Source organism: Schistocerca americana, chromosome 7 (assembly GCF_021461395.2).
Source record: "Schistocerca americana isolate TAMUIC-IGC-003095 chromosome 7, iqSchAmer2.1, whole genome shotgun sequence".
NCBI lineage: Eukaryota > Metazoa > Arthropoda > Insecta > Orthoptera > Acrididae > Schistocerca > Schistocerca americana.
The window spans coordinates 437,030,491-437,102,579 of NC_060125.1; positions in this window are offsets into that span (position 1 = coordinate 437,030,491).

Consider the following 72,089-nt stretch of genomic DNA (forward strand, 5'->3'; position numbering starts at 1 on the left):
GCTCAATCAAGATACTAACATACTCCTTCAATTTCAATAAAGAATTTCCTAACACTGTAACCTCGTCGGAAATTTTCAACTCTTCTAGGACATTTAAAAGTTTCTGGCTGAGTGACAGACGTTTATTAGTGCCTGTAAATTCTTGCACATTCACCTCTTTAAACTGTTTAAAATACGTTGACTTTACGGACAGGTCGGCCGTTAGTCGCTGAACATGACTGGCTTATTCCACTACCTGTTTACTTACAATTAGCTCAGCCGGAACTACGTCACTCTGTTTTTCTATCTCAGAATGTAACTTTTTGAAAATCTTATCTTTTTAGTCACAGTTTGGCTATCTTGCTGTTTATCTGATTTTCCGTCTAGAGTCGAAATTTCTTCCTTTAATTTAACATTCACCTGCTCTCAGTTAGTGTTTACTTTGTTCACATTTTACAAATGGCTCTGAGCACTATGGGACTTAATATCTGAGGTCATCAGTCCCGTAGAACATAGAACTACTTAAACCTAACTAACCTAAGGACATCACACACATCCATGCCCGAGGCAGGATTCGAACCTACGACCGTACCGGCCGTGCGGTTCCAGACTTAAGCGGCTAGAACCGGTCGGTCACCCTGGCCGGCCACATTTTACATTAGGTTCAACATCCATTTTAGCGCTGAATTATTCTGTAAACTCTTTCAGCTACTCTTGAAACGGACTATTACTGGCATATACTTCAAATGAATTATATCCACAAGAACCACTCACCCCTTTGATCACAAAAAAATTCACGCTTCACCGTTCCAGCACTAATTGTCGATGTACTGTACCGTTCAGTAATTGCACCGAAATATGCAACCACTCGAAGTTCTACTTTGCGATCAGAGTTTCACCAGTGGTTAGCGAAGTTTAGAACCGGCCGCCCCTCGCCTGTAAGTTCGGCGGAACCAGAGCTGGCTGTTGCTGTCGCTGCGCTGCGAACTGGCGCATCCGGCCCTCAGGGAGGGCTGGCGTCGTTGTTTCGCTGGGAAGCAACGCGGTTTCCACGAACATACAGCTGGGCTACAACCATCGCTCGGTAACTTTCTTCGGTTTCAGTACGCTGACGGTTGGTTGCCCTTGGCAACCATTGGTAATTTCAAAACAGTTCTTATTTTCTGGCTAAAATCCATATAGCTCATGCTGCTGACAGATCGTTCTAGATTAAATGTAGATCGCCTATAAGATCCGTGCTAAGTTCCAAAAGGAAAAAGCCTCCTAAAACAATAGTCTGGATTTATTTCCAATTTTTGTCTTAACTGGTATCTGACATTATTATGTAAATGCTTATTAACGCTTTATTGACCATTCAGTTTTTGCCTTCATGAAAACAATATTTTTGCTGTAAACAATAAGAATAGAGCTACGTGCCATACCCCATACCGTAAAAACCAGAGCAGATCTAAAATTCAAATAAATAAAAGTAAAATTGGAAATTTGTGGGAAATTCCTATGGGACCAAACTGCTGATATCGTCGGTCCTTAGGCTTACACACTACTTAATCTAACTTAAACTAACTTACGCTAAGAACAACATACGTATCCATGCCCGAGGGAGGACTCGAACTTCCGATGAGTAAATAAAGGGAGGGCTAAGTGCATCTACATTATTATAACAACGTGGATCACATTTTGGTTTCATGTTCTCTTAAACTGCAGACAGCGAAAAATAGATCGACATTTAGCTTAGGAATATTTATTAATTAATTTATTTCAAATTCAAAAGCAAAACTAATGTTTTTTAGAAGGTACAATGGTAAGAACAGAAAAAAATGCACAAAACCTGATTTAAAAATAACACACTGTTACTAACTCTTCACAAAAAACGTTCGTTTCATTCTTTCAGATAAGGAGTAAACATTTTCTAATTTTCCTTGTCTCATTTTTCAATCTCTCTTCCAAATCCAACAGGGCTAGTTGAAATTTTTTTTATAGATCCCCTTTTAACTCCTTTCTTGGACACATACTGTTTCGTCTCGGGGGAAATTTTCAATGTGTTCAACCACACGCTGTATATCATCAGCTGTGTATTTCCTCTATTTGGTTTCATTCCCCCTACGGTCTACGTAGGTAACGCCACCGCGCATTTGCGATTCAACCAATGTTTCTATCGTACGCTTTGTGATACTATGGATTTCGAGAAATGTTTTCCTTGCCTGCTTGTTTATCATCACATTTGCATTGGAAACAGCAAAAAATATAGTCCACCTTCGACTTCCTTTAGGATCCATGAACGAGCCATGTACCCTCTGATAAACTTCGCAAATGCTTATATTTCCCATTAGAGACGAATTTTGTTTGACATTACCTCCTACTAAATAAAAATGTACAGTTTTTGTTGGAAGGCAATTGCTTTTGCATTGGTATCTGCTCCGGTATGAAACCTACAAAAAAACAAAAAACGTCATTACAGGCGTTATCATTGCGTCTAACTATCTGTTTTCTTTTGCTACTTTGGACTAAGGACAACAATCGATAAAGAAACAACCGTGACATGAAAATCCGAATGAATACGACTTTAAGAGAATAAGAACAACCTAGGTCTGTGAAAAACAATGGCTCTGAGCACTATGGGACTTAACATCTCAGGTCGCCAGTCCCCTAGAACTTAGAACTTCTTAAACCTTACTAACCTGAGGACAGCACACACATCCATGCCCGAGGCAGGATTCGAACCTGCGACAGTAGTGGTCGCGCGGTTCCAGACTGATGCGCCTAGAACCGCTCGGCCATATCGGCCGGCAGGTCTGTGAACTTATAGACGTATTTAAATCTATCTCAACAGGTGGAGGTTGTTTTTCGGGCGCTATCACGTTCTGGTTGTTCTTCTATGATTTCCCTTCAGCTCTAAGCTTTTCCTTGAGTTGAAAAACAGTCCCATCATCGTTTTACGGCCTTTCTTTCCCACATGCGTTACAGAATACAGTAGCACACAGTTTTAATAAATAAACATTTACTTCTTGCTACACCATGGAATCATAAACTCAAACTAACAGCAATGCTCAGATGGTAGCTGTGGGACTCTGGCGCATGGTCCAGATTTTACTTCAGAACTGTTGGCCCATAGAGCCAAGCGCATTTTTGTGGCTGTTATTTGAACTATTTCCACAGTGAATACTAAACAGTCCGTTTTTAACTAAACAGTGCTAGGCACATTCACATGAAACAGAACTCTTTCATTTTTGGGGCTTACCGCAGATTTCATTTACAAATATTGGCCTTTACTGCCAGATGTCATTTACCTGTCCAATTTCCACTTTTCCTGTCAACAGAAAGTCATCTCAAAAAACTGCGACATCAAAGAATAAACAGTTTCTTCATTAATAAACTCCGAGTTTGTTCTGCCTATTTTAAAAGAGCAATTCTTCTGACGACTACTATTTCGCTTTATTAAGTGTACAGCGTTATTCATAAGTACCTTTGCATTTCAAATGACGAATGTCAGAAAACACGCAGAAAACTGACACTTATCAGTGGATAACGCATCTCTCCAAGTTCTCATCTCACATTATACACACATCAAAAAAAGTTTTGCATCACCCCGTTTTCCAGAACTCCTGAAGATAGACGTTGGCTGTGGATATTGTATCACAGACACAGTCCCTTTGACTGTTCAGAGATGTCACTAAACCCGCCCAAAGATGTAAACAACCATGCATGAGTGCATGAGCAGTCCGACAGCCGATCAGTTCCACATTCCACCAGGAAGGAGGTACACGACTTGTGTTGTCTGTAAGTCAACCAAGCCTAGACGCTCAATACCGCGGTTCGATCGCGTCCGCATTATTGATTTGTGCCAGGAAGGGCTCTCAACAAGGGAAGTGTCCAGGTGTCTCGGAATAAACCAAAGCGATGTTGTTCGGACATGGAGGAGATACAGAGGGACAGGAACTGTCAAGGACATACTTCGCTCAAGCCGCCCAAGGGCTACTACTGCAGTGGATGACCACTACCTGCAGATTATGGCTCGGAGAAACCCTGTCAGCAACGCCACCATGTTGAATAATGCTTTTCATGCAGCCAAAAGACGTCATGTTACGACTCAGTAGGCTGCATGATCCGCAACTTCACTTCCGACGTCCATGGCGAGGTCCATCTTTGTAACCACGACACCACGCAGCGCGGTACAGATGGGCCCAACAATACGCCTAATGGATCGCTCAGGATTGGCACCACGTTGTCTTCACCGCTGGGTGTCGCATATCCCTTGAACCAGACAATCGGAAGAGACATGTTTGGTGGCAACCCGGTCAGGCTGAGCGCCTTAGACACACTGCCCAGCGAGTGCAGCAAGGTGGAGGTGCCCTGCTGTTTTGGCGTGGCATTATGCAGGGCCGACGTATGCAGCTGGTGGTCATGGAAGGCGCCGTAACGGCTGTATGATACAAGAATGCCATCCTCCGACCGATAGTGCAACCGTATCGGCAGCATATTGGCGAGGCATTTGTCTTCATGGACGACAGCTCACGCCCCCATGGTCCACATCTTGTGAATGACTTCCTTCAGGATAACGACATCGCTCGACTAGAGTGGACAGCATGTTCTCTAGACATAAACCCTATCTAACATGCCTGGGATAGATTGAAAAGGGCTGTTTCGGGACGACGTGATCCATCAACCACTCTGACGGATTTACGCCGAATCACTGTTGAGGAGTGGGACAATCTGGACCAACAGTGCCTTGATGAACTTGTGGATAGTATGCCATGACGAATAGAGGCATGCATCAATGCAGGAGGACGTGCTACTGTGTATTAGAGGTACCGGGCGTACAGCAATCTGAATCACCAACTCTGAAGGTCTCGCTGTAAGGTGGTACAACATGCAATGTGTGGTTCTCATGAGAAATAAAAAGGGGGGGAATGATATTTATATTGATCTCTATTTCAACTTTCTGTGCAGGTTCCGGGATTCTCGGAACCGACGTGATGAAAACATTTTTCGATGTGTGTATGTGCTCAATATGGGCGCCGTTTGCGATGCGGTAAACGTCAATACGTGTGTGCCTGCGAAGACGCGACGTCAGCTCCCTTCGAAAATCTGTTCACTGAAATGTCTTATCTGCAGGCGCGAATTAATTCGATGCGACAGTACGGAGCTGATAACATGTCTACAAGTCCAGACACGCGGACCCCCTAGTGCAACTACGCCAAGGTGAGTGTTGTTTACGGGACCTTAGAGAGATGCTTTGTCCACTGACATGTCTCATTTTTCAGTATGTCACGTAGTTTGTGTGCAGTCTTCTTCTGAAACCCTGGATCTACTAATGAATAAATCTGTATTTCTTTCATTTTTGTCAGACTTAGACCGTGAGGTCGCTAGGTTTTATTTTTTTTATTTTGCGTAGACCATAGACAGTGTCCCAATATTTTGCGACGTCGCCATACTCTTGCTTATATACCTTTATTTGAATGTACTCTGCATCCAGTGAGTGTCAGCCACGAAATTAGTCTCGTTCATGTAAAACTGACCAGCTCTACACTACAACTTGGTTAATTAGAAGAGACATTCACATTTTACTACTTTTAGTGTATTCTTTGCATTATAGGTACCGGGTGGTTATAGCTAAAGTGCAACTGCTCACAGAAGTCCTGTTTGGGCTGCAATTATTGTATGGCAGCGAAACTTAGTAGATCTTATAATGCTTTAATTCGGAACCAATTTACACTGGAAAAAAATAGTTCCAGTTTTGGCCACCAGTATTAAACCTAGCGCTGTGTATGCAGAAAAGACATATATAAATGTTTCCATATGTAATGTATTAGGAACGGAACGTGAGCAGAAAAGGTCACACTATAAGAAAGACATAATGTTGATTTTATTATTAACATCCACTTACACAGTGTGTTCATTATGAGCACCGGAGACGTCGACGAAATGCTGCATCCGTAAAACGACGTGATAAACAGTTGCTCAGAGCAGTTCCAGTGGAATCTGAGCAAATTGTTCCTGTATATTGGCCTTCAGATCGGTTAGAGACCGAGCGTGTCCCTAGTAAACGCTTCTTTTAGATATCCCCAGAGCCAAAAGCCACATGGATTCATACACATCTGGTAAACCTCTGGAGATCGTTCGTAGAAGATTGCATTAAGCAGATCTTTTGCTGGGCGAGCGACACGAGGTGTTGCCCTTCCTTGCATGAAAACAGTGGTTTCCACACAGTTGTGCTCTTCCAAGGCAGGAATCACATGCTGTACAAGGAGGTCTCGATAACGTGGAGACGTCACCGAACACCTGATAGCCCCTCTGTCTCGAAGGCGAACGGACGAGGATAAAGGTACTTGGTGTATCCACACCACAGTCACATACGGCGAGCGCAATGGCTGTTCGTGCACAACACGCCGTTTGGCAGTACCCCAAATTCGGCAGATGTTTGTATTCATTACCCCCTGTACTGTAAAATGTGCCTCGCGATTCCATAGAATATTTCCCAGCCACGTGTCATTATCTTCGATCCGTGCCAGAAACCGAAGAACAAATTTTGAACGTTGCTGCGGATTATGACGTTTCAGTTGCTGCACCATCTAGACCTTTTAGGACACCAGAAACTTACCTTTCTGTTGACCATGGGATGAAAAATTCTGCGACACTGCACGAGCGCTAGCACTACTCGGAGCACGTGCTGCATAGTCAGCTATAGTAACAGCAAACTCGTCAGTAACTTCCACCAGAACACGCCGCCTTTAACTTCCGTGTGTCACACCAAGCTCGCCCATATTTTAGAATTTGTCATCTTCTTTAAACCATCAATGATATAGGTCTGTTCTCAGTTCTTTCAGTCGGCGATGCTCGCTCAATGCAGCACTGCAATTGCAGCCGTTCTCATAAAGTAGATTCACTAACAACGCACGCTCTCTCTTCTCCATAACCATACTGTTGTATTAGGTTGTCAAATGACAGCGTGGATGTCCTATCGTCATAGGAACAGTGTACAGCGCTAGACTTATACCTATAGCCCGCAACTGGAATTACCATTCTTCCACCGTAAATCGACAGTACATTAATGTATTAGCATATCTAGCAAGTTTCCCTGCCATACGAGAATTAAGCCCACACTGGACATCCGTGAGTAGCTGCAATTTAATTGTAATCACTCCGTATTAAGGACACACTAGGGTTGACAGTATAACACCATCGAGCTACCAATTGTCTGAAACGGAACAGTTTATTTCATAAAACGCGATTGCATTAAAACTGTAATATTTCTTATGGGGATACCGGCGCACTTCTAGGGCGTAGCCTTCGTTAATGGAAATTGTATAAACTCGTGCGAAGAGGTCTCTTCTCGGCACAGCTTCCAACACTGCGACCGCCGTCCAGTGATATCTGTCCACATACAGAGTGCTTCAAACCATTACACACAAACTGAATGAGCTGATGAAGAAGTCAAAATGCAAGAACAGTGGAATAGAAACGAATGTCTTGGAAGTAAAGCTGAGCCAGTGAAAGCTTTGAAAAGTCAGGAAAAACAAGAAGAATTAATACGCAATACCTTAAGCTCAGCAGAGGTAATAATTTACTACTGTACACTACAGATGGTGTTCAAAATGATGACTACCACATTCAATTCAGACATAACATCTTCGTAGAAAATTGTGACGTATTCTGCCCAGGAACCTTGTTAGCCGCTGCATATATCCTCGTGCGAAGTGTTTGGGAACTGGCGTCACGTACACGAGGCTCCTGATACACTGAAGAGCCAAAGAAACTGGTACACCCGCCTAATATCGTGTAGGGAGCCTACGTGCCGCAATAGAAGTGCCGCAATCTTGCTAATGCCTGAATAGTGCTGGAGTAAAGTGACACCATGAATCCTGCAGGGCTGTACATAAATCCGCAGAAGTATGAGAGGGTGTAGATCTGTTCTGAACAGCACGTTGCAGGGCATCTCAGATATACTCAACAATGTTCATGTCTCGGGAGTCTGGTGGCCAGCGGAAGTGCTTAAACTAAGAAGAGTGTTCCTGGAGCCACTCTGTAGCAATTCAGTTCTTATGGGGTGTCGCATTGTCCTGATAGAAATGGTCAAGTCCGTCGAAATGCACAATGGACATAGTTGGATGCAGGATGCTTACGTACATGTCACCTGTCAGAGTCGTATCTAGACGTATCAGGGGTCTCCTACCAATCCAACTGCGCACGCCCCACACCATTTCAGAGGCTCGACCAGCTTGAACAGTCCCCTGCTGCCATGCAGAGTCCACGGATTCATGAGGTTGTCTCCGTACCCGTACACGTCCATCCGCTCGATACAATTTGAAACGTGACCCGTCCTTCCAGGCAACATGTTTCCAGTCCTCAACAGTCCATTGTCAGTGTTGAGTGGCCCAGGCGACGCGATTTGTCTTCGTGCGTGCTTAGTTACTGTTGGGTATCGTTATCGTTCAGGTCTTTGTGCAAGTGTTGGTCAGGTTGTGTGTGTAGTTGGCGTTACTTCCGCTATTTTAGATGTTGCCAGCATTCTGAGAGGAGTCGGTCGGTTGCTGTAGACCAGGGAAGTTAACTCCGCGCGGTGCATTCGGCTGGATCCGCTGGCGGTCCCTGCGCAGTGTTGTAGCGTGTGTGGAGCTGTCCGATCGCTAGGAGCTTCATAGTCAAAGTTGAGTAGTGGTTTTAAGTACCCAAGCCACGTCCATTCATGTTGTGTGGTTCGTTTCGGTGGTTCGCTGTTGGGGACGTTTTCCTGTGAGCAACACCGAGTGTTTGTATTGCTGAAATTCAGCTGCCATGCGGCGGAATTAACTATATAGGTTGACTACAATTCAAGTGCACAACGGAATTTTCTGCCTTGTGGCCGTTAGTGTTCCGGTTACCTGCCCTGGCCTCTAACGTAATTTCAGGCAGTGTCCTTTCCTCACCTGTTGTCACTGTCCAACAAGGCGTGTAGTTTTGACAGCTTAATACATATACATATTTGATTGTGGATAATCACGCCAGTAACATTTTGTGTTTGAATTCTCATGTACTGATTGGTGGCAAGCAAGTCGTTTTGTCGGTCGGTCTTTGGCTGTCCCTTGGTTTAGTACCGACGAATCAATTGTGGTTGGGCTCACCACCTGTATCACCTAAGTGAGCGGGGGCAGACCGACCCCCTGGAGGCTTCTGAGTGCCGTTGTCTTTACGTCTTTCTCACCGGTGTTTAATTGTCTGTTTATAATCTATCATAGCCAATGATTAAAAAAATTCTTGGTTTTACTGTGTTTTATATTTGCTGAAAGGTTGTTGTCGTGTTGTGTTTTCTTTTAGTGCGGTTTTAGCCACTTAAAACTTAAGGCTTATGATTATAGTTTTTAAAGGTTTGGAAAATTAATTGTGGGCTTCAGCCGCTTGCAATCTTATTCTTAAATTTACCTTTCAAGGTTAAAGATTGTGGCATTCTGCCCTTAAAGGTTTGTGGTATTTTTTTGAATTTTGGAAAATCAATTGTGGGCCTTCATCCGCTTAAAATCTTATTGTTAAAATTACCCTTTAAGCAAAAACATTGCGGCCTTCTGCCTTCGAAATGTTATGGTAATTTATTTTATAATCACCAAAATTTTATTATGGGCCTTCGGCCTTTTGTACTGCATCTTATTATGTTTGTGTATCCACTTTTCCCTTGAGGCTTTCAGCCTAGCTGTAATATACACATATTTTAATTATTTTATTTTCTATTTTATCTGCGTTTTTATCTTGTTGATTTTTAATATTTCTTGTTCGGAGGCCTTCAGCCGTGAAAGAATTGCATTTTGAAATCTCGTAGTTGTAAAAGTTCGGCTATGTGCCGCTTTAGTTGTAAATGTGTTATTAAATTACAATAAATTCCAATTGTAAGGTGAAATTGACCCCAACGTTATTTGACCCTTTCCACAACCTAATCATCTGTTCTGCCCAGCGGGCGTTTCACGCAGTTTTTCACGACGGTGGGTTTCGACAGACATTCTGCTCCATACATATTCCTCATTCTCCGATAAATATCTAGCGGAGGTTGTCCTTTGGCAGCCAAGAAAAGAGCGACAGCATGTAGGCCTCGTTTGAACGCATTTCCTAATAATGTCGCCATAGTTCACGTTTTTGCATTAACGCACGCACGTAGGAAATACACAAATGCCACAGGAATCCGTTGCCTACACGTCGGTTCTTATATACGCACATCGGAGTCGCGCTGCGTTGCATACACTCAGCAGCAGCGTCCTCTGATGGAAACTTTTTGATCATCCCTTATATGATAATCTATACTATTATCGACATACAGTGCTTTTCCTGTCTGTGGTTGACTCAAGGGAATGCAAGGGATGGAGAAAGAATGGCATAAGCTTCGCGTATAGAGGCGTCGTGAGAGCAAAATGTTCATGTTTCTTGATCAGTACTGGCAACCCACGAACGCGCTCGCCTTGAACCGGTCAGTACTATGCTATGAGTTCTGTGAGTATAGTGAAAACAAGAACAACAGAAGGAAGTTGGGTTAAAATTATTAAAGATTAAAAACAAACTGATGTGCGAATCCTTAGTAAAATCAAGGGTTTATATTGAATATCCCAGGATCAAATGCTCACATAGAAACAGTTTTTTTCTCTTACGAACAATGCGTGGACTGATCAGGAAAAGAGCAGCAACTTATAAATGATTAGGTCAGCGTTTCTTATTGAAATTAATTTTGATTATAATTGCAAAGAGCTTTTTAAATTTGCACAGGACCATACAAAATTGCAGAATTCTACAGATTCTGTCAGTAAGTACTTGTTGGGTACACTATGTATGTGCAAATTTGTGAAATTGTATTCTTATTTTACTTGTTTATTATATGCCATAAAAATAAATGTTTTTGATTATATTGGATTAATTTATTTATTACGAATAAATCTTCCTTAATTCTTTTTAAATCATCGTCATATGTTGGTCATCTCCCTCAAAACCATGACCAAATGATGGTCACTCTGGTTTCACCACACCCACACTGGAGTGGCGCGAACACAACTCACTCAGATGCTAAGCGCCGCTTTTCCCGTGTGTTACATGTCCGTAACTCTGTGTCACATCTCACAGTGCCTACGACCCGATGATCCTTCTGAAGGGAAGCTCCAAAAGCAATCTGCGAGATGGATGTAACATAGTGCTTCAACAATAACATTAGTGGTGCCAAGGAGTCACATTGTCTGCAGCTCCTGAAGAGACAATGCACACTCTGTTACAATGGAGTCTTTCAAGAGGCACGATCCTGAAATTAAAAGACAGGTCCAGAAAGAGAGAGCCCGTCACCAGATACTTAGGTGCCTTCTTGGCCGAACGATAAAATTATACCGATCAGCCGTAACATTATGACTACCTACCTAATAGCCGGTATGGCCACCTTTGTTATAGATAACAGCGTGGACGGGTCGTGGTATGGAAGCAATGAGGCCTTGGTAGGTCGCTGGCGGGAGCTTGCACCACAACTGCACACAGAAGCCACCTAATTCCCATAAATTCCGGGGGGAGGGGCGATGAGCTTTGACGCCACGTTCAGTCACATCCCAGATGTCTTCGGTCGGGAATAGGTCCGATGGCTTGGGTGTCAGCACATCAATTGAAAATCGTCAATGTGTTCCTTGAACCAATCAATCACACTCCTGGCCTTGTGACCTGGAGCATTACCCTGTTGAAAAATGCCGCAGCCGTCGGGAAACATGATAGTCATGAATAGGTGTACAAGGACTGGCAGTGTACTACTTAGCCGTCACGGAGCACGAGCTCCACTGGACCTATGGATTCCCAAGTGAATGTTTACTAGAGCGTAATAGAGCTGCCGCCAGCTTGTCTGTCCTGGAGTACAAGTGTCAGGGAGCTGCTGCCCTGGAAGACGACTGATTCGCGCCCTCCATCGGCATAATGAAGGAGATATAGGGATTCATCAGACCATTCAACGCTCTGCCACAGCGCCGCCAACCCCGCGACGTTTGGACTTCGTTTCACCTTGGATTCGCAACGTGTTGAAGACACTGACCATATCGCTCCTCCGAGACTCGAGTAGTCGCGCAGTTTCCGAAACGCTCGTGCTGAGCTTCCGGACCAGCACAATCCGCCCTCGGTCAAACTCATTCCCCATTCTACACACGAACAGCGCGCTCATTAGTACTAGATGAACCATGCTTGTGTTTGACTAGCAGTCATTTCTCGCCAGATGAGGCTGCTATCGCCTCCACGGATTTATATCGACAGTAGTCGGGAGTCATAACGTTCTGGCTGATCAGTGTACAGTGCAGATATTGAAGAAATGAGTAAGAGAGCCAGGAACATGCGCGAGTTATTGGTGCAGCCAGTTACGATTGTAAGCTGCCAATGCAGTCAATAACGACGTATAATAATGCCTTCTTAACGGCGATCATGAGATACTGTAAGAGTGCTTCGGCGCACAGACTTTGTTCGTAACACCAGCTTGCGTAGTTAACAGGGTGCTTCTTTGCCTGACTTGAGTTTTTGTCATTGTCAGTTGAGGCGCTGGAATATGCCTCCTCAATCTCCAGATACGGAAACAAGCGGCGATGCTTTGGCTGAATAATGAACAACATCCTGAAGTGCTAATAATAGGGACATGGCCACAGGCAAGCTGCATATTCACGATCAGGTCCTCCACCTAAGGCGGAAACTATGGAATGATGCCGAAGAGCGAGGGGCACCTAAGGTTTTCTGCCAAATGCAGAACAGAGACTGGGAATGAAGCCCTTGAATCCCGCAAGAGGCCTGATACGTTTCTTGACTGGTCATGGACCCTACACCGTCTACTGGCATCGAACTGGTAGAAGACAAAGCTCCGAGTCTACCTGTGGTGAAGAAGGTACTCCATAGATGTGCGCTGTATCTGGGATATTGCTGATACTGCTGGGCAGCAACTGAATTTGCACGGAAGCCTATGCAATGAGATACTGAGAGGGAACAGTTTGTTCCATCTCATTACAATTAAATTTTTGTTGCATTATATTGAATATACGTTCAACTTTTTTTAGTTTAAATAGTGTGATATCTAGAGTGATGAAGTGGACTACCTCTTTATTTAATTCAATTCATAATTAACATAAAAGGACTTTCTTTCCCTAATCCCACTACGTTGCCTTGGAGTTTGTATTGAGAGTTTGTCTGCTGGTTGAGCCAAGGCAGAGATGTGGTCACCCTGTAGGTCGGTTAGTGCTAACCTACGATGATGCACCCGTTTGCCAGGGTGTAGTCCGGGGTTGGTAACAGGTCCCCCTCCCCTCCATGTAAGGGAACGGCCGTTGAGAGCCGCCATGATAGTCACTCTTGGGGTAGCGGCTGAACTGAGCGGACGGAATCGAGGGCGATCTCCGTCTTTGCCGCCAATTTCCCCGTGGGATGAGGTATTATGTTTTACACTGTTACTAATCCGCTATTTTTCAGGGTTGAAACAGTTAGCGTGTCGTTACGGCCATTCATTCATTTTTTTTAGAAATTTCGCCTTTACAATTAAAGTTTTCAGTTAAGGTTTCTTTTTAAGAGGCGAGCATGGGGGCTCTCGTTATCCCTTTATAGTGCTGCAATCACTTGGTGCTTTCAGCATACGAGAGTAGCAATAGTTCTAAAAAACATTGTATAGTTTCACTTTTGGAAGCAGCATTTTTTTTGCAATGTTAAAGTAACCTGGGGCCTCACCCCGCCTAGTTAGCACGTGGTCGTAACGGCTGATGAGTAATTTGGATGACGATTCCGTGTGAAACCTGGTAGGAGATGCGGTGTGACATACTTAAGGTTCTAAGCGTGTGACGTAAAATTTTTCTAGGCCGTCTCATGAATTTTGTTCACGGTTCCTTTTTAACCCCCATTTGCAAGCAGCACGTCCTAACTACTTTGATAAAGAATAGGTTGAGCGTGTGAATGATTGTATAGTATGGAAAGCAAGAACGAACAGAGGGGTGAGTACAAAGAAATTAGCTGTTGGTATCGGTCACCCACGTAGTGCCGAATTGAACTACCAGCGAGCTACCAGTTCGTTCTTGGAAATTAGTTGAGAATACTTACGTGTTCTGATAATTGAATATTTGCGCTGCCGTATTTCACAGGATGTTTTATTTTTTAAGAATTTGCTTTCTTTTGTGAACATGGAAGATGTTTGGCCGGCTTTCAAATGGTTCAAATGGCTCTGAGCACTATGGGACTTAACATCTTAGGTCATCAGTCCCCTAGAACTTAGAACTACTTAAACCTAACTAACCTAAGGACATCACATACATCCATGCCCGAGGCAGGATTCGAACCTGCGACCGTAGCGGTCACGCGGTTCCGGACTGCAGCGCCTAGAACCGCACGGCCACCACGGCCGGCTGTGCCGGCTTTTTTCCCCCGTTTTTCCGCCAAAGAGAATTTTTGTTATTCGGTCCTAGTAGTATTCTTGGGAGCGAATTTCGATCACTGTCCCAGCGACAGACCACAAGGCCAACAACACAGTCCATCCTCTTTACCAGTGCTTAAGTAGAAACGAGATCCCTGTTAGTTTAAGCACCTCAAGTGCGAGACAAAACTAGAAGATATTCGACTTAACTTTCTTTGCTGCAATTATTAAATTTGTAAAGTTTTGGGGAATATACACTCCTGGAAATTGAAATAAGAACACCGTGAATTCATTGTCCCAGGAAGGGGAAACTTTATTGACACATTCCTGGGGTCAGATACGTCACATGATCACACTGACAGAACCACAGGCACATAGACACAGGCAACAGAGCATGCACAATGCCGGCACTAGTACAGTGTATATCCACCTTTCGCAGCAATGCAGGCTGCTATTCTCCCATGGAGACGATCGTAGAGATGCTGGATGTAGTCCTGTGGAACGGCTTGCCATGCCATTTCCACCTGGCGCCTCAGTTGGACCAGCGTTCGTGCTGGACGTGCAGACCGCGTGAGACGACGCTTCATCCAGTCCCAAACATGCTCAATGGGGGACAGATCCGGAGATCTTGCTGGCCAGGGTAGTTGACTTACACCTTCTAGAGCACGTTGGGTGGCACGGGATACATGCGGACGTGCATTGTCCTGTTGGAACACCAAGTTCCCTTGCCGGTCTAGGAATGGTTGAACGATGGGTTCGATGACGGTTTGGATGTACCGTGCAGTATTCAGTGTCCCCTCGACGATGACCAGTGGTGTACGGCCAGTGTAGGAGATCGCTCCCCACACCATGATGCCGGGTGTTGGCCCTATGTGCCTCAGTCGTATGCAGTCCTGATTGTGGCGCTCACCTCCACGGCGCCAAACACGCATACGACCATCATTGGCACCAAGGCAGAAGCGACCCTCATCGCTGAAGACGACACGTCTCCATTCGTCCCTCCATTCACGCCTGTCGCGACACCACTGGAGGCGGGCTGCACAATGTTGGGGCGTGAGCGGAAGGCGGCCTAACGGTGTGCGGGACCGTAGCCCAGCTTCATGGAGACGGTTGCGAATGGTCCTCGCCGATACCCCAGGAGCAACAGTGTCCCTAATTTGCTGGGAAGTGGCGGTGCGGTCCCCTACCGCACTGCGTAGGATCCTACGGTCTTGGCGTGCATCCGTGCGTCGCTGCGGTCCGGTCCCAGGTCGACGGGCACGTGCACCTTCCGCCGACCACTGGCGACAACATCGATGTACTGTGGAGACCTCACGCCCCACGTGTTGAGCAATTCGGCGGTACGTCCACCCGGCCTCCCGCATGCCCACTATACGCCCTCGCTCAAAGTCCGTCAACTGCACATACGGTTCACGTCCACGCTGTCGCGGCATGCTACCAGTGTTAAAGACTGCGATGGAGCTCCGTATGCCACGGCAAACTGGCTGACACTGACGGCGGCGGTGCACAAATGCTGCGCAGCTAGCGCCATTCGACGGCCAACACCGCGGTTCCTGGTGTGTCCGCTGTGCCGTGCGTGTGATCATTGCTTGTACAGCCCTCTCGCAGTGTCCGGAGCAAGTATGGTGGGTCTGACACACCGGTGTCAATGTGTTCTTTTTTCCATTTCCAGGAGTGTAGATAATAAATGTCATATTAAGTTTGTAAAATTTCTGGGATCTAGACAATAAATGACCTATAAACTGGATGTCATGGATTTAGTGGTCATCATAAACCCCAGTCCTGTGTCGAGAGCAATGTCATGAATTTAATGATCATTACAAACCCCAGTCCTGTGTAGAGAGCAATGTTACCCATAAAGTGGTGTCCTTATAGATCATGTTAGAGCGTGGCCTTTACTGACTTTCCCACTTGGTTGTTTGAGCCCTCCTCCGCGTTATCCGTTGCTCAATATTAACATAATAATTATCAGATCATTTAACTAAACGTTGGGCCGGCCCCTTAAATTCAGTCCTTCCGAGCAATGTATCAAGCGGGCAAGCACGTGTCAATGAGGCGACTTGGCCACACACACCTCCGGCACGCTCTAGCATACATAGAAGGAAACAGAGGAAGAGAGATGAAAGAAGGTAACTATGCATAACTAAACAGAAGGAACCTTTCAATACTCCGTTGCGAACAGAACGGCAGATCTGGGGACAACACTGCCGACACTCTTTCAAGATAGGCTTGGGCAGCACGCTATCTTTATCAGTCAAGTCACGACTAATGCACTACGAGAGGTTGAGACAAGACCGAGAAGCGATGCAGAGATGGCACGTGGGGTCAACAATTGTGGCAGAACAGCCAACAGCGCATCCGCGGCCACCAAGGAGCTGGCACCGGTGGGACGTGTTCCGGCATGTGGCTGCACTCTTTACCGGCGACAACGGTGCTCCGTCGGGAAGTGAGAATCGCCCCCTGCAACCACAGCGCCCAAGGGACCGGCACGGCTTGCCTACAGACTGGGGAATGTGACAGACAAGAACTCACGTTACTATAGTAGTAGTGGTCGTAGTAGTAGTAGTAGTAGTAGACATACTTAGATTTTTTTGTAGATGTAGTTTTTATTATAGCAGGAATAGTTGTAATGGTTGGAGGCAGTACTGTGTTCTGTGTGAGAATTTTAATGTGCCCATTGAGCCGTGTGTGGCTCATGTTGCCGCCACCATGTATTTTACACATTATTTTTAACGTACTTCCACCTCACTTTGTTAATTTAAATTACTACTGTCAGTGAGTTGCTGTTTGCCTGACCGTGGCCGGCGATAGCAGCGCATATCAATATATCCCTTTCGTAGTGTCTTTGCTCGACTGCTATTACTTCCCGGTCGTTGTATGTCGTAAGAAGTTCGGGTCGCGAGTTCGGGCTGTCAGTCACTTGGAACGCGTCTGGAGCGCAGTCCGGACCCGCCACTCGGGGAGTTGCAATGCGGCGCTGAAGTGCGCGTCATTTACGACGGCGGCCTAGTTTAGGTTTGTTCTGCGCATCTGAAGTCACAAAACACAGTCAGCCAATGAACAGAGAACGACGTTGCCAGAGCTCGACTGCAGTGCAGAGCACAGACGAGTGTCTTCAGTTTTAGAAACATTCAGTCATAAAAAAAGTAATTGAACAAAAGCAGTGTCTTGATTGCAGACTTTCTATAAAAGAAAGTTTGGAAAAAGCGTTCTTTATACCAGTTGCTTCATATTCTATTAATTAATTAAACCAAACAAGCAATAAGCCTCCTAATTCAGGTGATAGCAAGGAAGTTCATTCTCACTAACCACTTTTTCTCAATAAAGAACAGCGGTAATTGTTTATTTCCTATTGTACTTCAACGAAACGTGAGTAATTCATAGTCATACAAACAGTGTTTGTCAGTATTTTGAGTGAATATTTAAAGTACCCCAGGATTTCTCTTGAGTGACGAGCTGCTTTAGCGTAATGGTCAAGGTGTTTAGCTGCTAAGCAAAAGGTTCTGAGTTCAAGCCTTGTTTGATGTTAATATTTTCTATATTTAAAAACAATATCGAAGTGTCTTACTTCATGAATTTTATTCGTTTAAATGTAATTTTTAGAAATTTCTAGTGGCAACTAAAATCGACCATACGGAAAGCATACGCTGTGGACTTTTACCTCTGCAAACTCTTCAAACTTTCGTGCAATGGCTTACTACATTTAATGCTGCACAATAACTGCGTTGAACATCGAAAAAAAATTAAGTCATTTATGGGGGGAAGGTATCAGTCAAGAAGATGTGTAAAAATCTCATTTTTGGGCCAAATAGTTTTTGTGAAATCGAATGATAAGTGTGTGAAAGCAGTCGGAACACCATGTCTGTACAGGCGTGCAGTGCAGTAATGACAAAATCGCGCACAGCGCGGAATGCAGGGAACACGTCTCTGTAGCAGCGAAAGGGTTAACACGGCTGTGGTGGCTTTACTTCATAAACTGCGCGCTCCCCCAGAAGGTAAGTTTGCGAACTGTGCTATACTATGGAGCTGCTTCTCTTGGCGCGTGCAGCTGGCAGCGCAGCAATCTCCCGCGTCTGGGCGGGCATGCGCGAGCCGCCAAGATAAAAGAATCGAACTGTAGTGCAGTCAGGTGGAGCAGAGAGGTCTGCATCGACATGGCTCGCCTGACCACTGCCGCCACGCATCACTTGAGCCGGGCCACGGTCTTGTGGATAGTCGGTGGGTCTTCCTACTGGACGACGCGTTTTGGCTCGCCGATCGTTCACGAGTCAGCTGTGTGTGTGTGTGTGTGTGTGTGTGTGTGTGTGTGTGTGCGCGCTTCGACTCCAGATTTGTCTTCGTGCGTGCTTACTTACTGTTGGGTATCGTTCAGGTCTTCGTGCAGTGTTTGTCAGGTTGTGTGTGAAGTTGGCGTTATTTCCATTGACGACTATTTTAGATGTTGTCGGCATTCTGAAGGGAGTCGGTCGGTTGGCGCGGACCAGGGAGGACATCTCCGTGTGGTGCAGTCGGCTGGGTCCGCTGGCGGTCCCTGCTCAGTGTCGGAGTGTGTTTGGAACTGTCCGATCTCTACGAGCTTCGTAGCTCACCGAACTAGAACGTCAAAGTTAAGTGGTGTTTTAAATACCAAGCCACGTCCATTCATGTTGTGTGATTCGTTTTGGTGGTTCGCTGTTGGGGAGGTTTTTCCTGTGAGCAACACCGAGTGTTTGTATTGCTGAAATTTAGCCGCCATGCGGTGCAGTTAACTATATTGGATGACTAACATTCAACTGCACCAGCGGAATTTTCTGCCTTGTGGCCGTTAGTGTTCCGGTTACCTACTCTGGCCACTAACGTAATTTCAGGCAGTGCCCTTTCGTCACCTGTTGTCGCTGTCCAACACAGTGTATAGTTTTGACAGCTTAATACATATACATATTTGGTTGTGGATAATTACGTCCGTAACATTTTTTGTTTGAGTTCTCATGTACCGATTGGTGGCAAGCAAGTCGTTTCGTCGGTCGGTCTGTGGCTGTCCCTTGGTTGGGTTACCGACGGATCAATTGTAGTTGGACTCACTACCTGTCTCAAGTAAGTGTACGAAGGCAGACCGACCCCCTGGACGCTTCTGAATGCCATTGTCTTTACTGTCTTTCTCACCGGTGTTTAATTGTCTGTTTATAATCTATCATAGACAATGATTTAAAAACACTTTGATTAAACTATGTTTTATATATTCCTTGGAAATATTATTATTGTATTAATTAGATATTACTGTTTCAGTGAAACTGTCAGTATGTGGCGTGATCTTGCTTCAATTGTTAAAACAGTAAAAACAGTCTAGCCATGCTGTGTAAATTCTAGCCACATACGACCGATATCTTACGAATACATTAAAACATAACCCAATACCCCTTGATAATTATTAACGAAATAAATATGCTTCTAACTGTCACTTAGCTTGTCAACGTGCTAGGTCAAATACAAGGTGACACAGAATAACGGGAATGCTTGAAATGAGTAGTGGCAGCCGTGAGCAGGTGCCAGCACTGCGGGTTCGTGACAGCGAGTAAACAGTCCACTATTTCACTATCATGGATCAGTGGAATGGACAACAGCGTGCGTCAGCCATAAAAATGTTTTATAAAAACGATATTCGGTAGCGGCGCAGAGAGTCTCGACGTTTTTATAATTTAGGTCACCATGATACCGTTCCGTCAGAACACGCGATAAAATGTTGGATTAACAACTTTGAAGAGACTGGATCTGCCCTCAAGAAGAAACCAACAGGACAACCAAAAAGTGTGCGTTCTCCAGCGAACATTGATGCTGTATGAGAGTCTGTTTACGAAGGCCGCGGCGTTTAATTCGTAAGCAGGCAGCATTCTTAATCTCGATTTAAAATTTCATCCGTACAAGCTTCAGATGGTGCAGCAATTGAAGGACAACGATTACCGGTTACGATTAGGATTCTGAAAACAAATAACAAAAATGAACAATGACGATGAATTTCTAAACAAGCTGTGCATGTCAGATGAGGCACATTTTCATCTTACAGGTTATGTGATTAGCTTAGATTAGTACTTGTTCCATAGATCATGAATACGACACTTCGTAAAGATGAGGAACGTGTCAGGTTAATAAAAGGTGTCTATACAAGATATTACATTACACAAAATATTACATGACACTTAATATATATTTTTTGTGGGGTTGGAGAAATTACCCACTTACTATATCCAAAAATCCATCTAATGAGTAGAAGGAGTTGCCATTAAGAGATTCTTTTAATTTACTTTTAAATGCTATATGGCTATCTGTCAGACTTTTGATGCTATTAGGTAAGTGACCAAAGACTTTTGTGGCAACATAATTTACCCCCTTCTGAGCCAAAATTAGATTTAACCTTGAGTAGTTAAGATCATCCTTTCTCCTACTGTTGTAGCAATGTACACTGCTATTACTTTTGAATTCGTTCGGATTGTTAATAACAAATTTCATAAGTGAATATACATATTGTGAGGCTACAGTGAAGATCTCTAACTCTTTAAATAAGTGTCTGCAGGATGATCTTGGATGAGGTCCAGCAATTATTCTGATTACACGATTTTGTGCAATTAACACTCTTTTACTCAATGATAAGTTACCCCAGAATATGATGCCATACGAAAGCAGAGAATGAAAATAGGCGTGGTAAGCTAATTTACTGAGACGTATATCGCCAACATTTGCAATGACCCTAATAGCATAAGTAGCTGAACTCAAACGTTTCAGCAGATCTTCAATGTGTTTTTTTCCAGTTCAACCCCTCATCAATGCATACACCTAGAAATTTTGAATATTCTGCCTTAGCTACCGATTTATGATCGAAATGTATCTTTATTAATGGTGTCATTCCGTTTACTGTGTGGAACTGTATGTACTGTGTTTTGTCAAAGTTTAATGAGAGCCCATTTGCAGAAAACCACTTAATGATTTTCTGAAAAACATCGTTTACAATTTCACCACTAATTCTTGTCTGTTGGGTGTGATAGCTATACTTGTATCATCGGCAAAAAGTACCAGCTTTGCATCTTCGTGAATATAGAATGGCAAGTCATTAATATATATTAAGAACAGCAGAGGACCCAAGACCGAACCTTGTGGCACCCCGTTCTTGATTGTTCCCCAGTTTGAGAAATCAGTTCTTTTGCATATTATGTGAACTGCTTATTTCAACTTTGTGCTCTTCCAGTTAGGTGTGATTTAAATCATTTAAGCGCTGTCCCATTCATCCCACAGAATTTGAGCTTATCTAGAAGTATTCCATGATTTACACAATCAAAAGCCTTTGAGAGGTCACAAAAAATCCCAACGGGTGACTTCCGGTTTCTCAGAGCATTTAATATTTCATTAATGAAAGTATATATAGTATTTTCCGTAGAGAAACTTTTCTGGAAACCAAACTGACATTTTGTTAAAACTTTATTTTCACGAAGGTGTGAAGCTACTGTACAATACATTACTTTTTCAAGAATTATGGATAAGGCAGTGAGAAGAGAGATTGGGGGGTAGTTGTTGACATCAGACGTATCCCCTTTTTTATGCAGTAGTTCAAGAATGGCATACTTCAGTCTATCTGGAAAATACCCTGCTTCAGAGAGCTATTACATATGTGACTAAGAATCCCACTTATCTCTTGGGAACAAGCTTTTATTATCCTGCTGGAAATTCCATCAATTCCATGTGAACTTATATTCTTAAGAGAGTCTGTTATCTTCCTAATTTCAGAAGGAGAGGTGGGTGGAATTTCAGTTTATCAAATAGTGTGGGTGAGGCCTCTTCCATTAACTGCGTTGGTTCTTCTAATAAACATTTAGATCCTATTTTCTCTACAAAATTTAAAAAATGATTATTCAAAATGTTTTCGACTTCCGGCTTGTTGTTTATCAAGTTTCCATTCGCTTTGATGGTGATGCCGTCATCCTGTACTCTTGGTTGCCCTGTCTCCCTCGTAATAATATTCCAAATTGTTTTGATTTTGTTATCAGACGTATTAATCTCAGACATGATCCACATGCTTTTGGACGTTTTAATAACCTTTCCTAATGTAGCACAGTAGTTTTTATAATATTTGGCTGTTTCTGGGTCATTACTCTTTCTTGTTGTTAGATACAGTTTCCTTTTGTGGTTAAAAGATATTTTTATTCCTTTAGTAAGCCAAGGTTTTTTGCATGGTTTCTTATAATTAGATTTAACTACTTTAATGGGGAAACAGTTTTCAAATTCTCTTACACGTGTATCATGAAATAAGTTATATTTTAAATTAGCATCGGGTTCCTTGTACAAAAAAATGGCTCTGAGCACTATAGGGCTTAACTTCTGAGGTCATCGGTCCCCTAGACTTAGAACTACTTAAACCTAACTAACCTAAGGACATAACACACATCCATGCCCAAGGCAGGATTCGAACCTGCGACCGTAGCGGTCACGCGGTTCCAGACGGTAGCGCCTAGAACTGCTCGGCAGCTACGGCCGGCTTCTTTGTACACCTCATCCCAGTCTAACTGCTGAAGATTTTCTCTGAAATTTCTGATTGTTGAGTCATTAATTGAACCCACAACTTTGGAGGGTAGTTTTGAATTACTGAATGGAGCTATGTCATATATGAATAAACAGAACTACCGTTACTGGGAAACACAAACCCTAATGATGTTCATGAGTGCCTATTACACACTAGTAAAGTGACGGTATCCTGTAGTGTTTCATCACATGGAATTATCGGGCCGTATTTTTTCGCAAATGAACAGGGAAACACAAAAACTGTCAGTGCCCATAGTTACGTGCAGATGTTAGAAACTTTCGTTACACCTGCATTGAACAACTTTCCAAACGTTCAGGAAGCCTGGGACGGGGCGACATTACACACTGCACGCCAATCAATGGCATATGTGTGAAAATTGTTTGGAAACAGTGTGATCTCACGATTCGGTAACATTCCCTGCCCTCCTAGATCGCCATATTTATCCGTTTGTGATTTTTTCTTGTGTATCTACCTCAAGAGCAAAGCCTACACGACTCGACCAGGAATCGTGGATGAGCTGAAACAGAGAATTCGGGATGCAATACACAGTATCCCAGCCGAGATGTTGCGGCGGTCGATGAGGTTTCTCAACAGCAGATTTCACGCATATATTCTTACAGGTGGACGCCATCTAAAGGACGTAATTTTTAAAAAATGATGAATGCCATTCATGTTTCGTGAATGGAAAATTTGTAAGGTGTCTTTTATTATGAAGGCAATTTTCTTCCTTCATCATTTATAGTTTTATTGGATTGTGGAAATGCTCCCGTTTTTCTGTTACCCTGTGTATGACGTTGACTCTTTTTAATGAAAGTCATCCTCCTTTAAACGTAGTACGTGCCAGGGCCAAATCTACATAATACCTTAACATGACTCGCAAATCCGTCAATAAAACTGTCTGGTCCAGGTCTCCAGATTTATTAAAACTGGTAAACAATATGCGCTGATACTAACGCGCCTGTAAAGCAATAATATAAATTTTAAATGTGCAGCTTTATGGCGGCGGATTGCGGCACTCCAACGATGCTGTTTTTGCTCCGCTGCAGACATTGCTATAATTCTGAAAACTAGTTTTATTTAACACTTATGTAAAAAAAGCCAGGTGATACTTCAGCTTATTATCTATTTGACATCATCACAGTAAATTAAATTACATTGCAGACATGGATAGACAGTACATGTAATAATGCTTCGAAAAGACAGAGAGAGAGAGAGAGAGAGAGAGAGAGAGAGAGAGAGAGAGAGAGAGAGAGAGAGAGAGAGAGAGGAGGAGGAGGAGGGGAGAGAGAACCTTTACATACATAAAACGGTTGAAGACCACAGATGAACCATTATTAGTACAATGTTAACGTTTATTTTTGAAATAATTCATTATTGTCTTTGTTTTTTAGTTTATTAGTTTTCGTAACTGTTCGCATAAACCACACTGTGCGCATAAAATACTGTGTTTATACATTTCATAGTCACATGACTTTTTTATAGTTTTTCTCTGTCTCCCTTCACTTACAAAAAATGACATTATTTCATAAGTTCCATCACTTTTGCACATACTTAAACGTATATATGCGGTGATAGTGTAAAGGTATCAAATTATGGGTGCATGAAATAACAATTATTTATCATTCGAACTGCAAGCGAGATAATGTTTCATCACCGCTTGCTTACAATGGAAGGACAGAAACAAGTAAAGTAATAACAGACGGAAAACGGTGAGTAAACTAATAGTCAAACAAATATATTACAATTAAGTATTGCATTCTTGCACTTCACGTGTGCTCATCACTCTAAAATTAAGATGGTCATAACCAGTAATTGTAATCTGTATTGGGCAAGGAATGCATGGTCAGTATCTCACGTTCCAACAACATGTAAAATTCTGTATTTAATAACACAGCTCACCAATCGAAAAAGCTATTGTAAAACTGACATTATCATTATACGTTTGAAGATACGTATTTACGTGACCTTGTTTTAACATTAGCAATGTAGCCACGGTGATCACAGTACCGTACAACAGACGGAGCAGCATAGTTCAAAAACTAATAAAAGTAAGAAAAACATAGCACAAAATTATCGATAAATCCGGGCATGTAAACGAAGAATACTTTAAATATAATTATAGTACATATAACTGACGTACCAATTTTCGTCTGCGTTGCACTATGAAATCGCTGCAGGACACCATTGTAGTTATTTCTGTTGATAATGCATTATTAATTCTTCTGCTTCCTCTTTAAATACGACCCGTCTGAATCTAGTCACGGGCGCTACAAAAAACATCTGCACCGATTCGGAAGATAGCTATCCACCTACTGTGAATACGGCAAGGAGAAAGACCTCATCAGTGACCACACAGCCAAATATAATTTACACGTATTTCGACTGTGTTTTTTGACTTTATCTATGTGTAGTTACGTAGATACATCAGTACCAATATTACTGCAATTACTTACGCATCAACGACGGAAACAAGCGACGGGCATTCTGCTACTACAGCATGGACCACTCAACACGAAAATGCTCCTGCCAGACGCGGGCAGCAAGATTTTCAAATTACAAAAAAGAAAAAAAATACACTTATCATTTGACAGTGATAGTGTTCCTTTAAGAGTTATTACTCTGTAACTACGAGAAATAATTTTTAAGGTCGCCGATATTGGGGGCCATATCAGTTAATTTGAGATATTAAAAATAGCGATTGACAGTCAAAAACACGCCGCGCGGTGTAGCCGCGCGGGTTGAGGCGCCTTGTCACGGTTCGTGCGGATCGCCCCGTCGGAGGTTAGAGTCCTCCCTCGGACTTGGGTGTGTGTGTGTTGTCCTTAGCGTAAGTTAGTTTAAGTTACATCAATTAGTGTGTAACCCTAGAGACCGATGACCTCAGCAATTTGGTCCCATAGAACCTTACTACAAATTTCCAAATTTCAAAAACGTGTGTTTTTATACAAATAAGGCTCGAAGATAACTCCTCACCGATTTATATGGTCAGGTTTGACTAATTTTTCAAAATGATCGCGAATTTCGTTTTGACGGCGAAAGCGGAACTCAGAAAGGGCCTAGCTCTTCCACGTCAAAAAGACCCAAAAGAATTAATTTAATAAATTATGGTTCGTATATAAAAAGAAGTACAACAACGTTACACTGAAGCGACAAAAGTCATGGGATACCTCCCAATACTGTGTCGAACCACATTTTGCCCGGCCCGGAAGCAACTCGACTTGGCATGGACTCAACACGTTGCTGGAAGTCCCCTGTACAAATATCGAGCCACGCTGCCTCTAAAGCCGCCCATAATTCGTAAGTGTTGCCGATGCTTGATTTTGAGCACGAACTGACCTCTCGATTATGTCCCATAAATGTTCGTTGAGATTCATGTCGGTCGATGTGGGTGACCAAATCATTCGCTCGAATTGTCCAGAAGGTTCTTCATTCCAGTTGCGAACAATTGTGGCCTGGTGACATGGCACATTCCCATCCATAAAAAACCCATCGTTGTTTGGGAACATAAGGTCCATGAACGGCTGCAAATGGTCTCCAAATAGCCGAACATAACCGTTTCCAGTCAGTGATCGGTTCAACCGAATCAGAGGATCCAATTCATTCCGTGTGAACGCAGCCCACACCATTGTGGAGTTACCATCAGCTCACACAGTGCCTTGTTAACAACTTGGCTCCACGGCTTCGTGGGGTCTGCGCCACACTCGAACCCTACCATCAGCTCTCACCAACTGAAATCGGGATTTATCTCTCTCTAGGACGTTACGTAAAGGCCATCGGCCACTGCGTAGTCCGTGGTGAGAGGTACTGGCTGAAATTTGGTATTCTGTGCACAATCTTGACACTGCGGATTTCGGAATATTTAATTCCCTAACGATTTCCGAAATGGGAAATCTCAATCGTCTAGCTCCAACAACCATTCCGTGTTCAAAGTCTGTTAATTCTCGTCGCGAGGCCATAATCAAGTCGGAAACCTTTTCACGTGAATCACCTGAGTACAAATGACAGCTCCACCAATGCACTGCCCTTATATACCCTGTGTATGGGATACTACCTCCATCTATATAGGTGCATACCGCTGTCCCGAGACTTTTGTCACCTCGTTGTATGTAATTATGCCCTTTGCAGGCAATGATGTTGGGAACCAACCCACAACGGCATAGCTTGAATCTGCAGTTTAAATCTACTGTTACTTCTTTTCTTATGTCCGTACTTGTTGATTATCTGGGTTCGAATCCCACGCCGGAGCATAATTTTAACTTCTCAGAAAGTTTCATTAGCTGCTGCAATTTTTTGAACGTTACTCCCATCTGCTATAACCCATTAAATTAATAGACCACGTCTGATAAGGTTATACGACGCCTACCGTCCCGACGCGACCATTTTAATGTGCTGTCACGGGCCGATCCGCCACGGCTAGGCTTCCGCTACGCTCGGCTGGCTGTAGTTTGATACACTCACACGCGCGTCATTAGCAGGAGCTGCGCCTTCCCTCTTTTTTGCTGAAGCCAGTGACAGGACCAGCTGGGGGGCGCCCTCGCAGCGCGGCGCACCTGGGTGGCACGCGCCGGGTAGGACCAGCTGCCAGCTGCCAGCTGCGTCTGACAAGCCAACAGCTTCCCCCACCCGCAGCCCTGCTCTAGGCAGACGGAGCGCTCTCCACTGCTAGCAGCGGCACGCGGAGAGCTCACGTCAGTGTTTCATGAAAGCCTGCCCCCTACTGCGACCAACGGGTTGTGTGGCTTGCTTCACTTTCTGCACTGCAGGGGAAGGTAGCAGCGACGCAGTGTCAGAGCATTTTACAAATGACAAACAGCGATGTTGCTGTCGGGCATTCGCCAGAAATGAGTGCCGAACACCAGAGCAGTCTCGCCACTGGTTAAGAAGCTTTAATAATGATAGCAGGCAGGTGTTCCATTAACATAGCGAAGAGCTGAGCTGACTTCTTTTGTGGAAGAAGGTGATCGCGGCATTTTAAAAATAGTCCTGATAAGGCTTTAGTACATGAGTGCACTGGGCGACACCTGACCTTCTCGCTATACAGAGTGATTCACGAAGATACGCAAATATTTTAATATATTGTTCTACAAGTAAAACTAAAAAAAATTCACATACACATAGGTCCGCAAATGTTTAGTTACGGGTAATGAAAGATTTTGCCTGAAATTTAAAACTTCGCTAATATGAAGCCACCGCAAAACTGTAAGAGGTTAAAGTAAAGCACAGCACGATTTCCGTTTATTTTGTTGTTATTGGTGAGTAGAATCTAATAAAACATGTCCCAGACGTGCATCTATAGTAGTTTTCAAGAACATGCAGAGAAGCGAAGATGTAATATCGTAAAATTTTTAATTTATTAACTACTTGGCCCAATTTGTTTTTTAAATTCCAGACAACTGCACAAAGTTTTCAACAGTAGTTGTAGAGAATTTAATTTTGGAAAAATGATAGTAATAATGTTAACTGAAACTGTATGAATGTGTCACTATTTCATAAATAATCTACAAACAACAGTTACTATGTGGTTTCACTTAAATACACTGTTGTGATTATGTTCTTTCACTGAACAATACAGAAAAACAGCTCGTTTCAAGGTTAGGGAACGACTGAAACAACACACTAACGGTTGCCAACAATGACATAAACGTTTTTACATTCTTAATGGAAAGTAAACAAATTAATTTGTATAACAATCTTTGTTCTGGAAAACTACTGCAGACACACATCTCGGCATGTTTTATTAGTCACCAGACCAATAACAACAGAATGAATGGAAATCGTGCTTTATTTTAACCTCGTACAGTTTTGCGATGGCTTCATATTAGCGAAGTTGCTAAATTTCAAACAAAATCTTTTATTAGCTGTAACTCTGTAACCAAACATTTGAGGACCTGTGTTTGTATGAACTTTTTTCTTTAGTTTTACTTGTAGAACAACATATAAAAATACTTGCATATCTTCGTGGATCACCCTGTATGTAGGCATTTGATGGAGTAGTTTGTACATCTTGTACCACTTGAATACTCCAGGGACTCATGTGTCCGAAAATTTGGGCCGAAGCTCTTCGCCATGTGACAAGGCACTGATATTTAAAGCAGAAATACCCTTATTGATACGTTACACGATCCAATTTCTGAAGAAGGCTCCTCAGATGATGTTTTTTTCCTAGATAAACAACTCCTTTGCAGAAATGAACACCCTTGTCTCAAGCACCTACCACGTAAAACACAACTTGCACTATTAGTTTTATGAGACCCATAAGGCAGTAGATCGTGGATTTCAGGTTGTTCTGTTTTTCTCGACTTCCAGAATGCGTACCGAAAATTCCGCACCGTCGCGTGACAAACGAAAAACATGGTAATGGACTATCCATACGATTGAAATGAAAACTTAGGAGGAAATAAAGCCCTGTTCGTCGTTATTAATGGGAAGCAAGTAATTATTTTAATAAAAATATATTTTTAATATAACACGTATTTAAATCGGGCTAAAAGGTATAAAATATTATCCACTGCACGCGCTCAACGTTATTTGCTGTAAAGGACAGATTCTCAGCACTCCCTGATTTGGTATAGACATGGGACTAGAAGAAATCATTTAATACCTTTTAGTAAAATTTAAAAACGTGCAAAATTAAAATTTATTTTTGTATAAATATTTTTTTTTTTTTTTCTTTTTAGGCATGTGTGTGTGTGTGAAGCTTCTCAAAGAATTGTAAACCTTTTGTTGAGAGTGTTAGCTGTAATCTGACTCTGTAGCCGAGTGGTCAGCATAGATGACTGCCATGCAAAGAACGTGGTCTGGGAAGTCCACAAAACGGCCAGCAGACCAGGGTGTTGACCACATGCCCCTCCATATCACATCCACATGATCCCCCCAAAGCAAAGGATGGCATGGAGTCTGGAAGACATCCCTTGGGCCTTGAAGTCCTGGATTAGGAAGTCGTTTTTTTTTAATTGCAGCTACACCCATGTACCCATATGTCATATATATACTGCACATATCCCATCCTCCTCCTCCACCTCCTCCTCCCTCTGACCATATGCTGTTACCCTCTCACTGCTCAGGTGAGCACATCCACCAGGTACTGCCTGGAACGCATTCTGATACTACCTGCGCAGCATGCAGGTTCTGCAGAGAATCTAGATATCTGGTGCTAACAACTTTTCCTCACCCATCTCTAACACTACCGCACAGATCGACAAGAAAGCTAATTAAGATTGTAGTGTCACAAACATTAGTCCATTAATGATCTGACTGATTTATGTGCTGTAGTTGTCTGAGGCTGCTCACAAGAAACACAGCTGTGTACAGCAAAGTTACATTGTAAAGAAATTGTTACAAAATGCAAAGATGCTTGCAGAGGGTTGGAATGACTTTTGGGTAACCTGTAGCGTTATGTGTCATCAGACAACCCCAAAGTTTATCCAAAACTTGTTCATGCAAGGCATAAAAGTCTTAAAAATTATCATAAATGCACTTAATGATGAAGGTTTAACTATTCAAAATACACAGAGTAAATAAACTGCATTATGACTTGTTGCGGTAATTTCAATTGATATTCATAATAATCAGATTACCTGCTCAGAGAAAGCATAATGTGCAACGTTGGGTAGGGCTGCTAAGGGGAGGAGACCAAACAGCGAGGTCATCGGTCTCATTGGATTAGGGAAGGATAGGGAAGGAAATCGGCCATGCCCTTTCAAAGGAACCAGCCTGGCATCTGCCTGGAGCGATTTAGGGAAATAACGGAAAACATAAATCAGGATGGCCGGACATAGGATTGAACCATCGTCCTCCTGAATGCGAGTCCAGTGTGCTAACCAATGTGCAACGGGATAACTTCTTAAGCAGGAAGAAAATCCACGTCTGGATCGAATCTACATGGTGGATTAATGAGCATGGCTGGTGCACCACCAGCTGGAGTGTAGCTTTTAGGTGGTTACCCACACTCATTCAGGCAAATGCTGGGCTGGTCCCCAATTTCCACGTCAGAATATACAATACTCGAACAGTTAAAATACGAAGTTCAATCTATTCACAAATAGTTGGCACAGACGGAATTAAGTGCTTCATCTACAATAAGTGGTGGCACAAGGCTCATACTTTCCGACAGAACCAAAAACAATTACATGGATCGTGATATTATGGCTGTATGGAGTTAATCACGCATCCAAAGGGAACCAAAGCCACCCGTTCAGAATTTATGCGAGCAGTTCTTGGAAAATAAGCATCTGGATGAGAGTTAGTAACCCAAATCCTTCAATGGATTTAAGATGAGGAATTTAGTTAGATTACCGAAATTTAAGTAAAAACACAAGGTCTAACAGAAATCGCTCGATAGCACAGGAGATACTGAATTTAATTGATGAAAGGAGAAAATATAAAAACGCAACAAATGGAGCAGGCGAAAGGGAATACAAAGGTCTACAAGATGTGACTAACAGGAAGAGCAAAATGGCCAAGCAGGAATGGCTAGAGGGAAAATGTAAGGATGTAGAAGCATATTTCACTAGGGAAAAGATGCCTTTGCAGAATAGAGAAACAGCTGCTTGAATGTCAAGAGTTCAGCTGGAAAAGATAAAAGGAGTATACATAGGGTTTATGCAAGGGAGATAAACTTGAAGACAATGGTATAGAAATGTAAGAGGGCGTAGATGATCAGATGGGAGGTATGATACTGCGAAATGAATTTGATAGAGCTGTGAAAGATCTAAGTCGATACAAGACTTAGGGAGCAGATGCTCTTCAGAACTACAGGGAGCCTTGAAAGAGCCCACCATACAGAATCCCTCCATTTGGAGCGGAAACTGTATCAGGCTTTGCACCTGTGGTCTGGGGGTAGCGTCTTTGATGCATAACCTAAACGTTTTCGGTCCTGGGTTCGAACCCGGCTGCTACTTAATTTTTGATTAATAATTAGCATTGTCGGCCGAAGACTTCCGGCATGAGAAGTCACCCTCATTGTCAAAGACAACGGAGCAGCAGACAGAGGTTCAGGCCACTCTCTTGTCCTAGGGGAGGGAAAGTGCCCTTAAGACGGAAGAATCAGCAATGATCAACGGCATGAGGATGCAGAAGGCAATGGAAACCACCGCATTAAAGACACGTAACGTGTATCCACGGGACATGTGGCCTGTAATTGAAGAGGTGTCATGATGATCTCTCCATTGCCGGCTTGGATGGCCGAGCGGTTCTAGGCGCTAGTCTGGAACCGCGCGACAGTGCTCAGAGCCATTTGATTTTTTGATCTCCTCATTGGTAAGATTCCGGAATAGTCCCCCATTCGGATCTCTGGGAGGGTACTGCCAAGGGGGAGGTTACCATGAGGAAAAGATTGAATAATGAACGAAAGGATAACGTCCTACGAGTCGAAGCTTGAACGTGATAGGGAAACTAGAAAATCTGAAACGGGAAATACAAAGGCTCAATCTAAATATAGTAGGGGTCAGTGAAGTGAAGTGGAAAGAAGACAAGGATTTCTGGTCAGATGAGTATAGGGTAATATCAACAGTAGCAGAAAATGGTATAATGGGAGTAGGATTCGTTATCAATAGGAAGGTAGGGCAGAGAGAGTGTTACTGTGAACAGTTCAGTGACAGGGTTATTAGGAGAATCGACAGCAAACCAACATCGACAACGATAGTTCAGGTACACATGCCAAAGTAGCTAGGTGAAGATGAAGAGAAAGAGAAAGTTTATGAGGATATTGAAAGGGTAATACAGTATGTAAAGGGGGATGAAAATCTAATACTCATGGGGGACTGGAATGTAGTTGTAGGGGAAGAAGTAGAAGAAAAGGTTACAGAAGAGTATGGGCTTGGGACAAGGAATGAGAGGGGAAATGACAAATTGAGTTGTGTAATAAGTTTCAGCTAGTAATAGCTAATACTCTGTTAAAGAATCACAAGAGGAGGAGGTATACTTGGAGAAGGCCAGGTGATACGGAAAGTTTTCCGTTAGATTAGATCATGTTAAGACAGAGATTCCGAAATCAGATACTGGATTGTAAGGTGTACCCAGGAGCAAATATAGACTCAGATCACATTATAGTAGTGAGGAAGAGTAGGCTGAAGTTTAATACATTAGTCATGAAGAATCAATACTCAAAGAAGTGTGATACAGAAGTACTAAGGAATGACGAGATACGCTTGAAGTTCTCTAAGGCTATTAGATAGAGAAATAAGGAATAGCTCAGTAGGCAGTACAGTTGAACAGGAATGGACATCTCTAAAAAGGGCCATCACAAACGTTGGGAAGGAAAACATAGGTACAAAGAAGGTAACCGCGAAAAAACCATTGGTAAAAAAAGAAATACTTAAATTGATAGATGAAAGGAGGAAGTACAAAAATGTTCTAGGAAGTTCAGGAATACAGAAATAGAAGTCGCTGAGGAATGAAATAAATAGGAAGTGCAGGGAAGCTAAGATGATATGGCTACAGGAAAAATGTGAAGACATCGAAAAAGAAATGATTGTCGGAAGGGCAGACTCAGCATACAGGAAATTCAAAAGAACGTTCGGTGACATTAAAAGCGGGGGTGATAACATTAAGAGTGCAACGGGAATTCCACTGTTACATGCAAAGGAGAGAGCGGATAGGTGGAAAGAATACGTTGGAAGCGTCTGAGGGTGAAGATTTGTCTGATGTGATAAAAGAAGAAACAGGAGTTCATTTAGAAGAGACAAGGAATCCAGTATTAGAATCAGAATTTAAAAGAGCTTTGGAGAACTTAAGATCAAATAAGGCAGAAGGAATAGATAACATGTTATCAGAATTTCTAAAATCATTGGGGGAAGTGGCAACAAAACGACTATTCACTTTGGTGTGTAAAACGTATGAGTCTGGCGACATACCATCTGACTTTCGGAAAAGCATCATCCACACAATTCCGAAGACGGCAATAGCTGACAAGTGCGAGAATTATCGCACAATCAGCTTAACAGCTCATGCATCCAAGTTGCTTACAAGAATAATATACAGAAGAATGGAACAGAAAATTGAGGATGCGCTAGATGACGATCTGTCTGGCTTTAGGAAACGTAAAGGCACGAGAGAGGCAATTCTGACGTTGAGGTTTATAATGGAAGCAAGACTAAAGAAGAATCAAGACACGTTCATAGGATTTGTCGACCTGGAAAAAACGATGGACGATGTAAAATGGTGTAAGATGTTCGAAATTCTGAAAAAAGTAGGGGTAAGCTATAGGGAGTGACGCGTCATATGCAATATGTAAAACAGCCAAGAGGGAATAATAAGAGTGGAATACCGAGAACGAAGTGCTCGTATTAAAAAGGATGTAAGACAAGGACGTAGCCTTTCGCCCCTACTGTTCAATCTGTACTTCAAGGAATTAAAATTGAAGGTGAAAGGATATCAGTGATACGATTCGCTGATGACATTGCTATCCTGTGTGAAAGTGAAGGAGATTTATATAATTGCTGAACCGAATGAACAGTATAATGACTACAAAGTATGGATTAAGAGTAAATCGAAGAAAGACGAAGGTAATGAGAAGTAGTAGAAATGACAACAGCGAGAAACTTAACATCAGGATTGAGGGTCACGAAGTAGATGAAGTTAAGGAATTCTGCTACCTAGGCAGTAAAATAACCAATGACGGACGGAGCAAGGAGGACATCAAAAGCAGACCAGCAATGGCAAAAATGGTATTCCTGGCCAAAATAAGTCTACTGACATCAAATATCGGCCTTAATTTGAGGAAGAAATTACTGAGAATGTACGTCTGGAGTACAGCATTGTTTGGTAGTGAAACATGGACTATGGGAAAAACGGAACAAAAGAGAATCGAAGCATTCGAGATGAGGTGCTACAGACGAACGTTGAAAATTAGGTGGACTGATAAGGTAAGGAATGTGAAGTTTCTACGTAGAGTCGGAAAGGAAAGGAACATGTGGAAAACATTGATAAGGAGAAGGGACAGGATGATACGACATCTATTAAAACACGAGGGAATGACTTTCATGGTACTATATAGAGCTGTAGAGGGCAAAAACTGTAGAGGAATACAGGGATTGGAATACATCCAGCAAATGACTTTCTCGGTACTATATACAGCTGTAGATGGCAAAAACTGTAGAGGAAGACAGGGATTGGAATACATCCAGCAAATAATTGAGGATGTAGGTTGCAAGTGCTACTCTGAGATGAAGAGTAGCACTTGCACGGGATAGGATTTCGTGGCGGGCGGCATCAAACCAGTCAGAAGACTGATGACAAAAATTGTATGAGACAGACAAAATACCCTCAGACTTCAAGAAGATTGTAACAAATTCCAATTCCAAAGCAAACAGGTCTTGAGAAGCATAAATATTACCGAACTATGTTTAATAAATCATGGTTGCAAAATACACGAATTTTTATAGAAGAATGAAAAAACTGGTAGAAGTAGACTTTAGGGAAGGTCAGTTTGGATTATGGAGAAATATAGGAGCGTGCGAGGCGATGCTGACCCCAGGACTTCTCTTTGAATACAGGTTACGAAAAGACAAACCTAAGTTTATAGCATTTGTAGACTTAGAGGAAGCTTTTGGTGATGTTGACTGGACTACTATCTTCGAAATTCTGGAGGTAGGATGGGTAAATTATAGGGAAAGAAAACCTATTCACAACTTGTACAGCAACCAGACGGCACTTATAAGAGTCGAGGGGCACGAAAGGGAAGCAGTGGTTGAGAAGGGAGCGAGACAGGGTTGTAGCCTATCGCCAGTGTTATCCAGTCTGTGCAATGGGAAAGCAGTAGAGGAAACAAAAATTTGGGGTAGAGATTATTAAAGTGAAGGGAGAAGAGATACAAACTTTGAGCTCTGCTAATGACATTGTAATTCTGTCAGAGACAGCAAAGGACTTTGAAGAGCAGTTGAACTCAATGGACAGTGTCTTGAAAGGAGGGTATAAGACGATCATCGACAAAAGCAAAACAAGGATAAAAACCTTATTTAATTCAGGTGATGCTAAGGGAGTTAGGTTAGGGAACAAGAAAGTTAAAGTAGTAGATGAGTTTTGTTATTTGGGCAGCAGAGTAACTGATGATGGCTGAAACAGAGAGAATATAAAAAATAGACTGGCAATGCAATGAAACGTGTTTCAGAAGAAAAGAAATTTGTTAACATCGAATGTAGATTTAAGTGTTAGGAAGCCTATTCTGAAAGTATTTGTATGACGTGTAGACATGCATGGAAGTGCAACATGGACGATGATCAGTTTAAACAACAAGAGAACAGGAGCGTTTGAACGGTGGTGCTACAGAAGAATGCTGAAGATAAGTTGGGAGATCATGTAACTAAGGAGGAGATACTTAGCAGAACTGGATAATAAAGAAATTTGTGGCACAACCTGACTAGAAGAAGGGACCGGTTCATACGACAAAATCTGAGGTGTCGAGGAAACACCAGTTTAGTAGTGGAGCGAAGTGTGGGGGTAAGAATCGTAGAGGGATACAAGAGATAAATACAGCAAGCAGATGCAGAAGGATGCAAGTTGCAGCAGTTAATCAGAGATGAAGAGGCTTGCACAGGATGGAGGAGCACGGAGTGCTAAATCAGACTAGCTGTCGATCTGAAGACCATAACAACAACAACAATCGAAATTCATTTGAAGAAATAAACTCGCATTTTAGGCTGTCATCCCAGAATGAACACTGCCTATCCAAACCTAACACACAACTAGTAGAGCAGAGCTTGCCACCAAAAAGTCAGTGCCACCTCTTAAATGACCACTATCACACATCAGGAGCTGATTTCCTCCAAGTCCATCGACAATGTTCGGAATGCTCCTAACATCAGAGTCTTGCTTCTGTTTGCTTCAGAGCTCCGTACTAGAGTCAACTGCATCTGCTCTATCCAGAGCCTGATACGAGAACACTCTTTAGTACTTCCCTTCTGAATCCACACAGGCTCTGCGTAAGCAACCATGTAAGCAAATTTTTTGCCAATCACTTACTAGTAACAATTATTGATCCTCCAGTAACACGAGAGACTATCGACAATTCGTATCCCCACTGTGTGAAATTTTGGAGACTAGCCAAAGGGGCAGAGAGTGGACGATTTTCTGTCATGCCCTCCTAACGCATTCGGCTGGTAATTTGCACGTACATAGACCAGAGAGAGAGAGATCGAGAGAAGGAAGGAGAGACAGAGAGCACTTATTTGTGCAGCAAATTGTAATGGCTCTGACTTGGCGGAGAATGTAGGTTCCTACACCGTTTCCTGTTGTGAAAGTTCCGTCTCAAAGGTCGGTTTTCGCTCCACTGATTAACCCGTGACTGTGTTCACTTGTGCACCTAGAAGAGATATGCTCCCGGAGTAGAATATAAGAAACTTAACTAAAAGTAATAATATCAGTGTTGAATACCCTATGAGAATGGCTAATTTAAATTAATTTGGTTACCTGCGTTGATAGTTGTCAGGTTCAGAATCTTTGTTGGCGAGCAGATAAGTTTGGTGACGGTGGAGCGTGTTTGTATGGAATATAATACAACCAAATAATTTACATCATATTATATAACGTGAATTGGACTTCACTAAGGGGTGACGTTCACGGAATTGACCGAAAATGTCAATTTAAATTATTTTTTTTTTATTACTAGACTTAATGATTAATAAGTTTCCAGTTTCAATGATAAAATCACATCCAAAGTGCCTGAAAAATAATCGAAAGTGTGACGTGACCTTTCCGCCACCCACACTTTTTGAGACAACTTCAAATACTAGCTCGGTGAACAACGATTCCATGGATTACTTTCAAGCAAACTTGTACGGAATGTATCTAGAAGTCTGTAACATATACTCTTTGGTTTCATATATCATCTGTTGCTCTATTTCGTATCTTATAAACAATAACAAACGAGCTCCATTCTTGATGAAGAAGCAGTTATTGATTTGCTGCGTGCTACTGACGGAGATTTATGTAAGTGTTCCAGTTTTTCGTCATTCAATAATCTATCCAGGGTAATTGAGAAGAAAAGTGCAATAAGGACTACATATTTACAAATAGCGTCAACAGATGAACGTCCCATTCATCATCAGTGCCATATTAGCGGGTGTAAATATCTACAGGCTCAGAGGGATAACAGTTGCTAAATTCAGAGTAGCGGCTGCCAATTTGTATCCTGGATGTTGTCCTCGTAGGTTTCTGGCGGATCTTGCACGTCTAAAAAGGTATTTATATGTCAAAATCCAAAATCCAAATGAGACTCTAAATTCACTTATACGGAAAAGATGCTCTAAAACTAAGTTTTCATCTGTTACAGTTGCCAGAATGGCAAATTATGATGGAAGTTCTTGTATTTAATGATGGGGACGTAGGGAGGGTGAAGGTATTAGAGAGTGGGCTTTAAGATAAGAAATCTCGCTCAAGCATTTGAGAAAAATAGATTTACAGCGCCTCTCTGTAGCTGAAAAATCAGTTGAAGACCTGGTAAAGGAAAGAAAGCAGAAAACAAAAAGAGGAGCCTTGAAGCGGAAGAGAACCGTGAGTACAAATCTGGGGTCTTCTGAAGAAGTGGCCTAAAAAAAAAAACTGCACTTCCTGAAAATTATGTTTTTTAAAGCTTATGCACATTTTTCTCGGATTCTAGAAGGCTGTAATTATGAGATTTTGTACTCTTCTTTCTATAAAGGTAATAAATGTTGTTTACAAAGTATATTTTGGATTTCTGAGCGTATGCTGAAATTTCGGCAAAGTGCTTGGAATTTTGCTTGAATTTTGTATTATACTTTTAAAATGCTCCTGTTCGACATATTCAAAAAACCTCGTGAGAGAAGCTTACTATCTGTAGAGAGATTAAACAGAGACAAATTTGTGGAAATCTCTTGAAAAGTTTCTGAGAAAATGGTACATATATTATTTTTGAAAATAAAGTATTTGATTTCTATAAAAAATTTAAATATATATAATCCAACGAACTTAAGTGCATCCGTTAATTTATTGTAAGGCATGGCATATAATTTCATTGCCATATTTTCAAAACTAAGGATTTTCTGTATCTTTTAAGTAGCGCGTATTTTTCACGAACGTCCCCTCCCACCCTCACTCCTCAAAGAACGGTGTGCAAATCGACACGTCTTCAAACGGGTCTTTCAACGTAAATAACACTGAAATATATTTAAATTCTATACGTCATTAGTAAAAGGTAGTAGCATCATTTCAGAATTTCTAATTGTTATTTCGAATCTACTACGAACAAATACCAAGAAAGATGCTTACAATCTGAAAAGCTGAAGAAGACAAACAGCAAATAGGAGGCGATTCGTGCCTTTCTTATTTTGCAAGATGAATATAGAAAACAACTGCAACGATGGTTATATTACATTGCTGCGTAAGTAGGAGGCGTTTTTGTTCTGCATATTGGTATTCTTGTTGCTGTCAACTTGTCATTTTTATTTGTAGTTCCCTGTTGCTATATGAGTTTACGTATTGTCGTTTTGTTGTTTGGAGACAGCGAGTTGAGCTGCGGACGCTAGAAAATTGAGTGCCAAGTGGAGAAATCAGAACATTTTAGACATATTCTTCTGTTTGAGTTTAATAGAGGGGTGACACCAGCGGAGGCAGCCAGAAACAGCTGCGCCTTGTATGAGGAGAATTCCATTGGACAGGGCACGGCAAGAAATTGTTTTCTTTTTTTTTCTTTTTGAGGACGATCGTTTTCACATTATGACTCTCCACGTTCAGTAAGATCGTTCATACGCATTAATCCACAATGACCCACGTCAGTGTACTCGAGAGCTGGAAAATGTGATGAACTGTGGTCATTCCACCAACGAGCGACATTGTCATGCGATGGTGAAGTTTGAAGAGTCGATGTATAGGCACCGCACGCTGTTAGCCAAAAGCATAAAAATCAGCTGGCGGTTATATGTATTGTACATCTACGCTTGCTCGTGATCAGTTAACTTGCGAACAACACCGTCCATTCCTACGCTGTATCGTCGTTCTTGAGGAGAAATGATGTCTTTATGCTAACATCAGGAGAATCAAAGAATGGTTGAGCCAAAACAAAGCAGCGACTTCCCATACAAAGAAGATAATGTTATGCATCTGGTAGAAAGCGACGGTGTGGTACGCTACGAATTGCTTGCCCGAGCTGTAGCCATCATAGTTGACATTTATTGTAAACAACTGAGACGTCTTGCAGTTCAAGAACAACGCCCAGGCAGACTGCGTGAAGTGATGCAACTCCACAATAACGCGCATTCTGCTAGAACGACAAAAAATGCTATACAGGATCTGGGTTGGGAAGTCATTCCTCACCCACCTCATTCAGCTGATTTTCACTTTTTCCGTTTTCTATCGAACAACCTTCAACGAACTTCCTTTCCGGATGAAAATGCACTGAAACTACGTCATTTCCACAGTCGCGGAATCGAAAAATTACCCCGACGTTGGCAGACTGTTTTAAATCAGTGAAGGAGAACATATTATTGATGACTAAAGCCTCTGTTGCGTGTATCTGTTGTGTTTATTAAACGTACGGTTCAAATGGCTCTGAGCACTATCGGACTTAACATCTGATGTCATCAGTCCCCTAGAACATAGAACTACTTAAACCTAACTAACCTAAGGACATCACACACATCCATATCCGAGGCAGGATTCGAACCTGCAACCGTAGCGGTCGCGCCTAGAACCGCTCGGCCACAACGGCCGGCATTAAACGTACGGAAAAACGCTACAACCTAAAAGAAAGTTGGTAACGTTGTTATACAATTTGATGTGGGCAGAGTGAAATAATTAATTACAGCGGACACCATACAACGACTCCTTTAGAAGTTCCTAGCAGAAGTGCCAAAACGTCAACTTGAACAGGCAGAAAGAGAAACTGAGCTAATACCCTGAAGATTTTGCTTATGATGGCTGATGTGTTCTGACGACCTAACAAGGTCATTGTAAGGCAAAAATCTACGCATACAAACATACCGTTAAAACATTGCTCGCGTGACAGCGTGTTGCTCATCGCTTCTCCCCATTCTGAACACATGCCACTGTCGTGTACGGGTCTATTTGCACAAGTATTTGGTGAATGGTGTAGCCAGATAGTGGTCCACAGGTAACCGGACGCAGTCGCGGCCAAATCCCTGGAGGGGAACGCCGACGGCTATACCCCCGAGCCTCCAGGAAATGGGCGCAGTTGGCTACACTTTTCCCCACGACAATCTATATGCTAATTCCGCGCGGGGCGCGTGCCGCCGCCGCGTCTATTACTTAATGACGGCGCTCGCAATATGCATGTAAATCGCAAACCATTTCCGACTCCACGCAACACGCCGGGATATAACCGCACGGTCTGTCAACACTTCAGTCGTCAGCTGATAGTTCTGGAAGTGATATTAGTCTTGGTTTTATAAAAATCAGTGTTTACACCTCACTCACAAATAACGACAGGTTGAATAATGGCGCTAAGTATCATACTTGCTACTGACTGTAGCCTAAATGACTATTATGAAATTTGCATGCCAACACAGGATGTCCCTACGGTTCCATATTATGCCCATTTCTGGTTCTGATGTACTAAACTGAGGTGACAAGTCGTGGGATACCGATATCCAGAGAGATAGCGGATGTATCGCGTACACCATGTGCAAAAGGGTACTACACTGGCGGAGTTGTCTTTTGTACTCATGTAAAGTCTTCCGACACGCTTATGGACGAACATCGTCTAACATTCTGCGTGGTGTCTGTTTGTTCTGTATCGTGTCTCCCTACCACTTTCGCGCAACGACGCTCTGAGCGTGTTTTTTAGGGAATTGACTCGTTTGAACCTGGGAACTGTTGCTGGTAAGGAGACGTCAGACAACACATGACATGTAGAGTTCAGAAGAGTTCAGTGAGACTAGCGATGATATAACCAAATACTTAACGATTTCAGCGTCAGCTCCACGGCACTCCCTGTAAAAGAATCTTAATACTAACTAAATTTAGTGGAGGGGGTTCAAGGCTTTCCTATTTTTAGTTAGCTGGTAAAATAACGTCGAAAAAGCAGTTAAGTTTACCGTTGGAAATTTTATTCTACTCACAAAACATTGTTTATAAATTGCACTATTGATAAAAGGAAATGTATTAATACAGGATGGTAAAAACCAACTGCGTTCAACAAAAATGTGAACGAATATTCCCTGAATGGGTTTCCAAGTTCTACGATGGATTGAAGGATGACCTATGCCGTATCACATCTATAATCTAGGTTTAAATTAAGTTTCACAAAAGAGAAAACTATCAAAATGCTCTACAGTGACCCTCAATTATCTTTAATTACTTATCTAACTTGTCATAAATTACAGTGGCTGATGTGGCTTCTCAATAACTATATAACAGAAAAATCATCGCGTTTCAGATTTTTACTTCAAGTGGCAAATGTGAACACCATGAGCTTTAATTGAAGATCGACACTAGTATTACGCAAAAAGGGGGTGTAACAGATGAGACTTCTGCAGTTCTGAGTGAAGCTTTATGCGCTGTTATGTGGCATCGCGTGCGTTCATTACCTTGTCGGTGTTCGTCAGGGGGCAGCGGGCAGCACAGCTCCGCTCACCTCGCCGTCTCGGAAGCAACTGTAACCTAACTTCACCTTACTACAATTTACCGAAGTTGGTTTAAAAAAAAAACTATCTGGCTGTGTTTTCATCTGACCAATCAGGGTCTCAATGTTAACCTTAAGCTCTGCCTACAAAAATTCTGTCAATCCAATGAGAAGCGTTATACTTTTCGTGGTGGGGCAATGGTTTTAAAGATTGCAATGTAACAGAGACGCGAAAAAGTCTCACGCTAAAACTTGCGGCTGGGGTGGTCCTTTTTGTGTTATCGTAAGATCTATACTGTTCTTCTGGAGGGCTCTAGCTTTTAACATGGGCTGGGGGGTGGTCCTAGCGGTTAGCTGGCGACGTGGGTGTCCGTCCCTTATCGTAGGGCCTTCTATCTTAACACGGTTCTGCTCTCGGCTTCTGTTCTCGTTTCTCCCCTCGGAACTGCCTCTGTCTCACGGTGGGAAGGTATGGCATGCATTTAGGCATTCTTGTGTTAGTCTGCGGTATTCCATTTGCTCACTCGTTACTCGTATTACTTTGGTTAATTTAATGTCACGATTTATTCGGAGCTATGACATACTACTGGATTTGCTTATCATGTCAGGGTTTTCATGGAAGGTGTTGGATTTGCCTGACACCTTACAGTCGGTAACTGACAGACTGAATGCGGAATGGTAGTTGGAGCTCGGAGTATGGGACATTCAATTCCGGAAATCGTTACAGAGTTCAGTATTCCGAGATCCACAGTGTCAAGAGTGTGGCAAAAATACCAAATTTCAGGCACTATCTATCACTACCGACAAGGCAGTTGCCGACGGCCTTCACTTAACGACCGAGAGCAGCGGCGGTTGAGTATAGTTGTCAGTGCTAACATACAAGCAACACTGTGTGAAATAGCCGCAGAAATCAATATGAGACGTTCGAGGGACGTTTTCGTTAGGACAGTATGGTCAAATTTGGCATCAAGGGCCCACAGTGCTGACGAGCCGACTTGAATGCCTTTGCTAAGAACACGACATCGCCTCTGCTGACCTCGTGACCATATCGACTGGACCCTAGACGACTGGAAAACCGTGACCTGACCAGATGGATTCTGATTTCAGCTGGCAAAAGCTGATGGTAGGGTGCGAGTGTGGTGTAGACCCTAAATCTGGAATGATTTGGGTCCTCTGGTCAGAATGGACCGATTACTGACTGAAAACAATTAATTTCAACAATCTAGAGACTATTTTCAGCCGTTCTTGGACTTCGTGTTCTCAAACCTCGATGGAATTTTTATGGATGAAAATGTGCCATTTCACCGGGCCACAATTGTTTGCGATTGGTTTGAAGAACATTCTGGATCGTCAGAGTGTGTGCTTTGGCCACCCAATCAACATTTATGGAAGATAACAGAGAGGTCAGTTCGAACAAAATCCTGTACCGGCAACAATTAAGCAATTGTGGACAGATACGGAGGCAGCATGGCTCAATATTTCTGCAAGGGACTTTCAACAACTTCTGAATTCGTTCCATGTCGAATTACTGCACTATACGCGGGAAAAGGAGATCCCACGCGATATTAAGAGGTATTTCATCGCTTTATAATGACATCTCTTTAACTAATCAAAGAGAAACAGCGTCAATTTAATTTCACCAAAAGTTGCTGTTACTGGAGCTTAAAAAATCCATTCTTCAGGGAAGATCAACATGTTATTTCGCCATTATTTTTACTTAGCAGGTACCACAGTTCCTATTAAATAAGTGCAGTTTAGTCTGACGATGAAACAAATGTGACTAAAATGAAAATATCCAGGGAACTCATCCGGAACTCTTGCACTTTTATAATTTTTAATAATGACTGTATTTGTGATAAATTCGGTAGTTGCGATAAGGATAGTTTTGCCAATGTAGGGAAAACATGTTTAAAAATGAGCCGAAGACGGTTAAATAATAATCCCGGTTTTACGATACATTCTTGTACATACGTTTCTAAAAACATGTCTTGCGTTTGAAATGTCTGTGCTGACTTACGACAGGCAGAGATCAGGGACTGGCTGTAGGGCCACATTACCTATAACCTTAACCCAACAAACAGTTTCAGTTACAGGAAGCACACTATGCCATAGTAGTAGTAGCTAAATCACAATTCAAGACGACAAAAACAAATATGTTTGTCGTTTCGTAAAGTTTATACTTTTAGAAAAGTGAGCTTGCACGCCGCACAGTGATAATGGACTACCATAGTGATGACGGTTACTATCTGGGACAGTCCTGTACACCAATTATCCATTTAATAAGGACTTTAAAATATATAAAATTATATTCGTAATAATATGAAAAAGGAGTCTCTTATTCGTGATTGATAAGCAAGCTTCGTAAAATATAGGTATGAACCTGGGCACCCATGACGCCCTTTTGCCTATGAAAGTTCAAAGCCTCTTTATGTTAAAATTTTCAGTGAAGCACACGTTTTAAAAATTAGGCATCAAGGGATCACCAATATAGTATCGGAGGGCAGCGTCGAGGGTAAAAATCGTGGAGGGATATCAAGAGATGCATACATTAAGCAGATTCAGAAGAATGTTGGCTGCAGTAGTTACATGGAGATGAAGAGGCTTGCACAAGATAGAGTAGCATGGGGAGCTGCATGAAATCAGTTTCTGGACTGAAGACAACAGCAGCAGCACGTTTTAGCGCAAAATCGGTATACGGTGTCAGAAGCCGGTTAAAAACCTTTCTAACGATACCCCATTCATCCCTATACGATTAGAATGTGTTGAGAAAAAGGGATGTTGACAAATTATATATATGATCAGTTATCAAAAATTACTTGTTGCTTCTGTTAGCAGATGTGCAGGTATGAAGTACAGATAATTTGCGTTGTAAAAATGTAGATTACGTAGTGCACCTTCAGTTCTTCCCGAAGTTGAGATTCTGAACTGAAACGGCACCGTCTCATCCCTTAATCTGAACTTATTTACCTCGGCGAGCTCCTCAGAACCATTGCCAACACTGAAACGACGTATATTTTGTTGAATTTGGAAAAGCTGTTTAAAACACAGGCTACACAGAACGTATCAAGAGGGTACGTGTAATGTACTTTCTCGTAACTGAAAAATGTGTTCATTGCGGCTGACGATATTAAATGAAACTAGTTAAAATAAAACTACTTAAAATCTCTGTGCCTTATTATCAATTTAGCAGTGCTTATGCTGCCGCTAAGACCGCCATAACGCTCTGTTCCTGACGTAAAAGCAAATATTTGATCAACATTTGTACTGTTCTATTTGTTCACACAATCTATTATGTCCCTAGTAGTCAGAGGAATAGTAGAACTTGCAACTTTCTGTTCAAACAAACGCAATTTTTTTTATTTTCAGTGTCAATCTAATATCGTAAGTAAATGAATGAATTTTTTGTGAATATTTTCTAGCTTTATTTCTTAAATCGACAAATACCCGGTATTTAATTACATAAGGATGTAATTTACGATCATTAAATATTTATTTTTATTCTTGTTTACGATATGGAAAGGTTTGAGCATATGGAATATCGAAATAGAAATGGCCCTCAGGGATAAGAAAACAGCCTACAAAACGTACCCACAGCTAAAAACTCAGCAAGCTAGAAAGGTTATATAGCTGCTAGAAATAATATAAACATGTTCAACAAGAAGAGCACAGATAGTAAAACATGTGTGAGTGATGTGGAACATTATGTATTTCAGAGACAAGATTTTGGCTGTAAACTATTAAAGAATTTAAATAACCTTTTGATGAGAGGTAAATGTTTATTTTTTAACATTTGTCCTATGGTCAAACTAAACAAAATAAAAGAAGTTGCTGAAAGAAAGACAGAAATGGAGGTAGCTAAGATGGATAAACTTAACACTACAAACACTGTTGTTAAAACTAAAATATTGTTAAACAAGCAATTTAAAGTGAATTATTCATCAAGTAAAGTCTTCTGAACACTGAACAGTCTTAGCAAAAATCTCGAAATAGAAAAGGCAATTGTCTTAAAAGTAGATAAGGGTAACAACATTGTCATTTTCATCACAGAGATCATATTAAGAAAACAGTTATTTTTTAACTCCAAGAGTATCAATGAAATGAAAAAGGATCCTTCCAAAATTTTTCGTAATACTGTCAGAAGAAAGATTTATAGAACCACCTTTCTTTTTATAGGTACTGAAAAGAAATCACTCAAAATAATGAATCGTATTATTGCTCTACTAAGATTCCAAATTAGAATTCATAAAAAAAGGAAATTCAATTAGACCACTTGTTAATAAGACAATGTCTGCAAAATACAAGCTTAACCAAGTGCTGAATAAAAAATGAAAAGAATTCTACACATTTCTAAATTCTTTCAGTATGACAAACAGGTATCAACTTACTAAAACTTTGTAGATATTAAAACCCAGTCAAAACACAGTTGTCATCATTAGGGATCGCTTCGACTTGGAATCTCACTGACTCAAGTAGAACTGCCTTCAGTGATGAGTCCCACTTCCAATTTAGCTTCAACGGCCAGTGAAGACGTTGAAACAGGTATATTTAATGAAAACTGTAAATTTTAACGTATTGTACAAGAATATAAGCGATATAGAGATTACAAAGATCTACGTCTGAAAGAACACTGGGAGATACTGACGAGAGTATATGTAACAGAAAGCTTATGTTAGGTAGGGCAGTAGAAGTAGGCAGTTGTTCTCAGGAATCTGCTTAGTGTATTCATCTCTTGGTCTCCCTCTACGATTTTTACCCTCCACGCTGCCCTCCAATGCTAAATTGGTGATCCCTTGATGCCTCAGAACATGTCCTACCAATCGATCCCTTCTTCTAGTCAAGTTGTGCCACGAACTTCTCTTCTCCCCAATCCTAATACCTCCTCATTAGTTACGTGATCTACCCATCTAATCTTCAGCATTCTTCTGTAGCACCACATTTCGAAAGCTTCTATTCTCTTCTTGTCCAAACTATTTATCGTCCATGTTTCACTTCCATACATGGCTACACTCCATACAATACTTTCAGAAACGACTTCCTGACACTTCAATCTATACTCGATGTTAACAAATTTCTCTTATTCAGAAACGCTTTCCTTGCCATTACCAGTCTACATTTTATATCTTCTCTACTTCGACCATCATCAGTTATTTTGTTCCTTAAATAGCAAAACTCCTTTACTACTTTAAGTGTCTTATTTACTAATCTAATTCCTTCAGCATCACCCGACTTAATTCGACCACATTCCATTATCCTCGTTTTGCTTTTGTTGATGTCCATCTTATATTCTCCTTTCAAGAAACTGCCCATTCCGTTCAACTGCTCTTCCAAGTCCTTTGCTGTCTCTGATAGAATTACAATGTCATCGGCGAACCTCAAAGTTTTTATTTCTTCTCCATGGATTTTAATACCTAATCCGAATTTTTCTTTTGTTTCCTTTGCTGCTTGCTCAATATACAGATTGAATAACATCGGGGAGAGGCTACAACCCTGTCTCACTCCCTTCCCAACCACTGCTTCCCTTTGATGCCACTCGACTCTTATAACTGCCATCTGGTTTCTGTACAGATTGTAAATAGCCTTTCGCTCCCTTTATTTGACCCCTGCCACCTTTAGAATTTGAAAGAGAGTATTCCAATCAACATTGTCAAAAGCTTTCTCTAAGTCTACAAGTGCTAGAAACGTAGGTTTGCCTTTCCTTAATCTTTCTTCTAAGATAAGTCGTAAGGTCAGTATTGCCTCACGTGTTCCAACATTTCTACGGAATCCAAACTGATCTTCCCCGAGGTTGGCTTCTACCAGTTTTTCCATTCGTCTGTAAAGAATTCGCGTTAGTATTTTGCAGCTGTGACTTATTAAACTGATAGTTCGGTAATTTTCAGATCTGTCAACACCTGTTTTCTTTGGGATTGGAATTATTATATTCTTCTTGAAGTCTGAGGGTATTTCGCCTGTCTCATACATCTTGCTCACCAGATGGTAGAGTTTTGTCAGGACTGGCTCTCCCAAGGCCGTCAGTAGTTCTAATGGAATGTTATCAACTCCCGGGGCCTTGTTTCGACTCAAGTCTTTCAGTGCTCTGTCAAACTCTTCACGCAGTATCGTATCTCCCATTTCATCTTCATCTACATCCTGTAGGCAGTATCTATCTTACCCCTAGTGAGATAAGCCTCAACATCCTTACATTTGTCCTCTAGCCATGCCTGCTTAGCCATTTTGCACTTCCTGTCGATCTCATTTTTGAGACGTCTGTATTCCTTTTTGCCTTCTTCATTTACTGCATTTTTATGTTTTCTCCTTTCATCAATTAAGTTCAATATTTCTTCTGTTACCCAAGGAGTTCTTCTAGCCCTCGTCTTTTTACCTAATTGATCCTCTGCTGCCTTCACTACTTCATCCCTCAGAGCTACCCATTCTTCTTCTAGTGTACTTCTTTCCCGCATTCCTGTCAATTGTTCCCTTATGCTCTCCCTGAAACTGTGTACAACCTCTGGTTCTTTCAGTTTATCCAGGTCCCATCTCCTTAAATTCCCACCTTTTTGCAGTTTCTTCAGTTTTAATCTAGAGTTCATAACCAATAGATTGTGGTCAGAGTCCATATCTGCCCCTGGAAATGTCTTACAATTTAAAACCTGGTTCCTAAATCTCTGTCTTACCATTATATAATCTATCTGATACCTTCTAGTATCTCCAGGGTTCTTCCATGTATACAACCTTCTTTCATGATTCTTGAACCAAGTGTTAGCTATGATTAAGTTATGCTCTGTGCAAAACTCTACCAGACGGCTTCCTCTTTCATTTCTTAGCCCCAATCCATATTCACCTACTATGTTTCCTTCTCTCCCTTTTCCTGCTCTCGAATTTCACCCATGACTATTAAATTTTCGTCTCCCTTCACTACCTGAATAATTTCTTTTATCTCATCATACATTTCTTCAATTTCTTCATCATCTGCAGAGCTAGTTGGCATATAAACTTGTACTACTGTAGTAGGCGTGGGCTTCGTGCCTATCTTGGCCACAATAATGCGTTCACTATGCTGTTTGTAGTAGCTTTCCCGCAAACCTATTTTTTTTATTCATTATTAAACCTACTCCTGCATTACCCCTATTTGATTTTGTGTTTATAACCCTGTATTCACCTGACCAAAAGTCTTGTTCCTCCTGCCACCGAACTTCGCAAATTCCCACTATATCTAACTTTAACCTATCCATTTCCCTTTTTAAATTTTCTAATCTACCTGCCCTGTTAGTGGATCTGACGTTCCACGCTCCGATCCGTAGACCGCCAGTTTTCTTTTTCCTGATAACGACGTCATCTTGAGTAGTCCCCGCCCGGAGATCCGAATGGGGGACTATTTTACCTCCGGAATATTTTACCCAAGAGGACGCCATCATCATTTATTCATACAGTAAAGCTGCATGCCCTAGGTAAAAATTACGTCCGTAGTTTCCCCTTGCTTTCAGCTGTTCGCAGTACCAGAACAGCAAGGCCGTTTTGGTTAATGTTGCAAGGCCAGGTCAGTCAATCATCCAGACTGTTACCCCTGCAACTACTGAAAAGGTTGCTGCCCCTCCTCAGGAACCACACGTTTGTCTGGCCTCTCAACAGATACCCCTCTGTTGTGGTTGCACCTACGGTATGGCCATCTGTATCGCTGAGGCACGCAAGCCTCCCCACCAACGGCAAGGTCCATGGTTCATGAGGAAGGAAGATGGTTGTATGAACAACCAAAACTAGTTATGAAATTTTAATTTTTTAAAAATTATTTCCAATCCAAACAATTTTAAAAGTTTGAAATAAAAGTGGAAAATCTAAAGAATCTGTGAGCTCACTGTTCTAAATTTGTGCTAATGTGAGATATTACTAATGAACCAGAAAGAGACAACGCATGAATAAACGTGATCACACAAGTAGAATGGACTCAACGTTATAAAATTATTTGGTTTAACCCTGAGGCAAACAGCTCTACTAGTCCTGAAGATGGTACTGGTGAATTAATAAAAAAATATTAACTTAATTTAGGAGAGTTAGAGGCAGTAATTAGGAAACAAGGGAATAAAAAAGCCATCAGCACCAGAGGAATAAATATAGATCTTAAGGACTATAGGAGTTTCACTTAAATTCTGCCTTCTTCATCAATCACACACATGCAGGCTTACTATGAGGATACTGAATACATGGTTAACGGTGGCAGCTTATATATATATATATATATATATATATATATATATATATATATATATATATATATATATATAAGGAAGAGGAAAGAAGAGACCCACAAATTACAGATGTCTAAGAATGTTAAATTCAAATTTAAACTGAATAAAGGTGACAGCAGTCACCTGTGCAAGAAAAACAAAATGGTTTTTGAACAGCGAGAGCTTGCATTGATAGTGTGTTTAATATGTAACAGCTAGCAGAAAACAGAAGGGAATACGATTTTCCCAGGTGAATGGCGTTTGTAGGTCTAGTGAGGGCCTTTGAAAAAGTAGATAGGCATGAACTATGAAACATAATTAAATGAGGCTGCCATCAACATGTAATAATGAGTACAAGAAGTTTATATTGTAAACGCTCAAATGGCTACAGCCAGAATCGCAGTGGAGCGTTTGATACCACGCCATAATCCACCGACCAATGCCCTGCCAGTTCAGCAGTGTCAGCAGACACAGCTTCCACAGACAGTGCTTCTGCATGCGATACATGACGCGGAATCCCACCACATGATCGAATGACCCACTGATTGCTTCATATCAGCCCATTGGCTCTGCTCCAGACGTTTCGATGTGGCCTTGATACAGGGGGCCTTCCGCAACTGTCAGCTTGTGGAAACAGGATGTAAACTACCAGGACCAGCCTGTCAGCAAATCTTCACAGCTGGGCTGTTTGATGAAGCACAACCTGTGTCAGTCATTACCGCATCTATGACGTTTCCTCCCCCTCACTGTGAACCAATGACCACTGCCTGAGTGTCCACCCTGGGCACAGGGACGCCACCTCACTGCTGCACCGCCACCTCAGAGCCCTCAGCTACCATCTGCCAGCATGCTGTGGTAGCTGGTCGCCACTACTGGCCATGAGAAAGGACTGACACTGCTACCATCCACAGGAAAGATTTGCCACTTCTACCATCCATGGGAAATGCCTGCCACTGCTATTGCCCACAGGAAACACAGGAAAGGCCTGCCACCACTACCGCCAACAGGAAAGGCCTGCCGCTGGTACCACCCATGGGGAAGGCCTGCCGCCACTACTACCCATGGAAAAGGCCTGCTACCACTACAACCCACTCGAAGGGCCTGCCACTGCCACCACCCATGGGAAAGGCCTGCCGCTGCTACCACCCATGGGAAAGGCCTGCCGCTGCTACCACCCATGGGAAAGGCCTGCCGCTGCTACCACCCATGGGAAAGGCCTGCCACTGCTACCACCCACGGGAAAGGCCTGCCACTGCTACTGTCCAAGGGAAAGGCCTGCCACCACTACTGCCCATGGAAAAGGCCTGCCACCACTACTGCCCACAGAAAAGTCCTGCCACCACTACCACCCACTGGAAAGGCCTGCCACTGCTACCGCCCATGGGAAAGGCCTGCTACTGCTACTGCCCATGGGAAAGGCCTGCCACCACTACTTCCCACAGGAAAGGCCTGCTGCCGCTACTGTCCATGGGAAAGGCCTGAGTTGGCAAGCTCGTATCAGCATGCTGTTGTCCGTGGATCACCTCCCATCATCTCCAGTCTGCCCATTTCAAATGTGAGGAACCATACCTGTTCATGTTCATCAATAAAGTGTTCTATCAACTGATTGGCTGCCTTCTTCGCTCGCCACTCCTACCCTATAGTAAACCTCATTAGAGTATAATGGCACCTCGTTCAGTCTCAGTTTATCTAATTACAGTGGGTGAAATAGAGTTACTAATCATGGAATAAGACGAAGGTGTGTATGAACACCACCCACTGATTTTTAACATTTATGTTAATGATATCCTACACAGATAGAAGGATCAGGCACCACTTGTAATTAAGCTAGGAAGGACCACTTTAAATATGCAAGCATATGCTGATGACTTAGTGATTATGAAAAACACTGAAGATAATTTTCAAAGATCCACTTATTTACAACATACTATTTGTGAAGGATATGTCTTCAAATTTCTTACCTCCAAATTAATATTGATGGCATTCCTGGGCAAACAAACAATAAGCGAAAAGATTATTTCGTTTGACAGTATTTTAGAACATGTTCAATATTTTAATTATTTAGGTTTTGATATCTCATATGATTACAACAGAGATATAAATAATAAATTACGATATCAGACCGTGCGAGAAACTGCCCGAAAAACGCTGATAACTGGCGGACCAAAACACAGCTGAAGCTGTGCAAGATGACGGCAGTGCCGGTTATTCTACACTGCCGGAAAAAACATCGCGACACTACAGAGTTGTGCGACACAAACGAAAGTTGGTAGGCGTGTTTCTACATCTGAAAGATAATACCTATTCAAATTTCGCAACAGTCACATAAGAGTGGCGCTAGCGTCCAGCGTCACTATGAGGACGCAAATCAGGTTTGCTTCAGATTCACGAAGGAACGGCCGTGATTGCTAGTTACCTTTGAGACAGGAAGTGGATAGCTGATGTTAATTAAGAATACCTTTAAGGAGACAAAGATGCCATTATCAACATCTTACTGAGTTTGAACGAGATCGTGTAAGAGGGCTACGACAAGCGGGATGTTCCTTCGAAGATATTGCAGAAAGACTTTGGAGGAATGTAGCCACTGTACTTGATTGCTAGCTCCGGTGGTCACGAGAATGTACGGCCGCAAGAAGACTGGGCTCTAGACGGCCACGTGGCACTACCGAGAGAGAAGACCATCGTGTTCATCGTATGGCTCTCGAGCATCGTACTGCGTGTACAGCAGCAATCTGAGCAGCAGTTGGCACCACAGTGGCACAACGAACTGTTACAAATCGGTTGCTTCAAGGACAGTTCCGAGCCAGACGCCTCAAAGCGTGCATTTCACTGACCCCAAACCACCGCCATTTGCGACTTCAGTGGTGTCCAGTGAGAGCCCACTGGAGGGCAGGGTGGAGGTCTGTTGTGTTTTCCGATGAAAGCTGGTTCCACCCCGGTGCCAGTGATGGCCGTGTGTTGGTTAGAAGGAAGTCAGTTGAGGGCCTGCAAACGACCTGTCTGTGTGCTGGAGCTAAGATCTCGGGTGCGATTTCGTATGACAACAGGAGCAGTTTCGTGGTCATCCCACCCATCCGGATTGTAAATTTGTATGTCAATTTGGTGACTCGACTCGTTGTGCTGCCTTTCATGAACAGCATTCCAGGGCCGTTTTCCAACAGGATAGCGCTCGCCCACATACCACTGTTGTAGCCCAACATGCTGTACAAAGTGTCGGCATGTTGTCTTGGCCCGCTCGATCACTGGATCTGTCTCCAACAGAGCACATATGGGACAACTCGAACGACATCCATAAACAGCATTAACCGTCCCTGTATTGACGGATCAAGTGCAACCAGCATGCAACTCTATCCCATGAACTGACATCCGGCACCTGTACAACACAATAAATGCATATATGAATGCTTGCATTCAACATCTGTCTGTTTCAACGGTTATTAATGTACCAGCATTTCAGTATGCAATGGCGTACCTTGGGCTTACATTAAGCTATGATCTTGCAATCTTAATCACTGAGATACGTTACCTAGATAAATGTATTCCCAAAATTCCATTACTCTACATTAATTATTTTTTGGTGTTTTGTTCGCTAGCGTATGTAGCAGCGAATCGTGGACATCAAGACAGAAAGCTCACAGTCACATACAAATCACATCAATGTGAAGTATGTTAGCGGTAAGAAACAATCAGTGCCTTCTCTGCACGATAGCAATGGAGATACTATCGAAGATATTGCTGCCACAGCTGAGTTACCAAACACAACCTTCCGAAACGCCTTCACAAAAGAAGACGAAGTAAATATTCCAGAATTCGAATCGAGAACAGCTGCCAACATGAGTAACGTAGAAGTAAATATCCTCGGTGTTGTGAAGCAACTTAAATCACTTAATAAAACCAAGTCTTCTGGTCCAGACTGTATTCCAATTAGGTTCCTTTCGGAGTATGCTGATGCATTAGCTCCATACTTAACAATCGTATACAATCGTTCGCTCGACGAAAGATCCGTACCCAAAGACTGGAAAGTTGCACAGGTCACACCAATATTCAAGAAAGGTAGTAGGAGTAATCCACTAAATTACAGGCCCATATCGTTAACGTCGATATGCAGCAGGATTTTAGAACATATATTGTGTTCGAACATTATGAATTACCTCGAAGAAAACGGTCTATTGACACACAGTCAACATGGGTTTAGAAAATATCGTTCTTGTGAAACACAACCAGCTCTTTTTTCACATGATGTGCTGAGTGCTATTGACAAGGAACTTCAGATCGATTCCGTATTTCTGGATTTCAGGAAGGCTTTCGACACTGTACCACACAAGCGGCTCGTAGTGAAATTGCGTGCTTTTGGAATATCGTCTCAGTTATGTGGCTGGATCTATGATTTCCTGTTAGAGAGGTCACAGTTCTTAGTAATTGACGGAAAGTCGTCGAGTAAAACAGAAGTGATTTCTGGCGTTCCCCAAGGTAGTGTTATAGGCCCTTTTCTGTTCCTTATCTATATAAACGACTTCGGAGACAATCTGAGCAGCCGTCTTCGGTTGTTTCAGATGACGCTGTCGTTTATCGACTAACAAAGTCATCAGAAGATCAAAACAAACTGCAAAACGATTTAGAAGAAATATCGGAATGGTGCGAAAATTGGCAGTTGACCTTAAATAACGAAAAGTGTGAGGCCATCCACATTAGTGCTAAAAGGAACTCTTTAAACTTCGGTTACACGATAAATCAGTCTAATCTAAAAGCCGTAAATACTTAGGTTTACAATTATTAACAACTTAAATTGGAAGGAACACATAGAAACCAAAGACTGCGTTTTATTGGCAGGACACTTAGAAAATGTAACAGACCTACTAAGGAGACTGCCTACACTAAGCTTGTCCGTCCTCTTTTAGACTACTACTGCGCGGTGTGGGTCCTTACCAGATAGGACTGACGGACTACATCGAAAAAGTTCAAAGAAAGGCAGCACGTTTTGTATTATCGCGAAATATGGGAGAGAGTCTCACAGAAATGATACAGGAGTTTGGGAGGACATCATGAAAACAAAGGCGTATTTCGTTGAGACGGAATCTTCTCACGAAACTCCATTCACCAACTTTCTCCTCCGAATGCGAAAATATTTTGTTGACACCGACCTACATAGAGGAACGATCACCAAGATAAAATACGGGAAATCAGAGCTTGTACGGAAAGATATAGGTGTTCATTCTTTGCGCGCGCTGTACGAGATTGGAATGATAGAGAATTGTGAAGGTGGTTCGATGAACCCTCTGCCAGGCACTTAAATGTGATTTGCAGAGTATCCGTGTAGATGTAGAACGTTTTATAATTTGTTGCGTAGCGTGCATCTAAAGAGGGACGCGGATATCTGCCCGTTATTTACCCAGCCAGGTGAGGGAAACTGCCCAAAAACCACATCCAGGCTGGACGGCTCGTTGACCACAGTCGGTAAACCGCGAAGCGTTTTCCGTCGGGAGCTGGTTTGTCTCCTTGTGTCCCAGAAAGGTGCGTTTTAGCGCTCTCAGCTATCCAGGCCGGTGTGTCCAAGAATACCTCCGAACTTGTAAAAATATAAATGTATCAAAGAAAAATATCTGTGAAGGTAATCCACTTTCCTATTCTAAGGTGTAATAATGGTTGAGATGTTGTTTCGTGTACTCTTCAGATATGAATTACACACATCAAAACAGGTTTTGCGTCACCTCGGTTCCGCGAGTTCCGGAACCTGTACAGAAAACTGGAATAGAGATCAGCATGAACATCATTTCCGCCCTTTTTATTGGTCATGAAAACCACACATTGCATGTTGTACCACCGTACAGCGAGACCTTGAGAGGTATTGTTGTACATACCTGTACCCCTAATGCCCAGCAGCACGTCCTCTTGCATTGATGCATGACTGTATTCGTCGTGGCATGCTATCCACAAGTTCATCAAGGCACTGCTGGTCCAGATTGTCCCACTCCTCAATGGCGATTCCGCGTGGGTCCGTCAAAGTGATTGGTGGATCACGTAGTCCATAAACGGCCCTTTTCAATCCATCCCAGGCATGTTCGATAGGGTTCATGTCTGGAGAACATGCTGGCAACTCTAGTCGAGCGATGTCGTTATCCTGAAGGAAGTCATTCACAAGATGTGCAGGATGGGGACGCGAATTGTCGTCCATGAAGACGAATCCCTCGCCAATATGCAGCCGATGTGGTTGCCCTATCGGTAGTAGGATGGCATTCACGTATCGTATAGCCGTTACGGCGCCTTCCATGACCACCAATGGCTTACGTCGGCCCCGTATAATGCCACCCCAAAACATCAGGGAACCTCCACCTTGCTGCACTCGCTGGAGAGTGAGTCTAAGGCGTTAAGCCCGACTCGGTTGACTGGTTGAAGTGATAAGTGACACTCAGCGGTGAAGAGAACGTGATGCCAATGCAGAGGCGGTCCATACGGCATTTTGTTGGGCCCATGTGTATCGCGCTGCATGGTATCGTGGTTGCACAGATGGAACTCGCCATGGACATCAGGAGTGAAATTGCGCATTAATCAGCCTATAGCGCACAGTTTGAGTCGTAACAGACGTCCTGTGGCTGCACGAAAAACATTATTCAACATGGTGGCGTTGCTGTCAGGTTTCCTCCGAGCCATAATCCGTAGGTAGCGGTCATCCACTGCATTGGTAACCCTTGGGCGGCCTGAGCGAGGCATGTCATCGACAGTTCCTGTCTCTCTGTATATCTGCCATGTCCGAACAACCTCGCTTTGGTTCACTCCGAGACCCCTGGACACTTCCCTTGTTGAGAGCACTTCCTGGCACAAAGTAAAACAATGCGGACGAGATCGAACTGCGGTATTGACCTTGTAGGGTGGTTGATTACAGACGAGTCGTGTACCTCCTTCCTGGTGGAATAACTAGAACTGATCGGCTGTCGGATCCCCTCCGTCCAATAGGCGCTGCTCATGCATGGTTGTTTACATCTTTGGGCGGGTTTAGCGACGTCTCAGAACAGTTAAAGGGACTGTGTCTGTGATACAGTATCCACAGTCAACGTATATCTTCAGGAGTTCTGGAAACCGGGGTGATGCAATACTTTTTTTGATGTGTGTATACACTGCATAATGTATATCGTTATAACTGTGACATTTTTAACTTTTCTGGAATAAATAAGTCTGTGAAATTACTGAAAAAACTTTTTCTGTGAAAAACGATTGTCTGAAAGTTTATATTGCGCAGAAGTATATCAACTTCCAGAATAAGATGTTCACTCTGCAGCTCGCATTCGGGAGGACGACGGTTCAATCCCACGTCAGGCCATCCTGGTTTAGGTTTTCCGTGATTTCCCTAAATCGCTCCAGGAAAATGCCGGGATGGTTCCTTTGAAAGGGCACGGCCGACTTCTTTCCCCGTCCTTCCCTAATCCGATGAGACCGATGACCTCGCTGTCTGGCTCCTTCCCCAAACAACCCAACTCTGCAGCTGATATGAAACTGACAGTTTAAAAACTGCGTGCCAGAGCGAGAATCGAATGCGGGACCTATGCCCTTCGCTAGCAAGCGCTCTACCAACTTTTTTTCTTTTATTAATCTCATTTTGTTCGTTTTTGTTCGTTGTATCTGCTCGGGGCGGACGTTGCAAGACACCCGTTTCAGTTTGTCGTTGATCCATTAACACAGCTTTTTTTATTACAGAGGGCAGCTAACCCTCTGACCGAACACGCTGAGTTAACGTGCCGGCTATAGTTTCGTCCCTTCTCAAAGTGAATCTTCTGTCCCAGCTTCCCAGCTTACGCTAGACACTGAGGATTTATTGGAAACGAACAGCGTTCGCTTGGTGAATACAAGGCAGACAGGACTGTGGGCATGGCTAGAGCATATCCTACAGTAATCTTCAAAACGGTGTGTATGACTCTGCTATTTGTATTGCCCGTAGACTTCTATGAGAGGCGAAGGACCAGGGACTTGCAAACCCAAGTTTTCTCAGGATAAGCTTTAGATCAGAGATGCACAGATCACGACCCACCATTCATATGCTGGTGACCGCCTCACCCTTGTGTTTCTTCTTCCGTAGCTTCATATTACGTTATTTTCACCATTGCTCACTTGTGCAACAACGCAGTCGCGTCAGCAGGAGCAGTGACATGTGGCACTGCAGGGAATGCCATCTTCCAGTCGTCAGTGGGCGCTCCAGCCGCGATTCATTAATGTGTTCCATTTTTTGTGATAATTTCTGTAGACCTGTAAGCATTTACTTCACGCTTATCGCTGAAATTTGTTCACCTATTTGCTTGCGGAACGTAAATGTGAGAGAAATTTTTCCTGCTGACGATGCTCAATACCATGGGCACTGAACGTATTAATAAAGCACACGATTAAAAGCTTGTTTTAGCAACAAAAATCTGAAAGAGATAACTCTGATTCTTAAGTAATAAGGACGCTGTAGTAATTGAAAATACACAATAGAGGATTGTGCTATAGTGAAACGCAGGATACGCAGTCTAATACATATTAGTTAAGAAATTTCAAAAGATCGCATCTTTAACGACGGAGGAGAGGAAAAATTCGCCGGTGCCTTTGTTAAAGCGTCAGCGTTCATTCTTCCAGGCAGGTGAGACCGAGGTTTAAAGAAGCTCGTTAAATAACGTGCTGGGAAGTGCGAAATCTTTTCCCGGCACGGCGTGAATTAAAGATGTGAGCGAGGCGGTGTTCTTTCGGCCACTTCTTTCAAGGTGTCACGCGCTTAATGAATAATTATACTGCCACCTCATCTGCGGCGTACTGCAAAGCAGAAGAAAGAGGAGAGGGGTGAATAAGCTGGCGCAGTAAAAGGGTGATGGTACTTACGAGGCGTCGGGGAAGGCACGAGTCAAAGCGCGGCCGACGCCCGGCGCAGTGTGCCAGTGGCTGCAAAGTTTTTAATTTGAAGCGTCGCGGATTAATTACGCAGTGTCTGGGGGCGGCAGGTAGCTCCCGCCGTAGCCGCGTGGCGGCGCAGTGGTTGTAAGGTGGGTGTTATAACTGAGATTGCGAAGCTAAATTACAAGTGCCTGATTTGTCAGTCACCTTGTTATATGTTTCATCAGCCGACCGTTGTACTAAAGCTCCAGTGACTTATTTTGAAACTATTTCTTCATCAGTTTTTTTCACAATTAGTAACACTATCTGCGGCTACGCCCCGCCAAAACCCCTTCCTCATCCGTTTTTTCCAAATGCGCTACTGCAGGTACTTCTGCAGAATATCAAGTCCAAGAGCACTGGTATAGGGAATCTTACAAGGAAGACTTGGGTAAATGATAATTAGTTGAAGCTGCCGACAGGTGTTGTTGATTTACCTCGATAGGGGCAGCTGAAAATGTGTGCACCGGCCGGGACTCCAACCCGGGATCTCCTGCTTACATGGCAGACGCTCTATGCATCTGAGCCACCGATGACGCAGATGAATAGCGCGACTGCAGGGACTTATCCCATGCACGCTTCCCATGAGACCCACATTCCCAACTGTCCACAATCTACGTACGTAATGTTCCTAATACACTCCTGGAAATTGAAATAAGAACACCGTGAATTCATTGTCCCAGGAAGGAGAAAATTTGACACATTCCTGGGGTCAGATACATCACATGATCACACTGACAGAACCACAGGCACATAGACACAGGCAACAGAGCATGCACAATGTCGGCACTAGTACAGTGTATAATCCACCTTTCGCAGCAATGCAGGCTGCTATTCTCCCATGGAGACGATCGTAGAGATGCTGGATGTAGTCCTGTGGAACGGCTTGCCATGCCATTTCCACCTGGCGCCTCAGTTGGACCAGCGTTCGTGCTGGACGTGCAGACCGCGTGAGACGACGCTTCATCCAGTCCCAAACATGCTCAATGGGGGACAGATCCGGAGATCTTGCTGGCCAGGGTAGTTGACTTACACCTTCTAGAGCACGTTGGGTGGCACGGGATACATGCGGACGTGCATTGTCCTGTTGGAACAGCAAGTTCCCTTGCCGGTCTAGGAATGGTAGAACGATGGGTTCGATGACGGTATGGATGTACCGTGCACTATTCAGTGTCCCCTCGACGATCACCAGTGGTGTACAGCCAGTGTAGGAGATCGCTCCCCACACCATGATGCCGGGTGTTGGCCCTGTGTGCCTGGTCGTATGCAGTCCTGATTGTGGCGCTCACCTGCACGGCGCCAAACACGCATACGACCATCTTTGGCACCAAGGCAGAAGCGACTCTCATCGCTGAAGACGACACGTCTCCATTCGTCCCTCCATTCACGCCTGTCGCGACGCCACTGGAGGCGGGCTGCACGATCTTGGAGCGTGAGCGGAAGACGGCCTAACGGTGTGCGGGACCGTAGCCCAGCTTCATGGAGACGGTTGCGAATGGTCCTCGCCGATACCCCAGGAGCAACAGTGTCCCTAATTTGCTGGGAAGTGGCGGTGCGGTCCCCTACGGCACTGCGTAGGATCCTACGGTCTTGGCGTGCATCCGTGCGTCGCTGCGGTCCGGTCCCAGGTCGACGGGCACGTGCACCTTCCGCCGACCACTGGCGACAACATCGATGTACTGTGGACACCTCACGCCCCACGTGTTGAGCAATTCGGCGGTACGTCCACCCGGCCTCCCGCATGCCCACTATACGCCCTCGCTCAAAGTCCGTCAACTGCACATACGGTTCACGTCCACGCTGTCGTGGCATGCTACCAGTGTTAAAGACTGCGATGGAGCTCCGTATGCCACGGCAAACTGGCTGACACTGACGGCGGCGGTGCACAAATGCTGCGCAGCTAGCGCCATTCGACGGCCAACACCGCGGTTCCTGGTGTGTCCGCTGTGCCGTGCGTGTTATCATTGCTTGTACAGCCCTCTCGCAGTGTCCGGAGCAAGTATGGTGGGTCTGACACACCGGTGTCAATGTGTTCTTTTTTCCATTTCCAGGAGTGTAGATATTTGCCCATCCATTCATAACTCGCGCCAACTAAGTTGACGATTCCTGTAAGAGTTCGGGCAACCTGTGCGCATTCGCACAGACAAAGGACAATGGGCCGGTAGCCTTTAACTATATATGAAGATAGTAACTGTTCTCGAAAGAACAGATACCATTGATGACCGTACAGCTTCTCTAGAATAAATGATAATTAATTGAAACCCTCAGCTGCTGACAGGTGTTGTTGACTCGGGCTCGAACTCTTACGGAAATCATCACCTTAGCTGGCGAGTAATGAGTGGATGGGCAAATATCTATTTGGAACATTACGCATGTAGATTGTGGACAGTTGGGAATGTGGGTCTCACGGGAAGCGTGCAAGTGATAAGTCCCTGCGGTCACGCTATTCGTCTGCGTTCTCGGTGGCTCAGATGGATCTTCACATTAAGAACGAAAACATGCAATTACATTGGTCATGCCTATAACGTGCTTCAGATACCTGCGGTCAGAGGGTTAGCTGTCCTCTGTAATAAAAAAACTGAGTTAATAGATCAACGACGAACTGAAACGGGTGTCTTGCGACGTCCTCCCCGAGCAGATGCAACGAACTAAAACAAGCAAAACGAGATTAAGAAAAAAAATAATGGATAGAGCGTCTGCCGTGTAAGCATGAGATCCCGGGTTCGAGTCCCAGTCGGGGCACACATTTTCAGTTGTCCCCATCGAGGTATATCATCAACACGTCTCGGCAGCTGAGGGTTTCAGTTAATTAACATTTATTGTAGAGAAGCTGCACGGTCATCAATGATATCTGTTCTTTCGAGAACAGTTACTATCTTCATATGAAGTCTTGGGTCTCATTTATATTTTTTGTATATTTAAACGTATTTGGCTTTAAACTGTCCTCAAAATGCATATCGACAACATAAGCTCTAGCTGAACCCTCTTTTCGAATGTATCTACAGATGTTTACAGCATTTCTTTATTAAGTTTTTCCACACATACTATTAAAAATATGATGCAGCCATGATAAAGCAACATCCAGAAACGTTGGAGAAACATGAAACCCGTGGGCTAGGGGTAGCGTCTTTGATTCATAATCAAAAAGTCTTCGGTCCCGGGTTCGATCCCCGCCACTGCCTAAATTTTGATAAATAATCAGCATTGGCGGCCGAAGACTTCCGGCATAAGAAGTCAGCCTCATTCTGCCAACGGCCTTGTCAAAGAGGGCGGAGGAGCGGATGGAGGTTCGGGTCCTAGGGGTGGGAAATTGCCCCTAAAGGAGGAAGAATCAGCAATGATCAACGACATGAGGATGCAGAAGGCAATGGAAACCACTGCATTAAAGACACGTAACGTGTATCCACAGGACATGTGGCCTGTAATTGAAGAAGTATCATGATCTCTACATTGGCAAAAGATTCCGGAATAGTCCCCCATTCGGATCTCCGGGAGGGGACTGCCAAGGGGGAGGTTACCATGAGAAAAACATTGAATAATCAACGAAAGGATAACGTTCTACGAGTCGGGGCGTGGAATGTCAGAAGCTTGAACGTGGTAGGAAATCTAGAAAATCTGAAAAGGGAAATGCAAAGGCTCAATCTAGATATAGTAGGGGTCAGTGGAGTGAAGTGGAAGGAGGACAAGGATTTCTGGTCAGATGAGTATCGGGTAATATTAACAGCAGCAGGAAGGTAGGGCAGAGGGTGTGTTACTGTGAACAGTTCAGTGACCGGGTTGTTCTAATCAGAATCGACAGCAGACCAACACCGACAACGATAGTTCATGTATACATTCCGACGTCGCAAGCTGAAGATGAACAGATAGAGAAAGTGTATGAGGACATTGAAAGGGTAATGCAGTATGTAATGGGGGACGAAAATCTAACAGTCATGGGCGACTGGAATGCATTTGTAGGGGAAGGAGTAGAAGAAAAGGTTACAGCAGAATACGGGCTTGGGACAAGGAATGAAAGGGGAGAAAGACTAATTGAGTTCTGTAACAATTTTCAGCTAGTAATAGCGAATACCCTGTTCAAGAATCACAAGAGGAGGAGGTATACTTGGAAAAGGCCGGGAGATACGGGAAGATTTCAATTAGATTACATCATGGTCAGATAGAGATTCCGAAATCAGATACTGGATTGTAAGGCGTACCCAGGAGCAGATATAGACTCAGATCACAATATAGTAGTGATGAAGAGTAGGCTGAAGTTCAAGACATTAGTGAGGAAGAATCAATACGGAAGTACTAAGGAAAGACGAGATACGTTTGAAGTTCTCTAACGCTGTAGATACAGCAATAAGGAACAGCGCAGTAGGCAATACAGTTGAAGAGGGATGGACATCTCTAAAAAGGGCCATCACAGAAGTTGGGAAGGAAAACATAGGTACAAAGAAGGTAGCTGCGAAGAAACCATGGGTAACAGAAGAAATACTTCAGTTGATTGATGAAAGGAGGAAGTACAAACATGTTCCAGGAAAATCAGGAATACAGAAATACAAGTCGCTGAGGAATGAAATAAACAGGAAGTGCAGGGAAGCTAAGACGAAATGGCTGCAGGAAAAATGTGAAGACATCGAAAAGAAATGATTGTCGGAAGGACAGACTCAGCATACAGGAAAGTCAAAACAACCTTTGGTGACATTAAAAGCAACGGTGATAACATTAAGAGTGCAACGGGAATTCCACAGTTAAATGCAGACGAGAGAGCAGATAGGTGGAAAGAATACATTGAAAGCCTCTATGAGGGTGAAGATTTGTCTGATGTGATAGAAGAAGAAACAGGAGTCGATTTAGAAGAGATAGGGGATCCAGTATTAGAATCGGAATTTAAAAGATCTTTGGAGGACTTACGGTCAAATAAGGCAGAAGGGATAGATAACATTCCATCAGAGTTTCTAAAATCATTGGGGGAAGTGGCAACAAAACGACGAGTCTCGTTGGTGTGTAGAATATATGAGTCTGGCGACGTACCATCAGACTTTCGGAAAAGCATCAGCCACATAATTCCGAAGACGGCAAGAGCTGACAAGTGCGAGAATTATCGCACAATCAGCTTAACAGCTCATGCATCGAAGCTGCTTACAAGAATAATATACAGAAGAATGGAAAAGAAAATTGAGAATGCGCTAGGTGACGATCAGTTTGGCTTTAGGAAAAGTAAAGGGACGAGAGAGGCAATTCTGACGTTACGGCTAATTATGGAAGCATGGCTAAAGAAAAATCAAGACACTTTCATAGGATTTGTCGACCTGGAAAAAGCGTTCGACAATATAAAATGGTGCACGCTGTTCGAGATTCTGAAAAACGTAGGGGTAAGCTATAGGGAGAGACGGGTCATATACAATATGTACAACAACCATGAGGGAATAATAAGAGTGGACGAGCAAGAACGAAGTGCTCGTATTAAGAAGGGTGTAAGACAAGGCTGTAGCCTTTCGCCCCTACTCTTCAATCTGTACATCGAGGAAGCAATGATGGAAATAAAAGAAAGGTTCAGGAGTGGAATTAAAATACAAGGTGAAAGGATATCAATGATACGATTCGCTGATGACATTGCTATTCTGAGTGAATGTGAAGAAGAATTAAATGATCTGCTGAACGGAATGGACACTCTAATGAGTACACAGTATGGTTTGAGAGTAAATCGGAGAAAGACGAAGGTAATGAGAAGTAGTAGAAATGAGAACAGCGAGAAACTTAACATCAGGATTGATGGTCACGAAGTCAATGAAGTTAAGGATTTCTGCTACCTAGGCAGTAAAATAACCAATGACGGACGGAGCAAGGAGGACATCAAAAACAGACTCGCTATGGCAAAAAAGGCATTTCTGGCCAAGAGAAGTCTACTAATATCAAATACCGACCTTAATTTGAGGAAGAAATTTCTGAGGATGTACGTCTGGAGTACAGCATTGTATGGTAGTGAAACATGGACTGTGGGAAAACCGGAAGAGAAGAGAAGAGAATCGAAGCATTTGAGATGTGGTGCTATAGACGAATGTTGAAAATTAGGTGGACTGATAGGGTAAGGAATGAGGAGGTTCTACGCAGAATCGGAGAGGAAAGGAATATGTGGAAAACACTGATAAGGAGAAGGGACAGGATGATAGGGCATCTGCTAAGACATGTGGGAATGACTTCCATGGTACTAGAGGGAGCTGTAGAGGGCAAAAACTGTAGAGGAAGACAGAGATTGGAATACGTCAAGCAAATAATTGAGGACGTAGGTTGCAAGTGCTACTCTGAGATGAGGAGGTTAGCACAGGAAAGGATTTCGTGGCGGGCCGCATCAAACCAGACAGTACACTGATGACAAAAAAAAAAAAAAAAAAAAAAAAAAATTAAGCACGATAACATGCAATTACATTGGTCATGCCTAGGAAGTGCTTCAGATGCCTGACGCCACAAATCGTGTATATTAATTCTAATATTAACAGTAACCTCAGAATTTTCGCAGATGTACGAAATACAGCCTGAACAAAACTGTGCAAATATTCAGTCAGACCTTGATAAGATTTAAAAGTGATGCAGTGATTGGCAACTTCTTTTAAATATTTAAAAATGTAAAACTGTGTACTTAAAAAAAAACGTAGTATCCTATGAATGTAATATCAGTGAGTCACAGTTGGAATCTGTAAACTCCTACAAATACTTGAGTGTAACACTTAGTAGGGACATGAAGTGGAACGATCACACACACTCAGTAGTGGGCATGACAGGTAGCAGATTTCGGTTTACTGGTAGAGTACTATGGAAATGCAGCCAGTCTCCAAAGGAGATTACTTACAAATCACTTCTGCGGCCCATCCATGTGTGGGTCCTATACCAAATAGACTGGAAAGGGATATTGAAAGTACGCAAAGAAAGGCAGCAGAATGGTCACAGCCTTGTCTGACCCGCTGGAATGTGTCACTGAAATGTAGGAAAAATGGAACTGTTTGGAAAATAGACATGAATTATCCCCGAGAAATGTGTTCAGCAAGTAGTGCCCCACAGCTCTTGTTGTTGTTGTTGTGGTCTTCAGTCCTGAGACTGGTTTGATGCAGCTCTCCATGCTACTCTATTCTGTGCAAGCTTCTTCATCTCCCAGTACCTACTGCAACCTACATCCTTCTGAATCTGCTTAGTGTATTGATCTCTTGGTCTCCCTCTACGATTTTTACCCTCCACGCTGCCCTCCAATGCTAAATTTGTGATCCCTTGATGCCTCAAAACATGTCCTACCAACCGATCCCTTCTTCTAGTCAAGTTGTGCCACAAACTTCTCTTCTCCCCAATCCTATTCAATACCTCCTCATTAGTTAAGTGATCTACCCACCTTATCTTCAGCATTCTTCTGTAGCACCACATTTCGAAAGCTTCTATTCTCTTCTTGTCCAAACTAGTTATCGTCCATGTTTCACTTCCATACATGTCTACACTCCCTACATATACTTTCAGAAACGACTTCCTGACTCTTAAATCTACACCCGACGTTAACAAATTTCTCTTCTTCAGAAACGCTTTCCCTGCCATTGCCAGTCTACATTTTATATCCTCTCTACTTCGACCATCATCAGTTATTTTTCTCCCCAAGTAGCAAAACTCCTTTACTACTTTATGTGTCTCATTTCCTAATCTAATTCCCTCAGCATCACCCGACTTAATTCGACTACATTCCATTATCCTCGTTTTGCTTTTGCTGATGTTCATCTTATACCCTCCTTTCAAGACACTGTCCATTCCGTTCAACTGCTCTTCCAAGTCCTTTGCTGTCTCTGACAGAATTACAATGTCATCGGCGAACCTTAAAGTTTTATTTCATCTAAATGGATTTTAACACCTACTCCGATTTTTCTTTTGTTTTCTTTACTGCTTGCTCAATATACAGATTGAATAACATCGGGGAGAGGCTACAACCCTGTCTCACTCCCTTCCTAACCGCTGCTTCCCTTTCACTCCCCTCGACTCTTATAACTGCCATCTGGTTTCTGTACAAATTGTAAATAGTCTTTCGCTCCCTGTATTTTACCCCTGCCACCTTCAGAATTTGAAAGAGAGTATTCCAGTCAACATTGTCAAAAGCTTTCTCTAAGTCTACAAATTCTAGAAACGTAGGTTTGCCTTTTCTTAATCTAGCTTCTAAAATAAGTCGTAGGGTCAGTATTGCCTCACGTGTTCCAATATTTCTACGGAATCCAAACTGATCTTCCCCAAGGTCGGCTTCTACCAGTTTTTCCATTCGTCTGTAAAGAACTGCACCCGTGACTTATTAAACTGATACTTCGGTAATTTTCACATCTGTCAACGCCTGCTTTCTTTGGGATTGGAACTATTATATTCTTCTTGAAGTCTGAAGGTATTTCGCCTGTCTTATACATTTTGCTCACCAGATGGTAGAGTTTTGTCAGGACTGGCTCTCCCTAGGCTGTCAGTAGTTCTAATGGAATTTTGTCTACTCCCAGGGTCTTGTTTCGACTCAGGTCTTTCAGTGCTCTGTCAAACTCTTCACGCAGTATCATATCTCCCATTTCATCTTCATCTACATCCTCTTCCATTTCCATAATATTGTACTCAAGTACATCGCCCTTGTATAGACCCTCTATATACTCTTTCCTCTTTTCTGCTTTCCCTTCTTTGCTTAGAACTGGGTTTCCATCTGAGCTCTTGATATTCATACAAGTCGTTCTCTTCTCTCCAAAGGTCTCTTTAATTTTCCTGTAGGCAGTATCTATCTTACCTCTAGTGAGGTAAGCCTCTACATCCTTACATTTGTCCTCTAGCCATGCGTGCTTAGCCATTTTGCACTTCCTATCGATCTCATTTTTGAGACGTTTGTATTCCTTTCTGCCTGCTTCATTTACTGCATTTTTATATTTTCTCCTTTCATCAATTAAATTCAATATTTCTTCTGTCACCCAAGGATTTCAATTAGCCCTCGTCTTTTTACCTACTAGATCCTCTGCTGCCTTCACTACTTCATCCCTCAAAGCTTTCCATTCTTCTTCTACTGTATTTCTTTCCCCCGTTCTTGTCAATTGTTCCCTTATGCTCTCCCTGAAACTCTGTGCAACCTCCGGTTTAGTCAGTTTATCCAGGTCCCATCTCTTTAAATTCCCACCATTTTGCAGTTTCTTCAGTTTTAATCTACAGTTCATAACCAATAGATTGTGGTCAGAGTCCACATCTGCCCCTGGAAATGTCTTACAATTTAAAACCTGGTTCCTAAATCTCTGTCTTACCATTATATAATCTATCTGATACCTTTTAGTATCTCCAGGGTTCTTCCATGTATACAATCTTCTTTGATGATTCTTGAACCAAGTGTTAGCTATGATTAAGTTATGCTCTGCGCAAAATTGTACCAGGCGGCTTCCTCTTTCATTTCTTAGACCCAATCCATATTCACCTACTACGTTTCCTTCTCTCCCTTTTCCTACCACCGAATTCCAGTCACCCATGACTATTAAATTTTCATCTCCCTTCACTATCTGAATAATTTCTTTTATTTCATCACACATTTCTTCAATTTCTTCGTCATATGCAGAGCTAGTTGGCAAATAGACTTGTACTACTGTCGTGGCCGTGGGCTTCGTGTCTATCTTGGCCACAACAATGCGTTCGCTGTGCTGTTTGTAGTAGCTTACCCGCATTCCTATTGTCTTATTCATTATTAAACCTACTCCTGCATTACCCCTATTTGATTTTGTATTTATAACCCTGTATTCACCCGAGCAAAAGTCTTGTTACTCCTGCCACCGAACTTCACTAGTTCCCACTATATCCAACTTTAACCTATTCATTTCCCTTTTTAAATTTTCTAACCTACCTGCCCGATTAAGGGATCTGACATTCCACGCTCCGATCCGTAGAACGCCAGTTTTCTTTCTCCTGATAACGACGTCCTCTTGAGTAGTCCTCGCCCGGAGATCCGAATGGGGGACTATTTTACCTCCGGAATATTTTACCCAAGAGGACGCCAACTTCATTTACCCATACAGCAAAGCTGCATGCCCTCGGGAAAAATTACGGCCGTAGTTTCCCCTTGCTTTCAGCCGTTCGCAGTACCAGCACAGCAAGGCCGTTTTGGTTAGTGTTGCAAGGCCAGATCATTCAATCATCCAGACTGTTGCCCCTGCAACTACTGAAAAGGCTGCTGCCCCTCTTCAGGAACCACACGTTTGTCTGGCCTCTCAACAGATACCCCTCCACTGTGGTTGCACCTACGGTACGGCTGTGCACGGGGGGGGGGGGGGGGGGGGCACAGCTCTTATATACTTGAAATATGTCTTATTACCGTCTTGAGCTGCTCGTAAAATATTTCATTTATACAATCCGTTTTAGTCGTCTGACCATCGTCAGGTTCATAAAAGCACTCACAGCATCATGTTAGCCGAAATACACTCCTGGAAATTGAAATAAGAACACCGTGAATTCATTGTCCCAGGAAGGGGAAACTTTATTGACACATTCCTGGGGTCAGATACATCACATGATCACACTGACGGAACCACAGGCACATAGACACAGGCAACAGAGCATGCACAATGTCGGCACTAGTACAGTGTATATCCACCTTTCGCAGCAATGCAGGCTGCTATTCTCCCATGGAGACGATCGTAGAGATGCTGGATGTAGTCCTGTGGAACGGCTTGCCATGCCATTTCCACCTGGCGCCTCAGTTGGACCAGCGTTCGTGCTGGACGTGCAGACCGCGTGAGACGACGCTTCATCCAGTCCCAAACATGCTCAATGGGGGACAGATCCGGAGATCTTGCTGGCCAGGGTAGTTGACTTACACCTTCTAGAGCACGTTGGGTGGCACGGGATACATGCGGACGTGCATTGTCCTGTTGGAACAGCAAGTTCCCTTGCCGGTCTAGGAATGGTAGAACGATGGGTTCGATGACGGTATGGATGTACCGTGCACTATTCAGTGTCCCCTCGACGATCACCAGTGGTGTACAGCCAGTGTAGGAGATCGCTCCCCACACCGTGATGCCGGGTGTTGGCCCTGTGTGCCTCGGTCGTATGCAGTCCTGATTGTGGCGCTCACCTGCACGGCGCCAAACACGCATACGACCATCTTTGGCACCAAGGCAGAAGCGACTATCATCGCTGAAGACGACACGTCTCCATTCGTCCCTCCATTCACGCCTGTCGCGACACCACTGGAGGCGGGCTGCACGATCTTGGGGCGTGAGCGGAAGACGGCCTAACGGTGTGCGGGACCGTAGCCCAGCTTCATGGAGACGGTTGTGAATGGTCCTCGCCGATACCCCAGGAGCAACAGTGTCCCTAATTTGCTGGGAAGTGGCGGTGCGGTCCCCTACGGCACTGCGTAGGATCCTACGGTCTTGGCGTGCATCGTGCGTCGCTGCGGTCCGGTCCCAGGTCGACGGGCACGTGCACCTTCCGCCGACCACTGGCGACAACATCGATGTTCTGTGGAGACCTCACGCCCCACGTGTTGAGCAATTCGGCGGTACGTCCACCCGGCCTCCCGCATGCCCACTATACGCCCTCGCTCAAAGTCCGTCAACTGCACATACGCTTCACGTCCACGCTGTCGCGGCATGCTACCAGTGTTAAAGACTGGGATGGAGCTCCGTATGCCACGGCAAACTGGCTGACACTGACGGTGGCGGTGCACAAATGCTGCGCAGCTAGCGCCATTCGACGGCCAACACCGCGGTTCCTGGTGTGTCCGCTGTGCCGTGCGTGTGATCATTGCTTGTACAGCCCTCTCGCAGTGTCAGGAGCAAGTATGGTGGGTCTGACACACCGGTGTCAATGTGTTCTTTTTTCCATTTCCAGGAGTGTATAAAACCGTTGTCGTTAGGCGATAAAACCATGAATAATATACTGTCATTATATCGAAATATGAATTAGGTTGTCCATCTAAAGGAGTACTTTGGTTGGTATTGTACTCTTACTAGCACAATTTTATTGAATAGATTGATCTTCTCGTAGCAGGACCCATTTAGTTGTGATTCTCTGCACCCTTACAGCACAGCGGTACCTCGACGATATTCTACGCCCCGCTTTGTTTCCCTTCACGGCAAATCATCTTGGGCTTACATTTCAGCAAGGTAATGCGCGACCTCACACGGCAAGAGATTCTAGTGCCTGTTTTTGTGCTTGCCAAACCCTACCTTGGCCAGCAAGGACGCCGGTTGTCTCCCCGCAAACAGCTCGAGATTTTATGCAGTCTAACACCAGTTGGACAGAATTTGATACGATATCCCTCAGGAGGACATTCAACTACCCTACCAATCGGTGCCAAGCCGAATAACTTCTTGCATGAGGGCCAGAGGTGGACCAGCGTGTTATTGCCTTGGTCAGTTTGTCTAGCTAAATCATTCAATTTTTTTAAAACTGTAATCATCACATCTGCCGATTTCCGTTCCATACGGATAGTCCCTTCGTGGCGCATCGTTAGTTTTACTTAGAGTATATTTACATAAAAATAAAATAACTAGTAGAGGCACACCTATACGATCAGTTTGTGTTGAAGATAAATGTAGCAGCACGTGAGGCAAATCATCCTATGGATTATCTTAGAAGGTA